We start from the raw sequence: 72,089 nt of genomic DNA on the forward strand, positions 1-72,089 counted from the left end.
CAGACACTAGATGCCTTGGTAGAAGGCTACATTTAGAACAGTTAAGTCTTGGTAGAAGAATCTCTTTTATAATAGTAGGAATCATAGGGATTTCTAGGGATGTTCAAACGTTTACAGTTGTTTTACAAACATTTTCATACTTACAGTTCATATACATTTTCAATACTTACAATTCATATACATTTTCAATACTTACAGTTCATATACATACAAATTAAGACACTAAAATACTTATGATCTCACCAGCTTTAAAGCTGATACTCGGTTTCAAAATACTTGTATCCTCAGGTCAACGATAGACAGGTACCGATGCAAGGTTTAGAGAAGATGGAGCTCGTTCAAGACTTATCTTTTATTTTTTTTATACTTTAGTGTCCATTATAATTTAACAGAACACTTGTATTAAAATTATATTATTAATCAAATGGATGATGTTGTTGCTTGTTTACTACTTTTCATTGTTGTGATACTGTACATGACGTCCTCCGCCCCAGAACGTTTCCTCCGTTATTGGTTTTGGGGTGTGACAGATTAGGTTAAGGCGGTCCTACTTTGTGTTGTAGGCCAAGATACCCGGGCGGTCCAGTGTATTGTAGGGCTTGCAAGGAGGTCTAGTCATAATGTAGGCCCAAGGTAGCGGTCCAACTATTGTAGGCCTTGCGAGGCGGTCCAATAGATTGTAGGCTTAATAGAGCGGTCTAGGTATCCTGTAGGCCCTGCAAGGCAGTCCGAGCATACTGTAGGCTCATGTGTGCAAGAATTATATGTATATTGTTGTGTGGAGTATTTTGGGGGAACTTACTAAGCTTTGGCTTATAGTTATGGATTTAAATGTTTTTAGGAACTTCACATGGGAGAAGCTAGTTATGATCTTGAGTTAAAGACACACAATAACCCCATTACCACCTCCACAGTAGTGAATTACATGGTTGAGTGGGGGATTGCTTGTTTGACTTGGTCTTTCACCCATTCTTACTTATAAAGCATGGATCATACATTTAATGAAAGTATGGACTTGACCACATCTATGCAAGTATATAAGAGTTCTTGTGTTGGCGAAAAAATCTAGTTTTTCACTTACTCTCACTCTCCAAAAGTCGTTCTTTTAAGAGCTATCCTCTTTCTTCTCTCTTGCAATAGTGGTGTGGTATTGAGTGCTTTAGTTGCTTATCCTTTTAAGACTAATTTATTGCTAGTCTTTACTACTTAAAAAGAACTAACTACAAGTAAAGACTAGCATCTTGAAGTGATTTGGTGACTTGGTGGATACAATTAAATAAAGAGATTCTACTTAGGATCTTTGCATTCTTCATCCACGATCTAGCCTTTCCTTGAAATCACAATGAACTAAAAAGGTTGTCATTTCATTTTCCATCTATGGAAATGTTTTACCTTTCTAAGTTTTCAACGATGATAATTTATTTGGGAAATAAAACTTGTTTTATGATATTCTTTTAAAAAGCTTTCGTTGCTAAACTCATAGTTTTGAGACTATTTTTGAATACAAGGGCAAAATGTATTAAATAATATAACCTGATTTTTTTTAGAAATTGTGTCCTATATAGCAAATCTTATGTGTCTTTCTATAGTAGTGAACCACAATGTCGTCATCATCATCTAGTTCGTCTTATACGAAGACATTATAAGAAGCAACATGATCAGTCACATCATGGCAAAATGAAAACTCCATATTACGTAAACAAAGAAGCTCAAACTTCATGTTTAATACAAGAACATGTCATTTGAAGAAAAATCGCAAAGCCAGGCACAATCGTCTTATAAGACTATTTTGCCAGTGATGTCGTATACATTGAAAAGTTTAGATGATGGTTTCAGATGAAGAAATGGTTATTTTTACGTATTCTTGGTGACCTGTAGGGTCGATTTCCATATATTCAGTTGAAGTGGGATTACAAGAATAAGGAGCTATGGCGACGACACCTATGCTAACGACAATAGTCGTGGCTACAGTTGGCCAATGCCGACGACATGTCGTCGCTATAGCCTTTGCCAAAATTGACCAAATTTGTTTGACCGGATGATCTATGCCGAAAACATGTCGTCGGCATAGATTCGGCAGGAATGCCAAAATTATTCGTGGTTTTCTCAAACCTATACCGACGACATGTCGCCGCTATAGGTTATGAAAAATCTAATTTTCATTTATTTTGATTCCATGGAGCAGAAAACAAAAACGACGTAGTTTTTTGGAAGCTATCCCGACGACAAATCGCCAGTAGGCCACGTGGCGATTCGCGTGAAATAGCTGTCCCGATGACAAGTTGTCGGTACAGGGTTTTAATCTTTAATTTTTTTGTTTCAAGAAAAGACGAAACGACATAATTTATCTAAACCCTATGCCGATGACATGTCGTCAACATACCGTTTTACCCTAACATAACTCCAGTCAATCGTTCATTTGCAGTGGACGAAGGTACCACTTTCTCTGTTGACGAAAATCACGATTGGGCACTCCTTCACTAGCTACGAGAGGAAGGTACACTCCGGTTCAACCTTTATGCTCCGAATGTATTCTTTGTTAGTGTTTGTTCAAGATTTTTACCCCGGATTTGAGGTTTTTTTTCTGCTTACAGCCGTTCACCACCAGCCGCCGTTCACCACCTGCGGTCTTCCCCACCGGCGGTTCCACTCTCCTTCCAGCTTTTCTCCTTAATCACCACAACAGGTATCAATTTTGGGGTTTTGTTTCATTTTTTTTCTTTTCTGATTTTGGCTATTTCCAGTGACCACATGCCACCACCGGAGGACCACCTTTAAAACGACCACCGGAATCCGGCCATCACAGCAGGAATAGAACAACTTAGTTTTTTTTTTTCTTCCTGTTTTCTAATTTTTGTTGAAATTAAAATTGCATGTACAATTTTATATGAAATTGAATTTGATCCCTTGTATGATTGTAGTTTTTCTATATCTAGCTAAAACGTTAAAAGCATTATGAGCCTTTAGTTTATAGATGTTTTTATGTTTATTTAACCTGATTTTGTTTTTATTTTTATAGATAACCAACTGTTATGTATGAAAAATCTTCTTTTTGTTGATGATGATTAAATTTTTAGATATAAATGTGATGTTTGAATTATAAACTTCACATTTCAGGAAAGGTTACAACCCAAAACTACATTTTTGTTGATTGATAACCATTATAAAACATTGATATCATAAATTTGAGCTCACAAAATTTTTTTATTAGTGACTTTTAGATATTTAACAAACAATCGAACAACTATATGAAACAATTTGAAAAGCATGAAACGTATTGCTTTAGAGAAGCTAACAGTAACTCTAGATTTTGATTGACTTCCGAATCTTGAAAGATGGACACTTACTGAATGTTATTGTTTAGAAGAGGTTCATCCATCAATGTAAGATATATATGCTTGTGTTACTTGTTTATGTTTATTAGTTTGATTGCATGAAATGATAAAGTGCTTAATTGATAACTAAAAATGTTTGTCTTTAAATTCATGATAAGTGCTTACTAATAAGCTAAAGTTTTTGTATTTACTTAGGTAATATGAATGTGATTGTTTATAATATTTGTTAAACACATGACAGAAGTCGCAAGGGGACATGGAGGAGACGGTGGTGATAGACCTCCACATGGGGTTGCACACGGTGTACCATCGGGTTGTCAATCTTGTATGTTACATGAAATTTTTAAGTATTGAATATATTTTTAAAGTTTTATATTTTAAATTTTCAATTCTATACGTAAATCCAGCAAAAGTGAAGAATGTGAATATACGTGGCAAAGTGAGAAACTTAAATTTGTATGACAAGCATGAAGCTAACGGTTGTAAACCTTTGGTCGTGAGACTTGAAACCTCTAGGCGTACATATCGATTCGTGGAGGACAATGGACAATTATTTGTCAGATTGATCTCAAATCTGGTGGGATCAAAGGTACCATTACATTATCATACTTGGCGCTGTGTTCCTACCAAGTACAAAGATAATTTACATCCCGAGCTAGAAGTAAGTATACAATATATTTTATATGTATTGAATTTTACAGATATAAATTATTTCTTTTACTGATAAAATATGTTTTTTTGTAGACTTATTTTGATATTGATAGGTATTAGGACACAGACTTGTGGGAACCTGTTCGAGTGGGTATCCAAGCAGATATGCAAAGAGCTTATCGAGATCGCAAGCATGACACGAAAAAAATATTTTGATAGAGTCAGTGAATATAAGGATGTGGAAAGGACAAGAAGACAACCACCGACTGATTGGTTCGCCGAAGATTGGAATAATATGATTGATTTGTTGTTTTTGACCAATAAATATAAACGCACGTCGGCCAAAAATAAAGTTACTAGGTCGAAACTTCCGCACACAAGTGCTCACGGATGTAGGTCCTATGCTCAACAATATTATTTTAGAGGTATAATAAAACATATTAGTATTATTTAAAATTGTAATTAACATTTGTATAAATATATTTATTGTTTTTAACTTATTAAGGAAGAACTAGGACTGATGTTGCAACATATTGAGGGTTGGAGACAAATGCGATACAAAGAAAGCTTGGGTTGGTGTATAACTCGAACACAAAAAGATTGGGTAAATGATAAATGAAATTAATACGTTGTTTAAATATGTTATTATTTATAATTATAGTTTTTTTTTATTATTTAAGGTATATTATTATTATTATTATTTTAATGTTTAAATTTAGTTATTGTATCATATGTTTACTGTTTTCTTTATTTTAAGAGAAAATTCAAGATGAATATGAGAAAATGCAAAGCGAGGTCGGGGAAGGCGGAGAAGTAGATGAGGAAGAATGTCTTGCGCGTGCCCTTGGGACGAGACACGGGCATGCTCGTGGAGTGAGTAGGAGACCAACCGCCAACTTTGGTCGAATTCCAAATGAACGGGCTTCCACTTCCACATCTTTCCAATCTCAATCTTAATCTCAATCCCAATTCCATGCACAACAAATACAAGAATATTTGCAACAATATAATGCATCATTAGGGACATGTATTCCTAACTTCCAACCACCACCGTTTCCTAGCTTTTTATTCAACTCCAACACACAAGGAAGTACCTCTCAACAAAATGTCGAGCCTGAGAGGATGGAAGAAGAAGAAGAAGAAGAAGAAGAAAAGGAGGAGGAGGAGGAGGAGGAGGAGGAAGAAGAAGATAATGATGGTTGATGTTTTGTGTTATTTTGAACAAAGTTAAGTACTAATAGTAATATTAAACTTGAATTTGATGTTTTGAATTTAACAATGATAGCTAGTTATTGTATCTCAATTGATATATGTTGCAAAGTGTTTGAGTTTGTTAAAAATGCAGGAATGGTAATGTATAAAATCAATAAAAATTAAAAAACACTTGGTGGTTATCCCGATAACAAGTCGCGCTATAGGTATTTAATTGACAACTGTGAAAAACCTGCCGCGACGACTAGTCGTCGGGTAGACTCACCCTATCCCGACGACATGCCGTCGCTAAGCTATGCCGACAACATATCCTCACCATAGGTAATTAATAAAACTTTATATTTTTTTCGGGAATATCCTCGACAAAACCTGTAGTGACGACATGTCGTCGGGATAAGGGAACCTATGTTGATGACAATTTTAACTTATGCCGACATGTCTATGCCGACGGCTTGTTGTCAGTATACCCTATGGCGACGACATGCCGTCGTCACAGGGTCAAAAGGTGTCGTCACCATAGGGGGTTAACGTTGTAGTGGTAAGGTAGAAAAAAATTTCTCCAATACAAAAATGCATAACCACAATTCGTTAGTTAGCATACAATATGAGAGTGGACATATAATTTTTATTTTCACTAATAAAATATTTCTATTTTTATTAATTTTGTGTCTATTAACCATTATTTTAATTAATCGTATTTATTTTATAAATTAAAGTAATTTTATTTTAACAAAATCAGATGAAATGAAATGCAACAAGTTGTTGTTTTAATGAAGAATGAGATCATAATGTGAGGAAAATGAATCAGTGACACTACAAGAATAATGACTAGTGGCGATAGGTGTCGCCGTTAAAGGTTCCGATTGTCGCCGCTAATATCTTTAGTGGCAATGTTTTAAAAACCAGTTTTTTAGTTGAACGGGTATATTGAACAGTTCCCGGTTCAACCAGTTTAAGCGGTTTGACCGGCGGTTCAACCAGTTTCTATAATTTTCATATTTTTCTTATTTTCCTATACATACATACATATATAACTAATGAATTTGAGGTTTACAAGTTCAAACATTAAAAATATACATACAAATAAGTTGTAGATCACTCCAAATACATTAAAAACTTTATAACATTTATCATATGTTTTTATTTAGAGAAAACTATATATATTTGAAAAAATTCATCCAAGTTTATTATGAAAATGATTTTTTTTTCGATGTGTTTTGATTTGTTTTAACCGATTCAACCGGTATATTTTGACTGGTTCAACCGGGTTTTTCTAAAAACTGACCGATTCAATCTGGTTCAAAAATCGGCGTAAAATCGAAGATAGTTGAACCGCTCCATTTCCCGGTTTCCGGTCCAACCGGTTCGACCGGCTGGTTCAAACCGGTTTATAAAACATTGTTTAGCGGCGACCCATCGCCACTAAAAGGTCGCCGCTGTTGGTTCGTTGCTAATACCCCATTTGTCGTCGCTAAAGGTGGTTGTCGCTACTAATACTTACCGTCGCCACTAAAAGTGTCGCCGCTAATTGTAGTTTTCTCATTTTTTAAATTTTTTTTAGAACATTCTTCCATATACAAAACAAACGTTATAAAATTATAAAAATTGTTATAAAAATATAAAATTTTTATAAAAACATATAACCAAAAACACATCATACATACACAAATACATACATAATACACATACAAAAACATATACATACATATACAAACACACACACACACACACATATATATATATATATATACATGATACACATACTGATACACAAATACATACATAATACACATTTAAAACACACACACACACACACATATATATATATATATATATATATATATATATATATATATATATATATATATACTAGCCGTCTACCAGTGCAAAGCGGCAGACGGCGAATAATTTGATCTCTTTAGAGTTAAAACCATTTTGCGTTCACTTCGAGAAATGAATATTAAATGACATCTATTTTTCAAGAGCATTACCATACCATATTAAGGGGGTGTTTGGCTAAGCTTTTTTAAAACAACTTATTAGGTTCCACATCACTATAAGTTAAAAAAAATGTTTGGATTAAAATAACTTATTCCGGCGGGGAACCTCTAATACGTTATTTTTTCATAAGTTACCCTACACTTACTTATTAACTTATAAGCTAATAAACTAATAAGCAATAACCTTTTTTTGCCAAACACCCCCTAAATGGTTATTATTTCCATTTATACATACCCAAACCACTTGTACTGTTTATCGTCCTCTTTTTTTTCATTTTCCTTAATTCCTTTATTAATTTAATGTCCTACTAAGTAAAATTAAAATATATAAATAATAGTTTATAAAAAGAAGCATTTAGAATATCAGGTGTTGTGATTCAAAAGTCGATAAATAGGCCTTTGAGAATGCCAAAGTACTCAGGTGTCAACTTGTTCATTATGATTTTAAACCAAGTTTGGTCACAAATTAAAACATTTTCAACGATGGTATGTAATTCAAGGATTCATATTGATTTAGGTTCTCGAAACCTTAAAATATTGAACAAAATCTATATAGAACCTTATAATAAGGACAATAATCACCGTAATCAGGAAGTCCATATGATGAAATTTGATATTATAAGGACCAATGATGAAAATGGTTTCATTTTTAGACTAAACATGATGAAAAATATACAAACTACCTTAATCATGTCAAATCTTGTGTTTAACCGTTCTTTATTGCAAAAGTAAGATGCCAAAATATACAAACTAATGATAATACAATGCTCTAATTGGCCCTCTTGGTTTAGTTCTTTGAACCTGCAAAGCCAACACATTAAAGAAACATAGTAAAAACCTTTTTAGAAACAAACCTGATATAATAAACCCTTCACCCAATATATTTATAAGATAAAAATACAAAAAGTTAAAAATGATGAAATCAATTACAAGTAAGGATTAAAATAAAAACATGTTAAGAAAGAGCCATCTGCAGGAGGGATATTTGAATAAACATGTATTTTCTGATGGTTTCAAATTTTGAATTATCCGAAATTTAGGGAAGGAGATAGAATTTGTTGAGAAATATAAGGATTCAAAACACAGGTTGAAATTTAATATTATTTTATTGATGACTACTTGTACTATTAGCTTAATGATTTGAACGTCTTAAAAAAATATTATTATTTTATTCAATCTATTCTTAGAAATAGTGGGATTTGTTTTATAAGATAGTAAAGATATATATATATATATATATATATATATATATATATATACACATATTTATATATACACATATATATGTATATATATGCATACTAATACACAAATACATACATAATATACATATAAATTCACAAACATATACAAAATACACATTCTACATACAAAATTTAAATTAAACATATATATAACATGTGGTGGTGTGTAATCCGGTAGAGAAGCATGGTGGTGATAGAGAGAAATGAGTTCATAGATACTACTAGAAAACTAAGTAGTTACCCACAGCTGAATTGGTAGTAAATCCGTAGGAACTAGGCGTTACCTACACATTTCCTACAAAAAACCGGTTGTAGGAAAAACCATCGTGGGTAATTTTTCCTACAAATTAGCTACAAACGTTCCTACACATTTCCTACGAAATATTCTGTTACAAATTTAACTATGGAATACCTACGGAACATACGGAATATCTACAGATTACTTACGGGTTATTTATCTACGAAACTCCTACAAAATACATACGGAATATTTTCCTACGAAATACCTACGAAATGATTTTTCTACAGAATACCTACCAGCTACTTTACCTACAGATTACCTACCAACACCTTTTCCTACGGAATAACTACCAATTGATTTTTCTACAGAATACCTACCACCTACTTTACCTACAGATTACCTACCAACATCTTTTTCTATATAATACCTACAGATTTTATTGGATTTTATTTCCTACAGAATACCTACTGAATATTTATTTCCTACAAATTTTCTATGAATTTTTACCAGTTTTTATTGCTATATTAAATTTATAATTCCTACAGAATATTTATTTCCTACAATTCAATCAAAAATCTATTGCTATATTAAATTTATAATTTAAAAAATATCCAATTTTTCTGCTAAAAAAATCAAATAAATAATTAAAATAATAGTCAAATACCATTACATTCATTACCATTAAAATAGTCACTAACATACCATTCATACATTCAAATACTCAAAATACCATTACAAAAACTAAGAACTAGTCAATAACATAACATTAATTTCGTGTTCTAAAACAAAAACTAAGAACTACTTGGTGGATTACCGGACGGATTGATTTGTTTCATAAAGGCCGCCAATTATCGTTGCACTTGCGATTCCATTTCATTTTGCATTTGTTGCATTTGCAAATTCATTTCACTTTTCTTTTCTTCCATGGCTTGTTCCATGTTTGACATTTGTTGTCGCAACTCATTTACCTAAATATAGCAAGAAAAACACATGCAGTTAGTAAATGTAATTCAACTTTAAACCATGATAGCAATGCACTTTACTTTTAGTTCAATATAAAAACATACTATTGATAATAAGAATGTACATTGTTTTTAATATCCATAATAATAAATTTTGAATATGCTTAATAACATACTATATTTTTATCCATTATACCCTTGTACTTTACCAAATATCAATAATAGCAACATACTATAATTTTAACCCATTATAGCATTATGTTTTACATAATTTAATAATAGCAACATAGTATCATTTTCAACCATAATAACAATGCACTTTACCTAATATTAATAATGACAACATATTACAATTTTCACCCGTAACAACAATGTACCTTACCAATATGAACATATTTTTTTCAGCCATATTAAGTACCTCTTTACTTGATTTTTTTTTCCTCTATAATATATTATGTAAATAATAGTACCTCCTGTTGTGACTTTGCAAAGTCAGCAGAAGTTGAAGTTGACTCATAAGAATATGCACCCATCATCAGAAAGTGAAGATTCGAGTATCCTGCCCAATAGATAGGACCTTTTGTTTCCTGCCATTCCTAAGCAATTGTGTTTGGGTCCACAATTCAGGATCATTCACATTATGTTAAGTCGGATCATCACCATATTTTTGAGATAGGGCTTTGTTATATGATTCCTACAATATACCAAAAGAAAGTTTTTGTTATTGTACTAAAAAGTAAAAACTAATATTAGTAAATATATAAAAAGATAAAGACAACTTACGATCGTTGTGACAACCCGGAATTTTCATTCGGTCAAACCCTAAAAGTCAATCACTTCATATTATAAGTCAAGTTCACTTTTACTTGTTTTTGGCAAAAATAAGTTCATTTGATTATTTTAATAATTAATCTTTAAACGAACGGGTGAACGGATGGGCCGTCTCGGGTCTCGAAATTTCTAAACCGCGAATACCGCGTAGCTTAGAAGTTCGTGGCCAAACTTTTATGTTTGGGCCGTAAACTACCCCAAAAAACATAAACTCATGCCTTAAGCATGAGTTTACTCCCCAAACTAGTCATTTTATGTTTACTCCCCAATTACCAAAAGAGTAAACTCAAAAACACTCTCAAGTATAATCCAAGATTTAATTCAAGATCTTCAAACTTGTAAGTGTTCTAGCCATTTCAAGTTGGTATAACACTTAATCTAGTGATTGTACATCTTTTCATCCATACATTTTTGTGTTTTGATTAGATTTCCAAAAACACCAAGAACACACACTAAGTGTTCTTGGACTTTTAGCTCATTTCAAGCTTCCTTATAGTAAGTACTTCCATCCTTGAGTCTTAATAAGCTTGTATTACATGTTAACATCAAAGAAAAATCCCAAGAACACCAAGATCAAGGTGTTCACGATTTTGGGAGGCTCCCAAAACCGTAAACACCAATTATGGTGCAAAGTGGTGCCTTAAGGTGCCTAGATGCTTCACCATGCCTTAGGGACTTGTCTAGATTCATCCTTGATGAGTTTATCACACAAAAAGCACCAAAACCTTACATTTTGATGTGTTTACAGTTTGGGGATCTCCCAAAACCGTAAACACCCCAAAAGGTGTGTAAAAGTCCCATAAAAGTCCCAAGGTTATTCCTTATGTCTAAATCTAACCTAGACTATTGCCATGATTGAGCTAAGGACTTGAAAACCCCCAAATACCAAACTTATGGGTTTAAGGTAGTACACTCATGAGTTTAAGGTAGTAAACCCAAAGGGAAATAACCATGAGGCCGTAAACTCCTCAAAGGAGTGTTTTGTTTCCCTAGTCCCTTCCTAAGGCCTAACCACCAAGTAGAAATGCTTCAAAGGACTTGTAAAACCTCAAAACAACATATGTTCATAAGGTGTAGAGTTTAAGACCACAAACCCTTGAGTTTAGTGCTGTAAACTCCTTGGGTAATGGTCATTAAAACCGAAAACTCCAAAGGAGTTTACCCTTGAACTCCAAACATTCTAGCTTTGCTCTACAAACACTTGGATGCAACCCTTGTGATCTTTAACACTTGAAACAAAGTGTTTTCATGTTCTAGAGTGTCCCAACTTAATTTATTAGTTATAAATTGGCTAATTAGTTATATATATGTTCATTATATGATAACTAGGCTCGTGCGTGTGTACAAGTCCCCATTTGTCACTTAGCACCGTATCCGACACTTCAATCCAATCCACTCACTGCAAGTGAGTTCATACCCCTTAATCAATGTTTTAAATGATTTTAAATAATTTAATAGGGGGGAATACCAGTAGAAAACAATATGTTATTAAATCACTCATATGTATTTTATAACTGTGTTTTCATCCAACAGATTTCACATACTTCAAAATGTGATGCGTGAAATGGTTTTCTATCTTAAAATACCTTGGTAGCAAAAGTATTAGTTTTGAAATGTTTATTAAAATGACATCAAATCATTGTTAATTATTGTTCAAAACTCTTAGATGTTTTACAAAACCATTTTTACCTTCTTGAACAAAACTATATCTATACACTTATGTTCTTATATATGTATTGATGTTATAGTTTTCATCATTCATTTAGTTTCCCACACTCTTGTGTAGCAAGGGTGTATAAACCTGTTTGGACAATCAATTACTTCCCAGTTAACTATTATAGGGATAGTTAGGAAATACAAAACATAATTCCTATTACAAGGAATCACACCAGAGTCAGTTCATTCATGAGTCTATAGTATACATTACATGTTACATGAATACGTCTACATTGATACACTTACATGAATACATTTACATATATACATTTATTCGTATGCACTTACATGGATACTTGTACCTAGATTCACTAGGATGATTTACTAGTACATTATGTGTAAATTGTCCTGCCTATCCCAGTTCAACGAGATATCTAGACGGTACTAACCATTCCGGAACCCACCTGTTAGCAACAATGGTAGATGAACATCTACGGATGCCTATGGTTATTACTTATATTAGGGGTACCTTTACGAGACTAACCATTCCTTTAGCCTACTATTCGCTACAGAGGTAAATGAACATCTACGGATGCCTACGCTTAATACTTATATTAGGAGTACCTTTACGGGACTAACCATTCCTTAAACCTGCTGCAGCTATAGAGGAAAATTGAACAATCTATGGACGTTCAAAGGTTATACATTTCACTAATCGCGATGTCGTGTTAATCCTAATACAAAAGGATAACACTTACATGATTACATTTTTCCTATTACTTTATTTTGTGATACATTCACATAAACGATGAGTTAGACTAAGTACTGTTTGTAATAGTCAAAAAGAAGGAAAAACTATCATGGTCATAGCAAAACATTCTGGTCTTGGTAGAAGACTACATTTCATACTAGTAGGAAATATGGGATTTTCTAGGATTTTCATACTTATATCAACTGTTTCATTCAAAGATTTACATATCATTCATAACAGCTTTCCAAAACAAGACAATGACACTTAAATACTTATGAATTCACCAAATTTAGGCTGATACTCTCTTTCAAAATAAGTTGTATTCTCAGGTCACCAGTAGACAAGTACGATGGCTAGGTTTTGAGAAGACAGAGCATAGACAAGACTCGTCTTTTATTTTGATTACATATTTTGGTGTCTTATTACAATGAAAGAACACACATGTATTAAAACTTTACTTTTAATTCAATGGAAGATGTTGTTGCTTGTTTACTACTTTACATTGTTGTGATACTGTATATGACGTCCTCCACCCCGGAACGTTTCCGCCGTTCTTGGTTTTGGGGTGTGACAGATTGGTATCAGAGCATTGTTTATAGTGAATATAGTATATCAACCCATAAAAGATATACTAACTATAAATACATTGGGATTAAAACACTCTGTCTAAGAGTATATTGTGACAACCCGATATTTCAACTCTTTGTAATGACCTAAAAAGTCAAGTATTGTAGCCACTTTTGAGTTAATGAAATTAACTTTGAAAATAAAATGTCCAAAAAGTTTTTATTTAATTACCTACTATGTTTGATGTCATTAAACCGAGATCGTACGTAAAAAGAATGCCCAAATCCGACTTCGTATATTGAAGTTATGATTTTTCCAAGTTCGGCTTAGCAACAGACAGCTAAAAACTCGAATCGGAGATCGAGCGACTTTTGGCCGGAATGACCTAAACGAGAATCGAAGGTCTCGAAAATGGTATTTCAGCGGTAAAAAGTCTGGCAAAAACTGACGTCAGATAAAGAAGTTATGAATTTCTAACGAAATTTTCTTAAACGCGACATTTTAAAAATAAATAATAAAAATAATTTCAAAATTTGCCGACGGAATCTAAATGAAAGTTGTAGAGCGTATTCTCACCTACACGTGGATATAAAGAACATCGAAAACGAAGTTCGTATGAAGAAGATATGAATTTTAGAAGTTTATTAATTAAATAAAATATAAATTTAATTATTAATCCTTGGTATTAACCGAAGGAGAGTCAGCAAGTTTATCCGAGTTACGCCCCGCGTACAGGCGTACGCCCCGCGTACTCAAGGGCTAGGCTTCGGATCGTCCACGTCTCGCCCTATGCGAGGCTATGTCCCGTACCATCCGAGCTCCGAGGCAGTCGAGGATTCGGTCATGCGTGACGCACGCGTACGCCCAGCGTACCGAGGCGGTTCCCAGCTCCTATAAAAGGGATGCGAGGGTTCCGAAGAAAGGGCTCCATTGCTCTCATTTCTCTTGCGTTCTTGCCTCGTTTTCCGTGCCCGTGCTAACCCGAAGCCCCGGTCATTTTGCTCAAGTCCCGAAGGTCGTTTGTACTCCCGAGAAAATCCGTTTTCCCGAGAAGAAATTCTGCCCGGTTTTCATCACGCTTTTTCCGATCTTTCAAGTGAGTTCATACCCTTATAATCTACACTTTTAAATGTTTTATAAATACTTTTATATGCTTTTAAGGGGGGAATACAAGTAAAACATACGATTATTATCGTGTGTTGCGTTATAAACTTTTTATCAACAGAATCATATGTGATTTATAACTATTAGAGGAAAACTTTCGTATGCAAAATATATCACGATAACATCATATTTTTGGAAATGATAAATGTGGTTATATATGTATAGATCAAACACTCTGCTTGTACTGTATGTATATGTGTTCATCTTGGTACTATATAAACTATAACTTATCATAACAAGTGAGCATTTTTACTAGGGATTACTATACAAACGAGACACACTTTTAGAAAACTATAATAGGTATAGTTTTATGAGAACATTACGAACTTTTACATACTAGAAACACTATTTTCAAGAATTTTACTTTCACATACAAGAACTAATGAACATTTTCATACGTAAATCAGTTTTATACTAAATTTTGTGAGACATTAACTTCATGTACGTTCGAGTACGCATTTCAAGTCCTGTATTATATACTAGAATCCCTTCGAGGGGGAGCATGGTGTTTGTGTATAGATCTATACGGGCTTGACAACCCGTGCCCTGACTGTTAGCTACAATCCACCATTTGGGGTGACAAACGTCAGAACATTCCAACGCCTGAAGAACGTTGTGTATAGGCATTTCTAATCAATACCATGGTTATAAAACTCACATGGAGTATTGAAAACACATTGATTTACGGGGTTTTTCAAAAGTATTGGAAATTTTATACTTACATACATTTTTAGAAACAAACATTGGTCTTGAGAGAAGGCTACTTTTATACTAGTAGAAAATATAGGATTTTCTAGAAGCAAACAAACAAGAACAAAACATTTCTTTTCATACAAACATTGTCATTTAATACTTATGAAACTCACCAGCTTAAATGTTGATCTACTCTTTCAAAACTACTTGTATGTCCCACGGATTCAATAATTACATGTAATAAACAACTTTTGAAGAAGGGACGCTGCGGCGCCAGTTTAATTTCATATTTTGACATCATATTGTAATTGGTTTTGAACATGTACCCTTTGACAAATGTAAACTTTCAATTATATATATGATGGTTGTATTGCTTTCTTTACTATGTATTCATTTGTTACGTTACCACATGAAGTCATCCGCCCCCGAACGTTTCCGCCGTTCCGGTTTGGGGGTGTGACAGATTGGTATCAGAGCAATGTTTATAGTGAACTAAGTATATCGAACCACATAAGATATACAAACTATAAATGCTTAAGGGACTAATACTCTCTGACAAAACATTTTTCTTTTGTTTTACGCCTAAGCCGCGTTTCGTTTAACTTAAAATGTTAGTTCATTTAAGTACAAATACATGCATACAACAAATTATTTTCATGATTATTAACTATACAACAAGTATTTAGACAAGTTGGACACTACGATTAAGACTCGATATATATAATCAGATTTAGGACAAATATAGTGTGATCAACTATATTTGCCCGAGATCGGACCAAAGTATATCGAGGAATGCTCGTAGTGAGCAACAAGTCAAAACTTACCAAAAACATCACGAGGATCAAACACAAGAATTTAAATACTATAGGAGTATTTGCTACATAAACTAGTTTAACTTACATGTTTAGTCTTGCATGTTTCAACTTTATTCAATTCTTATAACCCTATTCTCGTACAATCAAATGGCTGGATTTCATCACCCCGACGACCCTTACTATCCCAACCAAGGCAACGGGGGATGGGTCGAAGATGATCCCGAGGAGGACGAAGAACCCATAGAATTGGATGATGACTCCGGTACCGACTTAGAGCCGGAAGTGATAAACCCACCACCCGTACAACCTCCCGTCTTCGTAAGGAACTTTCAAGGACCGACTCCCGTCTGGGGAAGTCACCTCCACCATTGGAGCCAACAACAAAACCTATGCCCTCCATATGGCATGTGCCGGAACTTCTACGATGTCCGCGACAGAGGTTCGGCTGATCGGGCACTCCCAGTAATGGTGGGCAAACTAGCCAACCAGTCCTATCAATCTGGAGTTCAAGCTAGCCGGATTCGAGATGTCAACGTGGAAGTACAGGTTCACACTTCCGACATCCGTAGGCTGGACAAAATTCAGGACAATGCCCAACTTCAAACCGAGGCATTCCAAGCGCAAATGGTTGCAGCCCTTGCCGAATTGAGGGAACAACAAGCCGCCTTTGATAGGCGTCTAATGGAGTCAAAGCAATCGGATGCGGAGTAAAGCTCCAAGCGCAACCTACGTCGCAAGTAGTGCTTGCCAAAATCTCAAATTTTGTTATAAGTTAGGACCTCGGCTAAAAGTCTTTAAATTTCTTAAACTTTGTAATCGGAGACCCTTATAGGGGTCAAATTTTCGTGATCGTTGTATCAACTATTAAATTAATATAAGTGGCACTATTATTACTACGTTGAGTATTTCGTTCAAACCTTGAAAAGTCATCGAGAAACCAAATGCTTGCTTCATATTTTCAGTCTTACAAATAACTTTCATTCTTCTATTTTGAGACTCATACTATCATCTGTTGTTGAACTATAGCAATTTAGTTCATGAGACGCATACATTTTCTATGCCATGGAATTCTTATCTTTATCTTTTCAACCTATAGTTGAAGGATGCCTCCGCGTAGGAACCCGAGACGAAACAACGGTGGGGAAGCATCTATACCACCACCACCTCCACCTCCTCAATTTGATGTTGCCATGTTCCAAGCAGCAGTCACAGCAGCTGCGGCGGCTGCCATGTCACAAATCAATACCCCTATTTCAATAGGTTCGGGAATTGGCACGCCTCCTTCCAACCATGGCGAGAGTCATGGACAACCCCGAGAGTGCACCTATAAAGACTTTACGAATGCCAAACCCCGGATGTTTAATGGGACCGGTGGTGTGATGATTTTGAGACAGTGGATTGAAAGGACAGAGTCAGTCTTCGAAATCTGCTCTTGTCCCGAACATAGCAAAGTTAAGTTTGCCACCTTCACACTTACTGACAGGGCTCTAACTTGGTGGAATGGCCATGTTAAGGTACTTACTCTGATAGTGGCAAATTCCATAAGCTGGGAGAGCTTAAAAATCATGCTGATGAGAGAATACTGTCCATGAGGAGAGATTCAAAAACTCGAAAACGAACTATGGACTCTTGGAATGGTTGGTACCGACATAGCAACTTATACCAACCGATTTTGCGATCTGGCAATCCTTTGCCCAGATATGATTGCTCCTGAGAGCAAGAAAATAGAGAGGTACATTTGGGGACTGTCGCCCCAAATACGGTCGAGCGTGTTAGCTTCAAAACCTGACACTTTTGAAAGTGCCAAGGAACTGGCACAATCTCTTGTTGACTACGGAGGTCATCAGAACTCAACAGTTTCTGCACCAGAACCACACAAGGGAAACAACAACAACAATAACAGGAAGAGAGTATGTAATAAAGGGAAGGGTGGGTCTTCCCAAGAATTCGCGAAGAAACAACTGGTTTCAGTGAATGCTTCTACTGTACCTACTACCATTCCTACAAATACCTACCCAACAAAGACTTATGGGGGTAACCTTCCAAAGTGCACCAAATGCGCATACCACCATCATGGACCTTGTCGGGAAATGCAGTGCTCCAACTGTAACAGAAAGGGACACACTGTCCGTTTCTGCAAGGATCCCGCAAAGCCGATCACTCAAGTTCCCAACGTGGGTGTAGGCCAAACTTGCTACGGTTGTGGCGAGGCGGGCCACTACAAGAGGAACTGCCCAAAGGCAGCAGGCACCGGCAGTGTGGGACGAGTTTTGGCTATAGGCCACGATGAAGCTGTAGCTGATCCAACTATAGTTGCTGGTACGTTACTTCTCGATAACTCATATGCATGCATACTTTTCGATGGTGGAGCGGAGAGAAGCTTCGTGAGTCAAAACTTTATTCACTTACTTAAACGTACACCTAGCAAGTTAGAAAAATCATTCACTATAGAAATGGCAAACGGATTAACGGAAAACACTAACTACATATACATGGGCTGTACATTAACTTTAGACGGTCATTCTTTCCCAATCAACCTCATGCCAGTCCAAATTAAAAGTTTCGACGTCATAGTCGGCATGGATTGGTTAAGTCTTCTTTGCGCCGACATCATGTGCTTTGAGAAAGCAGGTCGTCTTAATCTCCCTAACGGCGAGACATTAGTGATTTACAGCGACAAATCAAGTACAAACCTTCGCATCATTTCGTGCATCCAAGCTCAAAAGTGTTTACGGAAGGATTGTCAAGCATTCCTTGCACACATCGTCGATACGAGTCAGGAACAGAAGGACATCAAGAACATTCCAGAAGTACGCGACTTTCCCGATATCTTTCCAGAAGAACTGCCGGGATTACCACCACAACGCCAAGTCGAGTTCAGAATCGACTTAGTTCTAAAGGCTACCCAGTAGCGAAATCGCCTTATCATCTGGCACCAGCAGAGATGCAACAACTTTCCAGTCAACTTAACGAACTCCATCAAAAAGGATTTATTAGACCAAGTTTCTCACCTTGGGGAGCACCGTTCTTGTTCGTAAAGAAGAAAGACGGATCGTTCCGTATGTGCATTGACTACAGAGAACTGAACAAACTTACTGTCAAAAATCATTATCCTCTACCCCGCATTAACGACCTATTTGATCAACTTCAAGGAGCAAACTATTTCTCGAAGATAGACCTACGATCCGGATATCACCAATTACGAGTACTAGAGGAGGATATTCCCAAGACAGCTTTCCGAACCCGTTACGGACACTATGAGTTTGTAGTGATGCCGTTCGGATTAACCAACACACCAGCAATATTCATGGACCTAATGAATAGGGTGTGCCGTCCTTATTTGGATTAGTTCGTCATCGTCTTCATCGATGATATACTTATCTACTCCCGAAGTAAGGAAGAGCATAGTCAACACCTACGAAAAGTCTTAGAAACACTGCGATCGGAGAAACTCTATGAGAAGTTCTCTAAATACGAATTTTGGATTTGAAGAGTCGAATTTTTGGGCCACATTGTTAGTGAGAAGGGGATACACGTGGACCCCTCCAAAATTAAGGCCATCGAGAACTGGTCGGCACCAAAGACACCTACAGAGATTCGTCAATTTCTAGGTCTCGTTGGCTACTATCGCAGATTCATAAAGAACTTCTCTAGCATTGCGAAACCTCTTACTACATTAACCCAAAAAGGCGTGACCTTTGACTGGGAAGCGAAACAAGAGAAGGCGTTCCAAACACTAAAACAGACCTTGTGCACCGCACCGATACTATCCCTCCCCGAAGGGATAGAAGATTTCGTAGTGTATTGCGATGCATCAAACCAAGGACTTGGTTGTGTTCTTATGCAGAGAGGGAGGGTTATTGCTCATGCCTCCCGACAGCTTAAGACACACGAAATGAACTATACGACACACAACCTTGAGTTAGGGGCAGTGGTATTTGCTCTGAAGATCTGGAGACACTACTTATACGGAACAAAGAGTACTATTTTCACCGATCACAAGAGCCTTCAACACATTTTTGATCAAAAGGAACTCAACATGCGGCAACGACGATGGGTTGAGTTACTCAATGACTACGAATGTGAAATTCGTTGCCATCCTGGCAAGGCCAACTGTTGGATAAGGTGTCTAAGTCCATAACTTATTTGGTACATACTTGACCCGGCCCGGCATGGTCCATTTGGGTTGCACTTCACCCAAACGATTTATGGATAATTTTATGAGAGTTATACACATATGATTATTAATATATTATAAGTTATAATATATTAATATGAAGTCATGTTATTTAATTAGTCTTAGTCTTAAATTAATTATGAATTAATTTAGAGATTAAAAGGAAGACTAATTAAATTGTGGGCTATTGTTTTATATGGTGTGGGCTAATACTCATTAGTTAATGGGCTAGGATTATATGGAAGTCCATGGATGATCCATGGAGCTTTTAACCCATGGATCCTTGGAAAAGGAAAGGTCATGGGTTATTAGGGTTTCACCCTAATCATGTACACTATATAAGCATGCTTATGTTGCATGAAATAGCCACTAGTGTCACTAGTGTATGTGATTGTGTGTGGCCGATTTTATAGTGTGTATACACTCTCTCAAAGTTTTTCAAGAGTTTGTGGTGATTTGTGATTCCATTTGAGGCATTCACACTATTGGTGCTAGGCCCTCAAACTCCTTAAGAATCAAACTCATCAAAAAGATATGTAATCTCATCTAATTCTTTTATGTTTAAAAGTACCCCATGCCATGTTAGATAGGTTATGAACCTTGGAAAATTATTATTTTGCATGTATTTAGACAAACATAGATCCAAGGTTTATTAGGGTTGCATGCACACTTAGGAAGTGTTAGATTGCTCAAAACCCAACAGTGGTATCAGAGCCTAGGCTTGCTTGTTTGATACTTGACGCATATTGTGAAAAAACTCGAAATTTTTGCTGTCTGCATGATGGACTCGCCGAGTCCATGGGGGGACTCGCCGAGTCCAAGGCGAAATTCATCCTACTCGCCGAGTAGGTTCGTGCACTCGACGAGTAGAAGGTTCAGAATGCAGATTTTCGACTTTTGCTGCTGGAAATGGACCATAAACTTTACCCTAAACTGTTTTGATGTTTTAAAACTTATTTTAGTTGGTGTAATGGTTGTTCTAATCCATTTACAATAGCATATATCAAAATTTCATGCTTTGTATGTGTTCATATAATTCTTGAAACTTTGATAATCATGTTCATGTTCTTATGAATTTAGAAGATGATAAGAATTATTTGCTAATTGTTTAGGATTAATTCTTGATCATTTATGTGTTTTAATGGAGTCCATAATTTTTCCTCAAGTTATGGATATCCAAAGGTCACTTTTCTTTAACACACATTAAAAACACATAAGTTACATAAAATGAAGAGTCTTCATTTTATGAACCTTTAATTCATAAGTTATGAAATGAAAAGTTTTGAAGAGTAAGAAAACTTGCCCTCAAGTTTTGGAATTTGGAAAAGTTTCACACACTTTAATAAACTTTAATTCCAACACTTAGAGTTTTAAAAGTTAAAATTCAACACTTATACTATTTATAACATTAATGGTTAATTATTATATATATGTATAAGAACAAGTCGTTTTACCGTTAGTAGGCCTCATTCACGAAGCCGGTCTATAAGGTGGGTATAAGGTTGTTGCCTATAAAATGGCAACTTAATGGGTGTCCACTCTCACCCACCGCTTGCTTGACTGGTGGAGGTTCGTTAGCCGAACGGGTAGGACAATGACTTTAAATTCTCATTAAAAGTATAATGATTATTATAAAGTAACTAAATATTTTTTTTATTTAATTCCCAATCTTAGTTACTTTAGGAAAAATGTGAATTTGGTGCTAGCCCATGGAATTCACACTTTGTACCTTACCAAGTCGTTGGTGGAGCGTGTGTGGTTAACCGGCACACTAACTTGGACTAGTAAGGATCACGAAGGGTGACTTAATGTTTGTCATAGATCAATGGAGCGTGTGTGGTTAACCGGCACATTGATTGGGTGATAATATTAAGGGTACCAAGTGAATTGGTATGGTTATTCACACCTTGTTTTGTGATCCTCGGCATCCCATTCACAAAATTTGAGAGGGTACACTCGAGATTGAAACATGCAATTGAAAAGTTCAATGAATCTCAAAAGATCTAGGAATTTCAAATCCAATTAAAACCTAATAAATTATTTCGTTTTTCATGGTGGAAATTGGTGAATCGTCATTCGCCTACCTTTAAATATTTTATAGCTTGGATTACGGCATCCCTCTTCCAAATTATAAAATATTGTGTTGGGTCCTAGCCTTAATATTTCATATTGGGTGTTATACTAAGGACTTTGAATCAACTAACTTGATTTTCTCCCATTATAGATGTCTGGTTCAGACAACTATGATCTTCCCAAATCTCTTGAAGATGGTGTCCCTCAACATCATGCTTCACTTCCTCCACCTCCTCCAATTATTCTCCCTCACCCGCAAGTTCTTGAAAAGTTTAAAGTCACTCAATCCCTATTGGAAAGAATAGTCTATGTGTGCTCACATCTTGGAGATAAAGTCACATATTGACAAGCCGGGAGAGTTGGGTGTCAAAGTCTTGTGAAAGTTGGATGTTTAATCACTTTCTTAGTAACATAGTGAGTCTCTTTGGGACTACTATGAGACAGACTATGACATGACCCTTATTGATGTTATCTTTTTGCTTGGTGTTGTGGAATCAACAATGATTCAGAACACCAGTAAAGCAAATTTGATCAAAAGAACAACTTCCCAAGTCTTAAATGGACATTGACAATGGTAGCATTGGATATCTAGAAAAAGATTTCTCTTCCCAATGGAAAGGGATCGGCCATAGTCAACTCGGTTGACCAAATGGTAAAGAGAAAGGCTAAATCTGAGATAGTCTTATGTGCCAAAGGGTCCATGTGTTTTGTTGCCAAAGGAAGGGGCATTGGTTGCGAAGCCGCCATATTCACCTGAAAGGTCATAAGGTTGATCAAGTCAAGAGGTTTGACTCTACTTCAGTTAAAGTCCACTGACTAACTCTATTAGGTTCCTATTTGGAGATTCTTATTACATAATGTGAATGGGTCACATGTTGATGTTTTAAGAATCAAAGAAAAGATAGGAAGCTTAAAGAAGTATATGCTGATTCTGATTGCGAAGATGGGTTTCGATCGCATGGTTCGGTAATCGGAATTTTGAGTTGTTGCTTAAGAGTTATAATATATTGCTTATGAATAGATAACAACAAGGTTTTCATGTGGATTGTAAGGATAAGTTTTTCCGCAAAGTTTTAAAATAAAAGAAAAAAAGGGTTTTAATTTTATTTATTTTAAAAATATCCTTACAATGGCATCTGTGGAAAATTGTTGCTTATATGTTTCCAGTAATAGCAATATTGGAAAGTGGATTTGATTCCTTCATTTGTGGTAGTGTCTGAATTTACCGAATGAAGAAAGTTTTTTCATCACCCAAGTTTCAATTGGACAGAAACTTGGAATCATACAAGTTGTATTGTATGATGAATGAGAATTTTCATCATTGAAAATTAAGACTAATTCTTTGATCACATGTATATGTGAGTCAATTGAAGGACTAATGAATTAGGTACACTGGGTGTGCGCTAGTCAAGGTCCACCACAAAGATTGATTTGTCAATATTTACTAAAGATTAGTAAATATGATTATATTTATGAGGTTAAGTATAATTCTGTAACATTGGAAAGGATACAATGTATGACAAAACAAATGAGAAGAATCAAATTAGGTAGAAAGATAAAAGTTTCTCAAATCTGAAAGGATAGGAGAGTACTTTAGTATCATATTTCATGATCATCTAAATGATTATGAAACCATATCACAAATTCATACTCTAAGGACGTCTTAGTGCATTGTTATGGCTAAGAAGAGAGGTCATGAATTGTTGCATTGGTTAAGATCAAGAAGATGAGTCATACTTCGTTCCAAAACAATTCTTAGAGTCATACTCCAAGATTGTAACCTTGAGTGACATAAAGGAAGATTTATTAACACTAGTCAAATGTAAGAGTAAAATGTTTTCTACTCTTGTACATTTGAGATTGGTAAGTTGTGATGTCTTGGATGAGACAAAGACCAACGAAGAGCAATTGTGTGAAGTGTTAGTCTTGATAAGAATCCGAACTATCCCTTGAATATTTGTTTTGTCAAGGAATGGTTCTTGACTGGGGAAACTTATATGTCAAGGGGACAGTGGGAGCCTTAAATATCCTGAAAGATTTTCAAGATTTAATCAAGAGTAAAACCTGTAATTTATCACTAGCACACGACTTAAGGTTTGCAACCTATTGTGTTGACATAATTCTTATTTCTGTACCTACTTCAAATAAGTTGAATTTGCATGTAAGTTATCAGAGTTCAACTTGGAAGCATTGGTGGGCCTTGTGCTACCAGGGTGAAAAGAAACTAAGATTGAACAAGTTCAATCCATGTAAGGCTGAATTTGTCACTAACCTTATCTTGTGATTATGGTTTTGACAAATTCACATGGATAGGAACTCATACACTATAAAATCTAAGTGTCATAAGGTTTCTCTCCGATTCATGAAAATGATGGTGAGGAAACACTTTCATTAAGTAGATTTTACGTAGATATCAATTGTGTTATTTGAATTTTCAAAAGTCGTTAGTGGAGCGTGTGTGGTTAACCGGCACACTAACATGGACTTGTGAGAAATGGCAAAGGTCTAAGAAATTGAGACTATGATTACGGTATCCCTTTTTCATAGTTCTGAAAATTGTTTAGACACACATGTGAGCTATCTAAGAATGGGTGTATGAATCTAAATTTCAAGAGTCCAACAGATTTCTGGAAATATGTCAGAGCAAGTGGGAGCATAAGCGTTATGCAGATAATCATCATGTTAGTGGGAGCATGATTATTACGTTTAGTGTTGCAAGTTAGCAATGTTAATTATAGAAAACAAAGTTTCAATTCGTGAAGTTGCAGGGGTTGAAAAGTTGTTTTGCTATAATTAAGGGAGAGGAAATTATACTTCATTTCAATTCTAAAGCTTAGATTGAGATTTTAATCATCTTTAGTCAAGAATATATATATGAATTTTATGTTGGAATGGTTCAACTTGAAGAAATTCTATATATATTGCGTTTTCAAAATTTGATTATGATTACGACATCCCTCTTCATAGTTAAATTTTGAAAACATGGCAAATAAAAAATATTGTAGCAAAAGACTTGTCTGGTATCATGTCTTTATGTGAGACATCATGAATCGTGTCCCATATGCTTCGGATATAGGTTCGATTTCATGTGCTATAATATTCGTCCTTTCTAGATTTTCCAAATGCTCGGGGCATTTAGAAGGGAAAAGTCTAGAACTGGATATGACTAAAGTGATTAAGCAATTGTTGAGGACAATCTGAGGTTTGCCAAAGATTGATTGCTCAGGGACATTTGGAAGTATAGTGTTAATTTTGGCAGGACCATATTGACATTTTCTGAAAGGAGGCAACTCTTGTTCAGAAGTGATAGTCAAAATGGGACTATGGAAATGTCTCCATAGGTGGAAGTGATTCAATCTGTGTAAGATTAGAAAATTTTAATGCAAGAAGGATGTTCAAAGCAATGTACTTTAAATATGTGACTTCGTTTCCATAGAGTTGATCCTCTTTGGAATACTCTGTAATGACTGATGACAAGGTTTTGGTGACCTTGTGCATAATCATTATGAGAGGATCAGTGCATATAAGTTTAAAATCTAACAAATTTTTGGTAAATGGTAGGATTTAGGAATTCATACATTTATGATAAGGATTTGGGATTGTGAAATGAGTATCAATGGAATCATGTTCAATTGATCTACATCACAATGTAAGGATCATAGACAAACATAGTGTGCATACTTGGAGTATGGCATAACTATTGTTTAGAAAAACAAATTGTACATGCTAGGAGCATAGGACGACTGTTGTTTTTATTCAAGTCTTAAGTTGATTGTTTGAAACATTATACAATGAATAATGTGTAATCAATATGGTGATAAATAAAAGGTGGTTCTATTGGATTCGATTATTATTGTGTTTCACTTTGCATGTTTTGACTTCCAAAATAGCTAGGTTATTCTTTCCGAATGACTAAGTTATTTAAACACTCCACCAGTCGTTCATATGTTGGAAGTAGGTATGAATCAAGACTGTCATGAATCGAGTTTGTAGATGGCTAAATGGGTTTAGTCATAGCAATGGTTGCTACAACATTCATGAGTGCTCATAAGTTATGAGTATTGGAATAAACCCACGCTCACTTGTATCACTTCATGGAATTTATCTCGAGTGATTGTGAGACGGTAATATCATGTAAATCTTCAAACCTAGAGATATGAGTTGTTACCTGTGAGTTGGTTGTGCATTGATTGCACGTAAACGCATCAGTAACTTGATGTTAAAAAACGTGCCTTTGTGTACAATTCAACAAGTAGTAGAACAAGCATATGAGTCGAAGTTTATCTGTTCCTTCTAAAAATAGAAGCGATATCTGGGCCCCTCGATGATTTTGTTGTGACCTATGTACCGGCCGGTCAGAACTAAATTGATGTGTTCGATTAAGTTCTTTGTTAAACAAATCGAAAATCGGGAAACAAACTGTTGGACAATAAGTACGACGTTGTTCCATGTATTTGTCCGGCTGATATCATGAGAACAGAGGATTATATGATCACTTATCTAAAATGGCGCTTCATAGTTCAACAGAGTTTTCGAGAGCTACGATTGCTAGTTGGTTCCTGAAGTAACATACGCAAATATATTTATTAGACTTATCCAAGTGGGAGTCTGTTGGATAAGGTGTCTAAGTCCATAACTTATTTGGTACATATTTGACCCAGCCCGGCATGGTCCATTTGGGTTGCACTTCACCCAAACGATTTATGGATAATTTTATGAGAGTTATACACATATGATTATTAATATATTATAAGTTATAATATATTAATATGAAGTCATGTTATTTAATTTGTCTTAGTCTTAAATTAATTATGAATTAATTTAGAGATTAAAAGGAAGACTAATTAAATTGTGGGCTATTGTTTTATATGGTGTGGGCTAATACTCATTAGTTAATGGGCTAGGCTTATATGGAAGTCCATGGATGATCCATGGAGCTTTTAACCCATGGATCCTTGGAAAAGGAAAGGTCATGGGTTATTAGGGTTTCACCCTAATCATGTACACTATATAAGCATGCTTATGTTGCATGAAATAGCCACTAGTGTCACTAGTGTGTGTGCTTGTATGTGGCCGATTTTATAGTGTGTATACACTCTTTCAAAGTTTTCCAAGAGTTTGTGGTGATTTGTGATTCCATTTGAGGCATTCACACTATTAGTGCTTGGCCCTCAAACTCCTTAAGAATCAAACTCATCAGAAAGGTATGTAATCTCATCTAATTCTTTTATGTTTAAAAGTACCCCATGCCATGTTAGATAGGTTATGAACCTTGGAAAATTATTATTTTGCATGTATTTAGACAAACATAGATCCAAGGTTTATTAGGGTTGCATGCACACTTAGGCAGTGTTAGATTGCTCAAAACCCAACACCAACGTGGTAGCTGACGCCCTCAGTCGAAAAGAATACACTGGTCGGAGAGTCAAATCTCTGACTATAACTATCCATTCCCACTTATCCACACAAATTAAGGAGGCTCAGCTAGAAGCTTTACAACCTAAAAATGTGGTGGGTGAATCCCTGTGAGGAATGGAAAAGAATCTAGAAATGAAGTGAGGCGGAGCATATTATCTCATGGACCGAATCTGGACACCGAAACATGGTGGTTTCAGAGATGTAGTCATGACCGAAGCACACAACACGAGATATTCCGTTCACCCAGGTTCAGATAAAATGTATCTGGATCTTAAGAAACTGTACTGGTGGCCTAACATGAAAGCAGAAATTGCTACCTTCGTAAGTAAATGTCTTACTTGCGCTAAGGTTAAGGTCGAGTATCATAAACCGTCAGGATTACTACAGCAATTGGAGATACCAGAATGGAAATGGGAATGGATTACAATGGACTTCATAACCAAGTTGCCCAAGACGACGGGTGGACTCGATACCATATGGGTCATCGTCGACAGATTGACCAAATCCGCACATTTCCTGCCAATCAAGGAGACTGACAAGATGGAAAAGCTTACAAGAACTTACATAAGGGAAATAGTGCGACTGCATGGTGTTCCGATATCCATTATCTCCGATAGAGATAGTAGATTCACTTCAAGATTTTGGCAGTCACTACAAAGTTCCCTGGGGACTAGGCTAGACATGAGTACAGCCTACCACCCACAAACAGACGGGCAAAGTAAGAGAACGATACAAACTTTGGAAGATATGCTGAGAGCCTGTGTGATTGATTTTGGAAAGGCATGGGATATCCATTTACCCCTTGTCGAATTTTCATACAACAATAGTTATCATACAAGCATAAAGGCTGCTCCGTTTGAAGCCCTCTATGGTCGAAAGTCCAGGTCCCCTTTGTGCTGGACTGAAGTTGGCGACACCCAGTTAGCTAAATGACGAGTTCCTGAAAGCACTCTCACCGGTCCGGAAATCATACGAGAAACGACAGAGAAGGTCGTTCAAATTCGTGAACGATTGAAAGCCTCTAGAGACCGACAGAAAAGCGACGCTGACCAAAGGAGGAAACCTTTGGAATTCCAGGTAGGAGACCACGTTTTTTTAAAGGTCTCACCGTGGAAGGGTTTAATACGCTTTGGAAAGCGTGGGAAACTAAATCCAAGATACGTAGGGCCTTTCGAGATTCTTGCCAGAATCGGCCCTGTGGCTTACAAGCTTAATCTACCGCATGAACTTAGTAACATACACCCAACCTTCCATGTCTCGAACTTGAAAAAGTGTCTGTCCGATGAGACTCTTGTTATTCCACTCGACGAGATCAAGATCAACGAGAGCCTCAACTTTGTGGAAGAACCGATAGAAATCATGGACCGAGAGGTCAAGCAAACGAAACAAAGTCGCATACCCATCGTGAAGGTTCGCTAGAACGCCAAGCAAGGACCTGAATTCACATGGGAACGCGAAGATCAGATGAAACAAAAGTACCCTCATCTTTTTCTCTGATTCACTAGTATCTTTACTACTTTAAAATTTCGGGACGAAATTCCCTCTAACGGGGGGATGATGTGACAACCCAATATTTCAACTCTTTGTAATGACCTAAAAAGTCAAGTATTGTAGCCACTTTTGAGTTAATGAAATTAACTTTGAAAATAAAATGTCCAAAAAGTTTTTATTTAATTACCTACTATGTTTGATGTCATTAAACCGTGATCGTATGTAAAAAGAACGCCCAAATCCGACTTCGTATATTGAAGTTATGATTTTTCCAAGTTCCGCTTAGCAACAGACAGCTAAAAACTCGAATCGGAGATCGAGCGAGTTTTGGCCGGAATCACCTAAACGAGAATCGAAGGTCTCGACAATGGTATTTCAGCGGTAAAAAGTCTGGCAAAAACTGACGTCAGATAAAGAAGTTATGAATTTCTAACGAAATTTTCTTAAACGCGACATTTTAAAAATAAATAATAAAAATAATTTCAAAATTTGCCGACGGAATCTAAATGAAAGTTGTAGAGCGTATTCTCACCTACACGTGGATATAAAGAACATCGAAAACGAAGTTCGTATGAAGAAGATATGAATTTTAGAAGTTTATTAATTAAATAAAATATAAATTTAATTATTAATCCTTGGTATTAACCGAAGGAGAGTCAGCAAGTTTATCCGAGTTACGCCCCGCGTACAGTCGTACGCCCCGCGTACTCAAGGGCTAGGCTTCGGATCGTCCACGTCTCGCCCTATGCGAGGCTATGTCCCGTACCATCCGAGCTCCGAGGCAGTCGAGGATTCGGTCATGCGTGACGCACGCGTACGCCCAGCGTACCCTCTTACGCCCAGCGTACCGAGGCGGTTCCCAGCCCCTATAAAAGGGATGCGAGGGTTCCGAAGAAAGGGCTCCATTGCTCTCATTTCTCTTGCGTTCTTGCCTCGTTTTCCGTGCCCGTGCTAACCCGAAGCCCCGGTCATTTTGCTCAAGTCCCGAAGGTCGTTTGTAATCCCGAGATTCCCGAGAAAATCCGTTTTCCCGAGAAGAAATTTTGCCCGGTTTTCATCACGCTTTTTCCGATCTTTCAAGTGAGTTCATACCCTTATAATCTACACTTTTAAATGTTTTATAAATACTTTTATATGCTTTTAAGGGGGGAATACAAGTAAAACATACGATTATTATCGTGTGTTGCGTTATAAACTTTTTATCAACAGAATCATATGTGATTTATAACTATTAGAGGAAAACTTTCGTATGCAAAATATATCACGATAACATCATATTTTTGGAAATGATAAATGTGGTTATATATGTATAGATCAAACACTCTGCTTGTACTGTATGTATATGTGTTCATCTTGGTACTATATAAACTATAACTTATCATAACAAGTGAGCATTTTTACTAGGGATTACTATACAAACGAGACACACTTTTAGAAAACTATAATAGGTATAGTTTTATGAGAACATTACGAACTTTTACATACTAGAAACACTATTTTCAAGAATTTTACTTTCACATACAAGAACTAATGAACATTTTCATACGTAAATCAGTTTTATACTAAATTTTGTGAGACATTAACTTCATGTACGTTCGAATACGCATTTCAAGTCCTGTATTATATACTAGAATCCCTTCGAGGGGGAGCATGGTGTTTGTGTATAGATCTATACGGGCTTGACAACCCGTGCCCTGACTGTTAGCTACAATCCACCATTTGGGGTGACAAACGTCAGAACATTCCAACGCCTGAAGAACGTTGTGTATAGGCATTTCTAGTCAATACCATGGTTATAAAACTCACATGGAGTATTGAAAACACATTGATTTACGGGGTTTTTCAGAAGTATTGGAAATTTTATACTTATATACATTTTTAGAAACAAACATTGGTCTTGAGAGAAGGCTACTTTTATACTAGTAGAAAATATAGGATTTCCTAGAAGCAAACAAACAAGAACAAAACATTTCTTTTCATACAAACATTGTCATTTAATACTTATGAAACTCACCAGCTTAAATGTTGATCTACTCTTTCAAAACTACTTGTATGTCCCAGGGATTCAATAATTACATGTAACAAACAACTTTTGAAGAAGGGACGCTGCGGCGCCAATTTAATTTCATATTTTGACATCATATTGTAATTGGTTTTGAACATGTACCCTTTGACAAATGTAAACTTTCAATTATATATATGATGGTTGTATTGCTTTCTTTACTATGTATTCATTTGTTACGTTACCACATGAAGTCATCCGCCCTCGAACGTTTCTGCGTTCCGGTTTGGGGGTGTCACATATATACTTCTAAACAATAAAATATTTAAGTATGTATATGTGCCTGCATTCATACTAAAATCAGTGTAACAATGACAAGAACAAAAGTATTACGATTGTTGAGTATCACAAGTAAGTCTGGGGATATTGTTGGATTAGTGTCTAAGTCCATAACTATTTTGGTATGTACTTGACCCGATTATGAGCATGGTCCTTTTGGGTTGCCTTCACCATAGCAATATGTAGGATGAATTAAGGAGAGAAAGGTTTAAATATGATTTATTAATATATCGTGAGAATAATATATTAAAGGAGAAATCATATTGTTTAATTAATATTAGTCAAGAATTAATTAAGAATTAATTTTGTGGCTAAAAGAGATTAATTAAATTTAGGGGACTGGACTGCAATTATTGGATAATTGAGTTATTGGGCTAAGGAATGCTAAAGGAACAAGGGGTGAACGGAATTATGATGGAAGCCCATCATATTTTCGTCCATGGCCTTATCCAGAAGGTTCCATGGGCTGCTTAGAGTTTAAGTTGTCCATTAGGGTTTTGACTGAAACTCTAGCAGCCTACACAAGTATATACAGGACCCCTTGGGCCCCAAAAACGTGGACAACTGATTCTCTAGGGTTTCTAGCCATTTTTGGGCAGATTCTCTTCTTCTCCTCTTCATCCAAGTTGCATAAGGTGTTTGTTACTCCATTAGAGGTGCAGCATTTGAGGCACTAAGCTTTTGAAGTCAATCCAAGCAAGGAATTGATTGTTATTGCTATATAACAATCAAAGGTAATTCTCTAAACCCTAATTCAGTTTATAATATGTTAGATCTAAGTTTATTAGTCTTGGATTCAAAGCATGTACAATAGAGAAACCTAGATCCAAGCATTAGGGTTTGTATGAGCATATAGGATTGTTTCTTATGCATAAAACCCATCAGTGGTATCAGAGCTTTGATTGGTTTCTATTGTATGTGATGCTATGTTGAATTATTTTTACCTCTGCCCGACTCAACTCGGCGAGTCAGTATCTGGACTCGGCGAGTTGGCCCTACTCGGCGAGTCCAGGTCTGACTCGGCGTGTCAGTGCGTCTGGCAGAGGGTATTTCGGGATTTAGCTGCTGTTTTGACTTGGATTTGATGCTTAAATTGTTTTATGAAGTTAAAATCCGAATTTTATCTTAATTATATGTTTATCCTTGCCAAAACAATAGATAATTTCAAATCTTTTAAATATTGGTTGTTTATGTGATAAATATGGATTATTTAAAGTTATTTGGTAATTATCTAATGACTAAAATAAGATTAGGTCAAATATAGATAATTATGAAATTAATTGTTTAATTTGAATTATTTGTTGTTTGATCCCTAATGTTTTGAAATGTTTCAAAACTTGCCCTCAAGTTTTGGAATTTAAAAGTTGATTAAAAATTTAATTTTCAAATGTTAAATTCTAAAACCCTAGTAATTTGAAATTTTCAAATCACACCCTTATGGTTTTATTAATTAATTAAAGTGTATAATTAAAAGTGATTTAATAAACCCATAAAGTTTTGGTTTACATTTAATTAAATTAAAAGTATAATTTTACTAAATTAAACCACCTAGTATTTTAAAAGTGTAAAATACACCCTATACTATATATAACATTAAAAGTCTAATATTATATATGTATGAGTAAACAGTCAGTCTTACCGTTAGTAGGCCTCATTCACGAAGCTGGTCTATAAGGGATGTTTAAGGAAATTGCCTATAAAATGACGATTGAATGGGTATCCACTCTTACCCGCCGCACTCTTGACTAGTGGAGGGTCATTAGCCGAACGGGTAGGATAGGACAGAAACCTTCCATTATAAGTATAATGAAGTACAAAATAACTAAATGCTTTTTCAAATTCCCAAATCATAGTTACTTTAGGGAAAATGTGAAATTGTATGCTAATCCATAGAATTACACTTCGTACCCTTGTCAAACGTTAGTGGAGCATGTGTGGTTAACCGACACACTAATTTAGGGATGACATTGGTGGCGAAGGGTGGCTCGATGCTTATCATAGATCAATGGAGCTTGTGTGGCTAACCGGCACATTGATTAGGTGATACTAGCATTGGGTGCACCACGTGATTCGTATGGATATTCACACCTTGTTTGTGATCCTCGGCATCCCAGTCACAAATAGTAGGGCATAATCGAGATTAAACATGCCATTGAAAAGTTCAATGAATCTCAAAAGATCTAGGAGTTTCAAGTCATTTAAAACTTAAACTCCCTTTTCGTTTTTCATGGTGGAAATTGGTAAATCGTCATTTACCTACCTTCAAATATTCTGCAACTAGATTACGACATCCCTCTTCTAGGTTGTAGAGTATTGTGTTGGATCCTAGCTTGATGTTTCATTTAGGTGTTACATCAAGAATTCTAATCAACATAACATGAATATTCTCCCGTTTTGTAGATGTCTGAATCTTACAATGGTCTTCCCAAATCCTTTTGAACAAGCTTTCCAAAAGAAGATGACGTTCCGAGATACGATCAAGGAAATGAGAGTCATGCTTTACTTCCTCCACCTCCTCCAATTGTTCTCCCTGACCCACAAGTTCAAAGGCTTGAAAAGTTCAAGCTCACTCAAGCCCTTTTGGCAAGTAAACACGAAGATGGGAAACCTGTGTGTGCACACGTCTTAGAGATGAAGTCACAAATTGATAGGTTAAGCATGTTGGGTGTCGAGATTTCAAGCGAGTTGGCTGTTGACTGGGTTCTTCAGTCACTTCCTGAATTATATAGTGAGTTTGTTAGAGAGTACTATATGATGGATCATGACGTGACCCTCATTAATCTCACCTATTTCCTTATAGCTGCTGAATCAGCAATGATTTGGCGTGCTGGTCAAGCAAATTTGTCTGGTGAATCAAACTCCCAAACTTCAATGGACACTGGAAACATTGGAAGTCCAGAAAGAACTAAGTCTGTGATTGTTCGATGTGCTGTGCCAAAAGAGTCCATTTGCTTTTATTTCCAAGAGAAGGGGCATTGGAGACGAAGCTGCCCTAACTACCTGAGAGATCTAAGAGATGGGAGAGTCAAGACGCATGGCTCTACTTCAGGTAAAATCCATTAACTAACTCTTTTGAGTTCCTATTCTAGATTCTTAATACATGATGTGATAATATTACATTTTGATGTTTTGTAGGATCGAAGAAAAGAGAGGAAGCTTGAGGGAAGAAGTGAGCTGAATCTAATCATGAAGAAATGTATTTCGATCGCATTACTTGAAGAATGGATTCTTGAGCTACTACTTGGAGTTAGAATAGATTGTTAAGAAATATGTAATAACATAGTTTTTCAATTGAATTGCATTGTAAGGACAAATTTTTTCTGCAATAAAATGAATTCTGATTTTATCTTATTTATTTATCCTTGCGATGGCATGTATGAAAAAAATTGATGTTTGAATGTTTCTATTATTAGCAAAAATGGATTTGATTCTTAATTATGTTATTTGTGGAAATGTCAAAAGTTTACCAAATAGGGAGAGTTTCTCATCGCCCAAGTTTCAATTGGACAGAAACTTGGAATCATGCAATGTGTATTGTATGATGAATGGAAAACTTTCACATTTGGGAAACTTAGGCTAATTCTTTGACAAAGTGTCAATTGAAGGACTAGGAGATCAAGTACACTAGGTTGTGCGTTGATCAAGTCCACCAAAAGAGTGATAAAGATATTCGTCATGATTTACTAAAGTTTAGTAAATATAATTATACTTATAATATTAAGTGTAATTCTGAGTTGATTGAAAAAGTTTCAATGAATAGTAGAACGAATAAAGAAGAATCAAGTAGGCAGAAAGATAAAAGTTTCTCTATTCTAAGAAGAAGGGAGAGTACCTTTTATTGTGTTTTATGATAAGTCTTAATGATTAAGAACCATGTCTCAATTGATCCTCTAAGTGAGTCTTAGTGCAATTGCATGTCTAAGAAGAGGAATCGATAATTGTAGAAATGGTTAAATCAAGAAGTCAATCATACTTCGTTCCAATATCAAGTCTTAGAGTCAAAATTGTGACGTTGAGTGAAAAGTCTTAAGTAGGTTTATAACACTCATCAAATGTGGAATTTAGAAAAAATTTCTTATTCTTGCACATTTGAAATTGGTAAGTTGTGCTGTCTTGGATAAGACAAAGACCAACTAGGACCAATTATGTGAAGTGTTTTGTCTTGATAAGAACTACACTAACTCTTGAGTATTTGCTTTGTCAAGAAATGTTTCTTGAAAAGAGAATCTTATATGTCAAGGAGTCAGTGGGAGTCTTAATGGTCTTGAAAGGTTTCAAGAACAAATCAAGAATAAACCTTATCGATCATCACTAGCACACGACTTGAGGTTTACAACCTATCGTGCTGACATTATTTTGTTTCTGTGCCATTCCAATTGAGTTAATTGTGTATGTGAGTTCTATGAGTTCTCATTTGAATGCATACTAAAGCCTTGGTCGATGGAAAGTACATTGATATGTAAGGACAAGTTACTAAACTACTTGGAAGACATGGTGGGCACTCGTGTTAGCATAGGGAAAGAAATCAAGATTAAGAAAGTTCAGTCCATATAAGTTTGGATTTTTCGCAAACCTTGGTTTCGGCAAATTCACATGGATAGGAACTCATACACCATAAAATCTAAGTGTCATAAGATTCCCACCTTCATGAAAATGACTGTGAGGAAACACTTTCACTAAGAGAGATCTTAAGAAGATAACAATTGTGAAAATTGTATTCTCAAATTCAATTATGGTTACGGCATCCCTTTCCATAGTTCGAATTGTGAAATTTGGCAATTAGTTTGAACATGTGGAACTTAGTAACATAAGTTCTAAATTGTTTAAGCACACATATGAGCTATCTAAGGCAAAGGTGTATAAGTTTAAGAAGCTTAGATAAAGGCTTATCGAAGCATCTGGTATTAGAAATATGAATTTCAGAAATTGTTTTCTGGAAGTTCATTTGTTTTCAAAATACATGTCAAAGCTAGCGGGAGCATAAGTGTTATGCTTATACGATAATCATGATAGTGGGATCATAAGTGTTATGCTTGTATGATTATTATGGCAAGTATTGCAAGTTAGCAATATTAATTATAGAAAAATAAAGATTCAATTTTCAAAGTTGCATGGGTTAAAAAGTTGTTTTGATATAATTAAGGGAAAGAATATTATACTTCATTTCAAAAAATCTAAAGCTTAGATTGAGAAATTTTAATGTTTTCAGTCAAAGGATACATTGTGTGTTCTCAAATTTCGATTATGATTACGACATCCCTCTTCATAGTTCGAATTGTTGAACATGACACATAAAATATTATGGCAAAAGATTGGTAAAGTATCATATCTTTATGCAAGACATTAAGCATCGTGTCCCATACGCTTCGGGTATAGGATCGATTGCAAATGCTATAATATTTTACCATTCTAAAATTTTCCAAATGTCTAGCACATTAAGAGGGAAAAAGGACTAGAATTGGTTTTGACTAAGATAATTAAACAACTATCAAAGGACGATCCAAAGTTCACTGAGGATTGGTTGCTTGTGAGTAGTTGGAAGTATGGTATTGGATGGGCCATATCGACATTATTATGAATAGATAAGATTCTATTAAGAATGATTTGTCATATGGCAACTGTGGAAATGTTTCCTTATTGGGAGTTGGATATTGAGAGTCTATGCCTGGATTAGAAACTTTTATGCAGGAAGGATGTTCAAATGAATGTACTTTGTATGTGAGACTTCACGTCTATGGAATTGTCTTGTAACAACTTCCGATAGAGTACTTCATAATTTCATTAGCTAAGTCTTGGTGACTTTTGTGCTATGACTTTACGAAAGGATCGTTGCATAAGATGTTAAAATCTATCATATTCTAATAGTAGCAAAGAACCTTGCATTCTTACACTAATGATAAGGATTGGGAATTGTGAAATGAGCATCATTGAAAAGTTTTCAATTTATCTATTTCACAAAGCATGGACCATAGGAAACAAAGTGTGCATGCTTGGAGCATGGGAAAATTGGTTTCATAATTCAAGTAATGAGTTGATTATCCGAAACATTAAACGATAATAATGAGTAATCAATATGGTGGTTAAATAGAAGTGTTTTATTTACTCTCACAAGTTTGGGGCCATATAGCATTAAGTATAATTATTATGTTTCAATTTGCATGTTTTGACTTCCAGAATAACTAGGTTATTCAAACATCCACAGTCGGTCATACGTTGGGAGTAGGTATGAATAAAGACTGTCATGAATCTGTCTGTAGATTGTCTGAAGTGTTTAGACATGGTACAAGTTTGCTGCAGAGTTCGTGAGTGCTTTGATAAGATTAGAGTATTGGATTAAACCCACGCTCACTTGGATCACTTCATGGATTTATCACGAGTGATTAGTGAGACAATAATATTGTATATTCTTGAAACCGAGACATGTGAGTTGTTATTTTTTGGTCGGTTACACATTGATAATAAGTAAACGCACCAGTAACTTGGTGTTATAAAACTTATTGTTTTGTGTGATTCGATCAGTAAATGCAAGCGATCATTTGAGTCGAAGTTTATCCATTCCTTTTACCCAAAGTGGGATAAAAGCGATATATGTGGGCCTCTCGAAGATTTAGTGATGACACCTAAGCGCTTGGCCAAGCCGGGACTAAGTTGATGTGTTTAATTGTAGTCTGTTGTCAGTCATCATAAATCGGAAGTCGGGAAACAGTATAGAGAGAATGATTGAAATTCATGTCTTTTGTCTATACGATATCTTGAGAATGGAGGAATATATAATCCCTTATCTAGAGGACACGCTATCTGATAAGATCAGAGTTGACAGCGACTTTTGAAAGCTACGATTGTTGATCAGGTTCTGAAGTCATACGAAAAATAGTTATTAGAGTTATCCAACTGGGAGACTGTTGGATTAGTGTCTAAGTCCATAACTTTTTTGGTATGTACTTGACCCGATTATCAGCATGGTCCTTTTGGGTTGCCTTCACCATAGCAATATGTAGGATGAATTAAGGAGAGAAAGGTTTAAATATGATTTATTAATATATTATGAGAATAATATATTAAAGGAGAAATCATATTGTTTAATTAATATTAGTCAAGAATTAAGTAAAAATTAATTTTGTGGCTAAAAGAGATTAATTAAATTTAGGGGACTGGACTGCAATTATTGGATAACTGAGTTATTGGGCTAAGGAATGCTAAAGGAACAAGGGGTGAACAAAATTATGATGGAAGCCCATCATATTTTCATCCATGGCCTTATCCAGAAGGTTCCATGGGCTGCTTAGAGTTTAAGCTATCCATTAGGGTTTTGACTGAAACCCTAGCAGCCTACACAAGTATATAAAGGACCCCTTAGGCCCCAAAAACGTGGACAACTGATTCTCTAGGGTTTCTAGCCGTTTTTGGGCAGCCTCTCTTCTTCTCCTCTTCATCCAAGTTGCATAAGGTGTTTGTTACTCCATTAGAGGTGCAGCATTTGAGGCACTAAGCTTTTGAAGCCAATCCAAGCAAGGAATTGATTGTTATTTCTATATAACAATCAAAGGTAATTCTCTAAACCCTAATTCAGTTTATAATATGTTAGATCTAAGTTTATTAGTCTTGGATTCAAAGCATGTACAATAGAGAAACCTATATCCAAGCATTAGGGTTTGTATGAGCACATAGGATTGTTTCTTATGCATAAAACCCATCAGATATATGGTTAGTCTTGGGAATGGCATAGCCTGATCAACTATGCTAGTCCAAGGAGTGATTAGCATATGCCCAAGAATGGTTGTGATGTGGCAACAAGTCTAAAAACTTACCAACACAACCATAAAGAAATACCATAGGGGTATTTGGTCTTACTGTAATTATCTTAGTCAGCTCGTCTATTTAGCTATTTTTTATATCCCTTTTCTCGCGTAGATTTTAATGGTTGGATTTCACAATGGCGATCCGTACTTCCCAAACCAAGGCAACGCTGGATGGCTAGAGGAAGAACCAGAAGATGATTACCCAATCCCTTTGGATGACCACCATGCTGAGGGTTTTTCCGATAGTTCTGACTCGGAGCCTGAAGTCAACAACCTGCCCCCAGCTGCTCAAGACCCAAACATGAACCCCCGTCCCGCATTTCAAGGACCCACACCTCTGTGGGCCACTAACTTGAATATATGGAGTCAGGAACAGGGTCAACCCATTCCCTACAACGGAGACAGATGTTTCTACAACCTCACTGAGGGAGGTTCTGCTGACAGGGTCCTACCCATCATGGTTCGTAGGATTTCTAGGAACACGATACTGGATAAATCAACTATCAATCGAGTCTTGGAGATTGACGCCAACTCTGGCGTTAACACCGTCCGCATTCGCCAACTAGATTCTGTTCATGAAAGGACTCTGGTCCGCAATGCAGCTCTACATAGGGAACTTGCTGAAACTCAAGCTGAAGTTAGGGAACTTCAAGCTCAGCAAGTGAGAGCTGACAGGCATATGAGGGACATAGAACGTCTAATGTCGGGATCAAGAAGTCATGCTAGCAGTTCTCGTCACTGATAGAATCTCATCGACTCATCTTTTGGATATAACCTAGTTTATATAAAAACTTTGATCTAATTTCCTATCTTTGTAAATCTTAGACCTGTTAGGTCTTGATCTAGTCATAGTTTTGTCAAAATTTTCCTATCTTGGTTGATGTAAGGCCTATTTCTAGGCCATTTTTCCCGAACTTGTTACATCTATAATCCCAATATTATTCACAGATATCTAATCAAATGGAAATTTTTATCCAAATGATATCATCTTCATTTAGTTATACTATTCATTGTGTTGTTGGACTATGGAGAGTTAGTCCATGAGACACACTCATTATTCATTTATTCTTATCGATGTCGTCATCTTTTAAATGTATAGTTAAAGATGTCGCCATGCAGGAATCCCAGGCGTAACTCAAATAATGAAACACTGATACCACCACCTCCACCACCACCTCAACCTCCTCAACCACCTTCTCCTTTCGATACCACTATGTTCCAGGAAGCCTTCACAGCAGCAGTAGCAGCTGCTGTGTCAGCCATCAACGCTCCTGTCCCTAGTGGATCGGGAACATGTGCACATCCCTCAAACCACGGCGAAAGCCATGGAAATCCCCGGGAATGCACCTACAAGGACTTCACGAACGCCAAACCCCAAAGCTTCAATGGAACTGGTGGGGTTATGGTGTTAAGACAATGGATTGAAAAGATGGAATCAGTCTTTGAAATCTGTGCTTGCCAGGAGGGCAACAAGGTCAAGTTTGCGGCTTGTACCTTCTCTAAAAGAGCACTAACATGGTGGAACAGCCATGTTAAGTATCTGACTATAGTGGTGGCATATTCCATCAACTGGGAACACTTGAAGGACATGCTAATGAGAGAGTACTGTCCTCAAGGTGAAATACAAAAACTCGAGCAGGAACTCTGGAGCCTACAAATGGTTGGATCCAACATATCAACCTACACAATCAGGTTCTGTGATCTAGCAATCTTATGCCCTGATATGGTTGCTCTCGAGAGCAAGAAGATAGAGAGATATATCTGGGGACTATCGCCCCAGATCCAGTTAAGTGTGTTAGCTTCCAAGCCTGTCACTTTCGATGGTGCCAAGGAGCTGACACAATCTCTCATAGATCACAGGAAACCTCAGAACCCAACAATCCCTGCACCCGGACCACAAAAGGACAACAACAACAACAAGAAGGGGTGGAACAAGAGGAAGAGAGGGGCTTCGCAAGAATCCTCCAAGAGACAACAACTTGTGGCAATCAATGCTGCCACGGTAACTCCCGTTGTTCCTGCGAACCCCTTACCAGCAAAAACTTATGCTGGAACTCTCCCGAAGTGCAACAAATGCAACTTCCACCACCACGGACCTTGCAAGGACATGCAGTGCTCTAAGTGCAACAGGAAGGGGCATACAACCTGTTTTTGCAAGACTCAAGCAGCTCAGGCCGCCCAGGTTTCTAATGCCGGTATGGGCCAAGCTTGCTATGGTTTGTGGCGAAGTGGGCCACTACAAGAGGAACTGCCTTAAAGCGGGGATGGATGGAGGAGTAGGAAGAGTTATGGCCTTGGGCCACGAGGAAGCGGTAGCTGATCCTACGATGGTTACTGGTACGTTTCTCCTCGATAACTCATATGCTTGCATACTTTTCGACAGTGGAGTAGAGAAAAGTTTCGTAAGTGATAAATTTGCACACCTGCTTAAACAAAGACCATGTGCATTAGATAATTCATTTACGGTAGAAATGGATAACGGGAAAATGGAGAGTACTAACTGCATATACGTAGGTTGTACTTTAACTTTAGATGGCCATACTTTCAAGATAGACCTCATGTCGATCCCAATTAAATGTTTCGACGTTATCATCAGCATGGATTGGTTGAGTCTTCTTCGCGCCGATATCATGTGCTTTGAAAAAGCAGTTCGTCTTAACCTTCCTAAAAATGAAACCTTAGTTATCTATGGTGACAAACCTAGTACGAGCCTTCACATGATTTCGTGTATCCAAGCCCAGAAGTGTTTGCGAAAGGAATATCATGCATTCCTTGCACACATCGTCGATACGAGTCAAGAGGTGAAAGACATTCAGAAAATCCCCGAAGTACGCGACTTTCCCGACATCTTCCCAGAAGAACTTCCCGGATTACCACCACAACGCCAAGTCGAGTTCAGAATCGACTTAGTGCCAGGATCTACTCCCGTAGCCAAATCTCCTTATCGTCTGGCACCGGCCGAGATGCAGGAACTTTCCAGTCAGCTTAACGAACTTCTCAAGAAGCGATTCATTAGGCCAAGATTCTCACCGTGGGGAGCACCGGTCTTGTTCGTCAAGAAGAAAGATGGATCGTTTCGCATGTGAATCGACTATAGAGAACTCAACAAGCTTACCATTAAAAATCGTTATCCTTTGCCCCGCATTGACGATTTATTTGATCAACTTCAAGGAGCCAACTACTTCTTGAAGATAGATCTACGATCCGGATATCACCAACTACGACTGTTAGAGGAGGATGTTCCCAAGACAACCTTCCGAACTCATTATGGACACTACGAGTTTGTGGTGATGCCGTTCGGATTAACTAACGTGCCCGCAGTATTCATGGATCTGATGAATAGGGTGTGTCATCCTTACTTGGATCAGTTTGTCATTGTTTTCATTGATGACATACTTATCTACTCTCGAAGTAAGGAGGAACATAGTCAACATCTCTATGGAGTCTTAGAAACATTGCGAGCGGAGAAGCTCTATGCAAAGTTCTCCAAGTGCGAATTTTGGATCCGACGAGTCGAATTCTTGGGCTATGTTGTTAGCGAAGAAGGAATACACGTGGACCCTTCTAAAATCAAGGCCATTGAGAACTGGTCAGCACCGAAGACACCTATAAATATTTGTCAATTTCTAGGTCTCGCTGGCTACTATCGCAGGTTCATTCAGAACTTCTCTCGCATAGCGAAACCTCTTACAACCCTGACCCAGAAAGGCGTGGCCTTTGACTAGGAAGAGAAATAGGAAAGAGCGTTCCAAACGCTCAAGCAAGCCTTGTGCACCGCACCAACACTATCCCTCCCCGAAGGGATAGAAGACTTCGGTATCTATTGCGATGCATCAAATCAAGGACTCGGATGTGTTCTGATGCAGCGAGGAAAAGTCATAGCCTATGCCTCGAGACAGCTGAACACACATGAGGTTAATTACACCACCCATGATCTTGAGCTAGGAGCAGTTGTGTTTGCTCTGAAGATCTAGAGACACTACCTGTATGGTACAAAAAGCACGATCTTTACAGACCACAAGAGTCTACAACACATTTTCGACCAGAAGGAGCTCAACATGAGACAACGATGGTGGGTCGAGCTACTCAGTGATTACGAGTGCGAAATTCGTTATCATCCGGGTAAAGCCAATGTAGTAGCCGACGCCCTAAGTCGGAAAGAATATGTTGGTCGTAGAGTCAAATCTTTGACTCTAACTATCCATTCACACTTGTCCACACAAATTAAGGAGGCTCAGCTCGACGCTTTGAAACCTGAAAACGTGGCAGGTGAATCCCTTAGAGGGATGGATAGGAACTTGGAAGTCAAGGGTGGCGGAGCCTTATACCTCATGGATCGGATCTGGACACCGAAACACGGTGGCTTCAGAGACTTAGTCATGACCGAGGCTCACAACACTCATTATTTCGTGCACCCGGGATCAGATAAGATGTATCTGGATATCAAAAAGTTATACTGGTGGCCTAACATGAAAGCAGATATTGCTACCTTCGTAAGTAAGTGCCTTACTTGCGCGAAAGTAAAGGTCGAATACCAGAAACCCTCCGGTCTTCTACAGCAACCGGAGATACCAGAATGGAAGTGGGAGCGGATCACTATGGACTTCATAACCAAGTTGCCCAAGACGACGGGTGGACTTGATTCCATATGGGTCATCGTCGATAGACTGACAAAGTCTGCATAATTCTTGCCAATCAAAGAAACATACAAGATGGAGAAACTTACAAGAACTTACATTAGGGAGATTGTAAGACTGCACGGTGTTCCCGTATCTATTATCTCGGACAGAGATAGTAGATTCGCTTCGAGGTTCTGGCAGTCACTACAAAATTCTCTAGGAACTAGGTTGGACATGAATACAGCCTACCATCCACAGACCGACGGGAAAAGTGAGAGAACTATCCAAACCTTAGAAGATATGTTGCGAGCCTGTGTGATTGACTTTGGGAAAGCATGGGATACTCATTTACCCCTTGTCTAATTTTCCTACAACAACAGTTATCATATAAGCATAAAGGCAGCTCCATTCGAGGCCCTCTATGGCCAAAAGTGCAGATCCCCTCTGTGTTGGGCTGAGGTGGGTGATACCCAGTTAGCTAAGGGACGAGTTCCCGAAAGCACTCTCACGGGTCCGGAGATCATTCGGGAAATGAAAGAGAAGATCGTTCAAATTCGTGAACGATTGAAAGCCTCTAGAGACCGACAGAAAAGCTACGCTGACAAGCGAAGGAAACCGTTGGAATTCCAGGTGGGCGACCGAGTTCTACTGAAGGTCTCACCCTGGAAGGGCTTGATACGCTTCGGAAAGTGTGGGAAGCTCAATCCAAGATACATAGGGCCTTTCGAGATTCTCGCAAGAATCGGCCTTGTAGCTTACAAACTTAATCTACCCGATGAACTTTGTAACGTACATTCTACATTCCACGTCTCTAACTTGAAAAAGTGTTTGTCCGACGAGACTCTTGTAATCCCACTCGACGAGATCGAGATAAACGAGAGCCTCAACTTCGTGGAGGAACCAGTAGAGATCATGGATCGAGAGGTCAAGCAAACAAAGCAGAGCCGTATCCCGATAGTGACGGTTCGCTGGAACGCCAAGCGAGGACCGGAATTCACTTAGGAGCGTGAGGATCAGATGAAACTGAAATATCCTCATCTGTTTGCTTAGTTATTTGTAACTACTTTATTTGTTTAGACTTTAATTTCAGGACGAAATTCCCTTTAACAAGGGGATGATGTGACAACCCGAAATTTTCATTCGGTTAAACCCTAAAAGTCAATCACTTCATATTATAATTCAAGTTCACTTTTACTTGTTTTTGGGAAAAATAAGTTCATTTGATTATTTTAATAATTAATCTTTAAACGAACGGGTGAATGGATGGGCCGTCTTGGGTCTCGAAATTTCTAAATCGCGAATACCACGTAGCTTAGAAGTTCGCGGCCAAACTTTTATGTTTGGGCCGTAAACTACCCCCAAAAATGTAAACTCATGCCTGAAGCATGAGTTTACTCCCCAAACTAGTCATTTTACGTTTACTCCCCACTTACCAAAAGAGTAAACTCAAAAACACTCTCAAGTATCATCCAAGATTTAATTTAAGATCTTCAAACTTGTAAGTGTTCTAGCCATTTCAAGTTGGTATAACACTTAATCTAGTGATTGTACATCTTTTCATCCATCCACTTTTGTGTTTTGATTAGATTTCCAAAAACACCAAGAACACACACTAAGTGTTCTTGGACTTTTAGCTCATTTCAAGCTTCCTTATAGTAAGTACTTCCATCCTTGAGTCTTAATAAGATTGTATTACATGATAACATCAAAGAAAAGTCCCAAGAACACCAAGATCAAGGTGTTCACGGTTTTGGGAGGCTCCCAAAACCGTAAACATCAATTATGGTGCAACGTGGTGCCTTAAGGTGCCTAGATGCTTCACCATGCCTTAGGGGCTTGTCTAGATTCATCCTTGATGAGTTTTTCACACAAAAAGCACCAAAACCTTACATTTTGAAGTGTTTACGGTTTGGGGATCTCCCAAAACCGTAAACATCCCAAAAGGTGTGTAAAAGTCCCATAAAAGTCCCATGGTTATTCCTTATGTCTAAATCTAACCTAGACTATTGCCATGATTGAGCTAAGGACTTGAAAACCCCCAAATACCAAACTTATGGATTTAAGGTAGTAAACTCATGAGTTTAAGGCAGTAAACCCAAAGGGAAATGACCATGAGGCCGTAAACTCCTCAAAGGAGTGTTTTGTTGCCCTAGTCCCTTCCTAAGGCCTAACCACCAAGTAGAAATGCTTCAAAGGACTTGTAAAACCTCAAAACAACATATGTTCATAAGGTGTAGAGTTTACGACCGTAAACCCTTGATTTTATTGCTGTAAACTCCTTGGGTAATGGTCATTAAAACCGTAAACTCCAAAGGAGTTTACCCTTGAACTCCAAACACTCCAGCTTTGCCCTACAAAAACTTGGATACAACCCTTGTGATCTTTAACACTTGAAACAAAGTGTTTTCATGTTCTAGAGTGTCCCAACTTAATTTATTAGTTATAAATTGGCTAATTAGTTATATATATGTTCATTATATGATAACTAGGCTCGTGCGCGTGTACAAGTCCCCATTTGTCACCTAGCACCATATCCGACACTTCAATCCAATCCACTCACTACAAGTGAGTTCATACCCCTTAATCAATGTTTTAAATGATTTTAAATGATTTAATAGGGGGAATATCAGTAGAAAACAATATGTTATTAAATCACTCATATGTATTTCATAACTGTGTTTTCATCCAGCAGATTTCACATACTTCAAAATGTGATGCGTGAAATGGTTTTCTATCTTAAAATACCTTGGTAGCAAAAGTATTAGTTTTGAAATGTTTATTAAAATGACATCAAGTCATTGTTAATTATTGTTCAAAACTCTTAGATGTCTTACAAAACCATTTTTACCTTCTTGAACAAAACTATATCTATACACTTATGTTCTTATATATGTATTGATGTTATAGTTTTCATCCTTCATTCAGTTTCCCACACTCTTGTGTAGCAAGGGTGTATAAACCTGTTTGGACAATCAATTACCTCCCAGTTAACTATTATAGGGATAGTTAGGAAATACAAAACATAATGCCTATTACAAGGGATCACACCAGAGTCAGTTCATTCATGAGTCTATACTATACATTACATGTTACATGAATACGTCTACATTGATACACTTACATGAATACATTTACATATATACATTTATTCGTATGCACTTACATGGATACTTGTACCTAGATTCACTAGGATGATTTACTAGTACATTATGTGTAAATTGTCTTGCCTATCCCAGTTCAACGGGATATCTAGACGGTACTAACCATTCTGGAACCCACCTGTTAGCAACAGTGGTAGATGAACATCTACGGATGCCTATGGTTATTACTTATATTAGGGGTACCTTTACGAGACTAACCATTCCTTTGGCCAACTGTTCGCTACAGAGGTAAATGAACATCTACGGATGCTTACGCTTAATACTTATATTAGGAGTACCTTTACGGGACTAACCATTCCTTAAACCTGCTGCAGCTATAGAGGAAAATTGAACAATCTACGGATGTTCAAATGTTATACATTTCGCTAATCGCGATGTCGTGTTAATCCTAATACAAAAGGATAACACTTACATGATTACATTTTTCCTATTACTTTATATTGTGATACATTCACATAAACGATGAGTTAGACTAAGTACTGTTTGTAATAGTCAAAAAGAAGGAAAAACTATCATGGTCATAGCAAAACATTCGGGTCTTGGTAGAAGACTACATTTCATACTAGTAGGAAATATGGGATTTTCTAGGATTTTCATACTTATATCAACTGTTTCATTCAAAGATTTACATATCATTCATAACAGCTTTCCAAAACAAGACAATGACACTTAAATACTTATGAATTCACCAGCTTTAGGCTGATACTCTCTTTCAAAATAAGTTGTATTCTCAGGTCACCAGTAGACAAGTACGATGGCCAGGTTTTGAGAAGACAGAGCACAGACAAGACTCGTCTTTTATTTTGATTACATATTTTGGTGTCTTATTACAATGAAAGAACACACATGTATTAAAACTTTACTTTTAATGCAATGGATGATGTTGTTGCTTGTTTACTACTTTACATTGTTGTGATACTGTACATGACGTCCTCCACCCCTGAACGTTTCCGCCGTTCTTGGTTTTGGGGTGTGACAATTGCCACCCTAGATGTCTGATTCACAAAAAGGTAATCTGTAGGTATTCCGTGGCTATTTACCTACAGATTACCTACGGTATTTTTTCATTTTTCAATTTTTAAAACTCAAATATTGTTTTTTTCGTTTCGTTTTTTTCACAACTTAATTATACTTTGATTGCTTTGTTTTAACCAATTTATACATAACATAAACTTACAAACAAACATATGGATCATTAAAAACCATTACTATATAATAAACAAAAACCTATCTATGTTTGTCTTTAAGCCACAATTAACATCATTAAACAAATACACAATATAATAAACATACTACATACATACGGTGTGTATGTAAATGTGTGTACTTATGTCTATTTGTGTTTAGAAAAGAACTTTGATTTAAAAAAAAAAAACTTCTAAATGACTAATGGGTTCTAATGGTGCATAAGTTTGTTTGTAAGTTTATGTTATGTATATCTCGGTAAAAAAAAACAATCATAGTATAATTAACTTGTAAAAAAAATGAAACGGAAAAAACGACATTTGATCCTTGAAAAATAGAAAAAAAAAAAAAAAAAAAAACAGTAGGTAATCTGTAGGTAAATACCTACGGATTGCCTACATAAAAAGGTAATCTGTAGGTATTCCGTAGCTATTTACCTACAGATTACCTACGGTATTTTATTATTTTTTAATTTTCAAAGGTCAAATATTGTTTTTTTCATTTCGTTTTTTTCACAACTTAATTATACTTTGATTGCATTGTTTTAACCAATTTATACATAACATAAATTTACAAACAAACGTATGCATCATTAAAAACCATTATTATAAAATAAACAAAAACCTATCTATGTTTGTCTTTAAGCCACAATTAACATCATTAAACAAATACACGATATAATAAATATAGTACATACATATGGTGTGTATGTAAATGTGTGTACTTATGTCTATTTGTGTTTAGAAAATAACTTTGATTTAAAAAAAAAAAACTTCTAAATGACTAATGGGTTCGAATGATGCATACGTTTGCTTGTAAGTTTATGTTATGTATAACTCGGTCAAAACAAAACAATCATAATATAATTAACTTGTGAAAAAAATGAAACGAAAAATAAACAACATTTGATCCTTGAAAAATAGAAAACAAAAAAATTACGTGGGTAATCTGTAGCAAAACACCTACGGATATACTGAACATAATACGTACATATCATTTGTATGTAAATGTGTGTATTTATTTTTATTTGTGTATAGAAAATAACTTTCATTTATATTATATAAAAAAAGAATATTAAAGTTGTAAATGAATAGTGGGTTCTAACGATCCATACATATGTATGTAAGTTTATGTTATGTATAAGTTGGTGAAAATAAAACAATCAAAGTATAATGATGTTGTGAAAAAAATGTAACGATAAAAATGACATTAGACCCTTGAAAAATACGATCCATACATATGTATGTAAGTTTATGTTATGTATAAGTTGGTGAAAATAAAACAATCAAAGTATAATGATGTTGTGAAAAAAATGTAACGATAAAAATGACATTAGACCCTTGAAAAATAGAAAAAAAAAACTGTAGGTAATCTGTAGGTAATAAATACCTACGGATAAAGGCTATCCGTAGATAATCTGTAGGTATTTACCTACGGATTAGCTACGGTTTTTTTATTTTCTATTTTTGAAGGTATAATTTGGTTTTTTTTCGTTTCATTTTTTCACAACATCATTACATTTTGATTGCTTTGTTTTCACAAAGTTATACATCATATAAACATATGTAAAAGAATGTAAATCATTAGAATTTATGTTTGTTCTTGAGCCACAATTAACCTCATTAAACAAATACGTGATATACTGAACATACGTACATATCGTTTGTATGTAAATGTGTGCATTTATTTTTATTTGTGTATAGAAAATAAATTACATTTATATTATATATAAAAAAATAATAATAAAGCTGTAAAGGAGTAGTGGGTTCTAACGATCTATACCTATGTATGTAAGTTTATGTTATGTATAAGTTGGTGAAAACAAAACAATCAAAGTATAACGATGTTGTGAAAAAAAAATATAACGATAAAAATGACATTAGACCCTTGAAAAATAAAAAATAAAAAAAATTGTAGGTAATCTGTAGGTAAATACCTACGGATTACCTACGAATAAAGGCTATCCGTAGGTAATCTGTAGGTATTTACCTACGGATTAGCTACGGTTTTTTTTTTCTATTTTTGAAGGTATAATTTGGTTTTTTTCGTTTCATTTTTTTCACAACATCATTATACTTTGATTGCTTTGTTTCACAAAGTTATACACCATATAAATATACCTAAAACCATGTATACGCATAGATACACATACACACATACATACACATACACATACATATATAGATACATATATACACACATACATATATATAAGCACAGATATACATACATACACATACATAAATATATATACATATACTCACATACATACATACATACATAAATAAATACATACATACACTTATATATATATATATATATATATATATATATATATATATATATATATATATATATATATATCCCCTAATTATCATCATTTTTTATTATTCATACATTAAATGTATATTATTTTACCTTATTGATTTGTTAAACTTGTTTTTTTTAAGTTTGTTCATTTGTTTGTGTGTTAAACACATTCGTTACGATTATTATATATTATCATTATGTTTATAATTATTATTATTATTAATAGTACTATTATTTTGATTTTTAATTTTTTTTTTAAATATTCAAAGCAAAAGGATCAAAAAAAAGTTAAGACTTGATTATTGAATAATAATAATAATAATAATAATAATAATAATAATAATAATAATAATAATAATAATAATAATTTAAAGTCGTTGGTATTTCTTTGTTATTCTGTAGCTATTTTCTTATGTGGGTATTATGTAGCTATTCTATAGCTAATTACCTACGGAATACCTACATGCTTACTTCCGTCGTTATTCCGTAGGTATACTGTAGGTTATTACCAATGAAATACTTATAGATGTGCGTCCGTTGTTATTCCTTACCTATTTTGTAGTTATTCCGTTACTAATTTAGGGCATCCCATTCCGTAGGAATTCCGTTGGTATTACGTAGGTAATTACCTACGGAAATTTTCCGTAGTTATTTTTTTGTGGCAAAACACTTTGTTTTCTAGTAGTGAGAAGAGGGAAGGAGCTGAGAAATGAGTTCATAGAAGAGGGAAGAACGAGCCAAATGGGGTATATCTGCGAAGAGAATTAGCGGCGACATATAGTTTATTAGCGGCGACATATAGAGTATTAGCGGCAACACCTTTGGGGGGAAATGGTGATGGTCAAAATTTTTGAGTATTATCGGCGACAATTTTGTGAGGAAACTTTGGCGGTCAAAATTTTTGAGTATTAGCGGCGACACCGTCGCCGTTATTGGTGTGTAATTAGAGAAAAAATCAACGGCTAAGGTTTCAGCTCATATTTCGACGCAGATCGGGGTCGATAGACATTAGCGACGACGCTTTTAGCAGCGACAGCCACCTTTAGCGGCGACACATAACGCGACGTCGCCGCTAAAGGTGACTGTCACCGGTAAAACGGCGCCGCTAATGCCCATTATTCTTGTAGTGTGAGGTAACACAAGAAAAAGTGAAAGAATAAATAGGAAAAGTAAAAGGCAAAATGCTAATATAACTTACTAAAAATTAAAAGATTAAATAGGAAAAGTTAAAGGTGAAATGCTAATACATATAGAAGTAGATACTATAACTCATCTCTACAAAATGTAAATAATCTGAGTATACATATATAAATGAATGTTACGAAGGAGGTTACATCTCTTAGAGATATTTTATAATGAAAAAAATACTAGTAACACATCATTACATGGTATATGTGGGGTTTGTCCCCGTAATAAACTAAAGAAGAAACAAATGATCTGTCAAACAAACCTAAATTCCTTGCTAAAATTTTTATATTTTCTGTTTGTTGTTGTGCATTCCATATCTCCTATCATGTTCTTTCAAAAAGTACTCCCTTCATCATCTCTTGATCACCATAGCTTTCAAGGATGCATGCTCACCTTCAAATATTCAATTAATTTCTATTTACACTATGTTTTTTGTGTGTTATCATCTACCATACCAGATTCTATCGTGTCATCTACATGATGAGGCTTCACCGATCCATCTGAAAACCGATGGTTGTGTTCATGGTATGCCTCAAAGGTCCATGTAAGAACTAAAAACACCATTACAATTGATAGAAACACCAATCCTGCCCATACGATCTTTACTTCTCTCTTTAACGGTTTGCAATGGTTCTCAAGGATTTCTGAAAATGCATCCTTCACTGTTTGACAATGAAGGAGGCTTTCCATTCCTGGATAGGAATTTAAGAGTATTTGAATGGAAGATGCATAACCCACTGCTGTCCTAAAGTCGTTGCCTGATATAGGAATCCCTCCATTGCAGACTCCGTCCACAGGATCAACACATGTAAGCAGCCTCAACAGCTTCAAGAAATGAAAAATCTAGTGTCAATGAAGTGTAAGTTTCATTCCGAAATTTTCTGTTTCTCTTGACATTTTATTGGGATAAACTTTTGTTCACACAATAACGTTTCACATATTTTTTGTAATTTATACAAGAAAAAGGTTTTCTAAACTAGATATGCAATCATCTTTCATTCTTATATCAATACATGCGACATCATTGGTTAAATTTTGATTTAGGCAAATTAAATTGTATTACATTTTTTTTCCAATTTATGAAACATTAATTCATATTTTTACCAATTTATGCAACAATATTTAACATTTTTGTACACGATTATGTAACAACACATCAACCGGTTAGTTAATTAGACGTAATGCTGTAGTTTTGGATATTTTGGTCCACAATAAAACATGGTCGCATATTTGGTGTAGAAAAAACACTTTTTTCATACATTGAGCGATAAAATTTGCATTGCTTCAGATAAACAAGCATTTGACCCTTTTATAAACCCAAAAACACAGTAAAAGTACTTAAAATACGGATTGCATTCCTTCATCTTTCACTTGGTGTGGTTTTATAATTTATATAATATACGTACTTAAAATGTCTATAATGTGCATGCTATTCGGTGCATAAAAGTACGTACCTCAGGGATGTCTCCTATCTTGATGTCGTTTTCGGAGCAGTTATTTGGTTGGTAATTATACTCAGGTGGCCCTGAAAACGGATTGCATACTCCAAAAGAAGAATCTCTTTGCATTCGAGTTATGTTCGCATTCACCTGCAATTTTTCCACCCACTGTTATGTTAGCATTCACTTACTCTTAGGATTTAGGATTCTGAATCCACAATCGTCTTCATCATGCAAAAAAAGCAATAAGTAATAAAGGGTACCTGGTTCACGAGGTTGTAAACGCCAGCACTCACAACATTAAGTACTGATTCGGCTGAAAGCAATTCATCACATGGAAGGATTGAGCTCAAGCTGTTGTTGTAAGGATCTTGTTGGAATCCCTCAAGTGCAGTGCATGTATCACCCCCAAATCTGAAGAATTTAATACACGTTCAATTCATATAATAACAATCAAACATACTTTATGGCAAACGAAACAGGAAATAAACATACCTTGATAGAAAGAAGTAAGCGCCGAAGAATACCCAACATAGAACAGTGATTAACCAGCACAAAACTATCAATCTGCATCGGTTACATGCAATAATTTGAATTCAATATAACCAATTTGTAATCATTTAGAGACTAAACTAATAAATATATAAGGTGTTGTATATATATTACTCGACTTACATGTGAAGAGCTCGTCTTATTTTCACAACCCCAACGGCTACATACCACAAGGAAACGTATTTAGCAAGTAGTAGAGTCAGAAAATGTCCAAAAGAGCTCACAAATTGAGTATAATTTGTACTTTGAGGAGGTGAAAAACTTACATGTTAAGGCAATAACCGCAATCAAGTTAAGCGCGAAAATAACGGTGCTTACAATATACCTGCAATCATAATCACGAGCACCATTTAGCAACAGAAAGCAAAGGCGTTGCAATATAAGTTATCGAGTAACATGACGATTTCTTTCGACTTAATGTATATAAATACCGACTTAATAAATATCGTCCAGAAAAAAAAAAAAAAAAAAGGATTTACTACGTTTTCTAAAAATATGTGTCCATTTTCTCAAGTATTGTTGTCATTTTCTTAAAAAATTGTAGACATGTTTATATTTCAGACAACACTTTATTGTGACAACATAACAAACTTACAGTATGCGAAGGCCTAGATCAATCTTGCGCCGATTCTTTCTAGCTTGCCGTTGTATATCATCGGCTGTCGAGTCAAGTTGCCTAGAAGTGGAGTCGAGGAAGCGTATTGTACTTGCTTCAACATTCGTTCCTTGTAGATTTGTACGTGTCATCTTCATTGCTTCCGTTGTATTATATATTGTCTCAGATGCATCATCGGCTGTATCGATAATGATATCAATAATCTTATCTGCCCTAGAATGGAATTTGGCATTTCCTCCAAGTACTAACCCTGTTCCTACTCTGAAAAAGAACGTAAAATAGTTTGAGTTTTCATGATGCATGTAATGTTAATTGTAGGGTACAATTCCATGGTTGATGTAGGAATAGATTTGAAGGCTTACATGGCTAAAAGGGTGAAGAAGGCTGCGGGAAGTATGTGCCATAGGTAATATTGCTTGTGGGATGATGGTGGGGTCTTGTGTTTCTTGAGTTTACTGTTTCTTTTGCAACAAGTGGTTGCCACAAGGAATATTACAAATACGACGCCGCATAAGAGCCATAGAGCCCCAAGTACGTATCCTGATATTCCTGTGTAAGCAGTTGACTGCAACAACAATATTTCAACGTATAAAAACACAAAATCTGATACCTTAGTTATTGTTGTTTAGTAAAACTAATGTAAGAAAACTTACGCTCCAATAATGGACGTTAGTGATATCATATCCTCCCCTGTATTTTTTGAGGCTTTCCAAAGGATCGGGTCTTACTGTGTCATCTGCTAATCTTATTTCTGTTCCATTTTCTGTTACGAAAAAAAAAGTTAAAAGGTTCTATTAGTGTTGGTGCTCAATATGTATAATAGTAACGATCTTTAATGAAAGTACGTTTTCTATATATTGCCATTATGTATATTTATATTGTTTTTTTAAATGCTGGACGTTAGAAAATAATTTTGAACGGCAATAATGGAGATCAAATGGGTTTTATAAAAAAAATCCACTGCTTTTTAACCATAAAGAAAAGTACAAATGACGAAAGTTACAACAAAGTAAAATTTAGGATGACCACAATTTACATTATAAAGTACAAAAATTTACAAATTCTTTAAAACTAATAATTGGGCCTCCGTTTTCTGCATGAGCTTTTTTTTGTTGTATGTTAGGAACGAAAACGATCAAACTAATGATATTTTACAAAGCTTTAAGTTGAGAGAGAGTCAAAGTAACATTTAAAAAAATAGAAGGATGAAAAATACATTTTACAAAGTAAGAGAGGGAAAATCATATTATATGTATAATTGGGAGACGAAGAGTAAACACAAAAGTTTAAAAACAGAATGGGTAAAAGTAATAATTTTACAAAGTTAAATATAGAGGGATAAAAATGATATTTAAAAATGAAATGGAAAAAATATAATTTTACAAATGGAAGGATTGCAAGTGATTGATCATATAAAGCAAGGATTAAACTTGAAATTAACACGTTAATATACTTATACATTATGCATATGAACATGTACGTTTTGCTTCCGTGAAATACACTCACAAAAATAGACTTTTATATATATATATATATATATATATATATATATATATATATATATATATATATATATATATATATATATATATATATATATATATATATATATATATATATATATATATATATATATAGTGGTTTATAACCCGTGGAAGCACGGTTATATAATTAATTAAACTTTTAGAATAAAAATTAAAAATTATAAATAAATTATTTAAAATAAATTATTAATTAAGAAATCTTTTTAGTTATATAAATTTTAATCATTGATTTTAATAAACATGTGAAATTATACCACTTTATAATTTATATTAAATTTATTTTAATTTTTATTCTAATGTTATTAATTTAATGTAATTAGAGTGGGAAATTTAAATTTGAAATTTGAAATGGAAATTCAATAGGTTTTACAAATGACATGAATTAATTAGGAGATATAATATGATGACACATGACAAAGGAGAATAAAATATGCATTAATTAGGAGGCCTAATAAGATGACATATGTCAAAAGGAGAATAAAATCATCCTGTTATTATATATATATATATATATATATATATATATATATATATATATATATATGTGGGTAAAGTTAATATACCTAACAAACTTATATAAGCTTAGGTACCTAACTCCATAATACTATATCGGTTTGTGTCATATTTAAATTGTAATTGCCCTAAAATTCTTAAACTTCAACCCCGTAATTTGATTACATCCAAAATCTTTGGACTTTCACTATTATCTTCCTTTTACATTATGTTTTTCTGTCGAATATTTCCTGATGGACTTCATATACTATTGCTACAAATGAAATGATGTTGGAGAAATATAATGGTGAATGTCAAAAAAATTTTGAAATAAATAAAGTTTAGGGATGAAGTTTAAGAACATTTGTTGATTGTCATGGAAATATAATGCAAAATGACGCAATATGATGATGTTAGGTACCTAAACTTATATATATATATATATATATATATATATATATATATATATATATATATATATATATATATATATATATATATATATATATATATATATATCATTTATCATGCTTAAATGTAAGGTTAGCAATCGTGTTGTGTTTGAGTTGGCGGCTCGTAGATTAGTGGATAGATGGGTTATAAAAATTTAACCTGAGTATGACCCATATAAATATTTGTGTTGTGTTTTCAAATATAATCTGAATTAGCCATAAACATGTCAACCTAAGTAACCCATTTAATTGTACCGGTTCGCAGGTTTATGTATCAATATCCGATTTATGGGTCACCGGAAAATGGTCTAAATATCATATATTTACCTATTAATTTGTTTCTCTGTTATTTATTTAATAAATATGTCTTATATTTTTAATTTAATAAAATAAATGGGTCAAGCTGCAACAGTTATTTGCAAATCTGAATACGACCCATATAATCAACGGGTTGTCGGGTTCGTTTATGTTTTTGTAGATTTCATGTCATCTTAGAGAATTGTCAACCCTCCCATGAGAATTGTCACCCTCACATAAATGGCAATTGGTATCACCAATTAATATGTATGTTGGCAAATACAAATTCAAAGTAATTGCAATTCAAAGTAAATGCGGGTTGACCTGGTAGCGTGGTCTCTGGGGTTTGCCCTTGAATACGAGACAGGTTTGAAACCAAAAGCAACAGCATTACAAGCCATATTCTGCTCAATCTCATTTCTATTTTCCCTGCATTTTCGTAACACAGATATCAATATTTTTAGAATGTAACAAAAATATAATACAGTATATAAGAACAAAATATTCAAAAACTATTGTCCACATAAAATTTCAAGTGTTAAAATGATGAAAATTTGTAAACGTACATCTTGTCAACATAAAGTAACGATAAGTCGGTCAAATGATATATTTTGGCTATAAAATTAAACAAAAATTATCCAGATATAAGATAATACCCCATCGTTATTGTCATTCTTTATATTACATAAAAAAAACAGTAATTTATTCAATTTATATTAGATCCAAATTTACATAGATAATTTCGTTTAGGAAATTAATATAGAGAAAAATTACAAATTTAATCAATTTCCTTAACTTTTTGTAGAAAATAACAAAAAAAAAACCTCATCATTACAAAAATAGCCATTAAAATCGCAGATGGATTGAAGCCATATGTGATTTTATCAATGGATCTAAAATGTACAAGCATTTAAAGCGTATGTGTGCATTAGGAGTTGTTTATTCTGTCCATCTGCAACCACCTATGATTTGCCTTTTTCAAAATATAAATTCCTAAAAAAAAATTGGAATCCTTATTTTTGTTGATTTGTCTTTGGGTAACTCTCCCAAGACTTTCAAAGAAAACTATGGACGCATAAATCTATTATTTTTGTAGTCAAAATTAAAACAAAATTTTAAAAGGTTGTACCTTGCAGATCATTTTCATAGTTAATTTAATGCCAAAATTTATTAAAAAACATAAAATTAAATAAAAATAATAAAAAAATTCACCGCAATATCACAAATGAAGGCACAGTAAATCGTCCAGATGAACTCACTTCATCTACAAACGTGGGTGAAGGGAGGGGGTATATATAACCGATTTTGATGGCTATTTTTTATGGCTCTTTTTATAATGTTGAGTTTTTTTATTATTATTATTTTCTGTAAAATAATTAAGAAAAATGGTTAAATTTATAATTTTCTCATTAATATATATGAAGTAATAGTCAGAGGATCAGTATTACTTATCTCAATAAAAACAATTTCACTTGTATTATAAAATACTTTGAAAGCTATTTACATTTTTATTCTTAGTAATTGTATGATTGTTTTGTATGCGTTTTTTATCCTTCGTAATTACAGTATGTCTTAATTTAATTAGTAATTAAATTTATCAACTTACACATTAGTTTAAAAAAAATAAGTGCATGTTTATATTTATTAATTATTATTAATGATTAATAGTTTTATGCATGTACAAAATAGTAAAACATTAACTTTTATTGTATAAGTTGATAGAAATTAGTGAAAAATTAAAACATTTGCACATAAATCGGTAAAAAGCCTAATCCCATTACCTATATTGGGAAAAAAAATGAACGTGGTTATATAAATATGTAATTAACCGTAATAAAAAGGGTAGATATATTTTAAAATGAGTGAAGTAATTAAAGTCTTAAAAAGCGTCATTTTTAAAGCCAAGAAAGTCGTAGCATCCCACTATGCCTCCCTACTTTGACAAAAAGAAAGACTTTGCTTTATGTTGTGCAATAAATATAATTCTGGAATTTGGTCTCAAGAGTAAACTAAACATATTTCTATTTTCAAGTCACAAGAAACCAAATTAAATATATTAGTGGGACGAAGTACTTGAAATTTATATGATGTTTACACATATTTTAAATAGTAAAATCTATCGCTACAAACAAACATGTATATTCCGGGCATTTCGAACATATAGTTTTTTTGATTTTAGCTTTAGCTAAAACTAAAAGCTCTAAATCCTAAAACTAATTCAAATAGTGTTTAACAAAATTATCTTCTATAATTTTATAAATCGAATTAATTATTTTTTAAAAAAAATCAATGAAGTGTTTTAGATTAACCATTTTATGTTAGTTTACATATTTTAAATCAACTACTTTTACAAACACTTAAAAAAATAATATTTCTAGCTTCTAACTTCCATCGTCAACTAGTTTTCATGAATACGTAAATGTCTAGATAAGCGAATGATAGAGTCATCGGCTAGGTAAGAACTAAGAACCCTACATGCAAACCCACACCAAAGATTCTAGCCTTGCTAACCAAAACCGTGTGTGTGTGTGTGTGTGTGAGAGAGAGAGAGAGAGAGAGAGAGAGAGAGAGAGAGAGAGAGAGAGAGAGTTTAACTCACAAGGAAAGGTATATAATTTTCCGGCAGCCTTCATTATATTGATCGGATGAATAAGCTTCAACTGGTTGTGGGGTAGCTGATATAATCAACGTATGAACAAAGGTGTTTCTTAAGCAGACGACATCGATAATCCAAATCTCGTGTTTATGTAAACGTTCCCAAAAAGCAAATTAATACCTTTCTTGAAAGGATGATTTCGTTTTATATATAAATTAGTTGATAATTGGAAAGTCAATAAACTAGAACTGAAATCATGTAATCTATGACGAGAGGATGCATGTATTTATATTCATCTAGAAAGTGGAAGAGGAGCTCGCGCGGCTGGGTGTTTAAGACTTTGAGTCGTCAATGGCACGGGTCAAATTCATACATTTCAACAAAATACAAATCTGGAATTTCAAACTTGACCCACGTTGCTCTCTTTATATATCATATTTTATTGATTTGGGAAAAGAGGTGTTTGTGGGTATTCATGTCCACCTCGAATGCGATTACGTATGAGTATCACTTGTCAAAACAACCTTGTTCGAAATTGCACTAATTAATTGATGTAATAGTTTTTATTTTTTGTTTTTTTTTCAAATAGTTTTATTCATTTTCATTATTTTATATTATATAAAATGTTTTCTTAATGTTATTTTGAAATATTTGATCAATTTATTCAACTACAAGTAGACATGACAATTCCAGACACGAATACACGAATCTGTAAAAGACACGACACGACACGAATACACGACATGAATACATTTAGAAAATTGAGATAAAACTTATTTCTCATTGTGTAATCGTATCGTATCAAATTTATGGCTGACACGTTTTCATAATACGAATATACGAATTGTCAGGTCTAACTACAATTGCATATGATGATACAAAGCAACGGAAAGGTACACCGTATGCAGGTTAAGTTAAAAAAGAGTAAATTACACGAATGGTCCCTATGGTTTGGTTAATTTATGCGCTTGGTCGTTAACTTATTTTTTTAACTCGGAAAATCCTTATTGTTTGTTTTTGTTATGCGCTTGGTCCTTACTGTTTGTTTTTGTTACGCGTTTGTTCCTTTTATTACCTAAAAAACTATTATTTAAATAGGAAAAAATGGTAGTGTAGGTGAGGTAAAGTGAGGGAGGTGGGGTTGGAGGTGTGTTTATTTAAACAAATTAAAAAATCAATGACAAAATAGTTTTTTTTAGGTAAGACAGTGATTAAACATGTAACAAAAACAAACAGAAAGAACCTTTTGAGTTAAAAAAATAAGTTATATACCAAACGTACATATTACCCTAAACTATAAGGATCATTCGTATAATTTCCTCGTTAAAAAAAGAATATTATTCTAGGTATCCAATTGCTAACTGTACCACTAAACTTCTAATTACTATTAATATCAATTAAATAAAAAACATTTTGACTTGTTTTTTTTTATAGATTTACTATTATTATTATTATTATTATTATTATTATTATTAACTTTTTTCTATAATATTTTTTTTATTGTACAAAGAGATATATATCCAGCTTTATACGCTTTATAAGATCGTTCGAATTTATATAGTTGGTTTGAATAATTTACATACGTTACAAATTATTATTAATATTAATTATTATTTCCAATAATAATGAAAACTAGTTAATAACTTAGAGGCATTCTAAACTTCAATGACTATTTATGTAAAATTAGCTAATAACTAAATATCATATATTTTTCATAATTATATCACAATTTTCAAATCAAATGCATAGTAAATCATTCGGTAAAGGAAATCTACCCTAATAAATAAAAATGATTTGTCACATGTCTTTCTCTCATTCAATTTGCCACATGTCATTTTGTTATAATTTAGAGATATATTTATTTTCCACTTGTCATTTATTTTATTTTCCATTTCTAATATATTATTAATTAGTTTCCATAAATTAAACCTACCATAATGATATTAATTTCAAATTTTAAATTTTAAATTTCAATTTCAATTTCAAATAAATTTACAGTTTAAACCTTTGTGTTTAACATTTTGTTATAATTAACCTGTTTAGTATACAGGTCTAATAACTAAACAATAATTTTAATTTATTTATTTTTTGCATGTTTTTTTTTTCTCATAATTTTTACTTATTTCAAATTTCAAATTCAAATAAACTTCTCATTTAATCGTTTCTATTTAATATTTTGTTTTAATCAACCCGTATAATATACAGGTTTCACAACTAGTAAAGTTATATACGAAAACTTTAGGGAAAACCTTGTATACTATGTTTGTACAAATTAGAATGGCAAACCCTGTATAGTGTTCAACTAAATTCTTATATTTCGTATAGTACATATAATGGACCAAGCAATTTTATTACTCAAATTTTGTATATATCCTATAATTAATAAAAACAAACGTCGCTTTATTATTTATAACGTACAATTTTGACAACAAAAATTTTTCATTTTTATTTAAGTAAAACTTCCTAGTTATAAATTCATTATCAAGAAAAACGTTTATTTCAGATACATTTATTAAAAATCAGAGTATCATAGAAAACACGGAATCCTCACTAGCCACCGATGATACCTGAAACAATGAACAACTGGGGAAGCATAAAGCTTAGTGAGTTTCCCCCAAAATGCAACATATAATCCAACAAATAAATGAGCAATGGGCCCAATCAGTCATCAGACTTCAATGCCCAACTATACCGGGTTTATTGGCCTTACCATAGCCACCGATGATACCTGAAACAATGAACAACTGGGTAAGCATAAAGTTCAGTGAGTTTCCCCTAAAATACCACATATAACCAAACAAATAAACGAGCAATGGGCCCAATCAGTCATCAGAGTTGAATGCCCAACTATACTGGGTTTATTGGCATTACCGCATCAACCTAACCGCTCATCCCGAGCCCCTGTGCCTACGGCTTACAGACGGACCGCACCAGGTATCTTGGCCTACAACACAAGACAGGACCGCCTCAACCCAAACCAATCACAACATGTCGACCCGTAAACAACTAAGGATTAAGTAGGCACATAATACAACCAACATTAATCATATAGCTCAATACTGCCTACTAATCCTTTTACAACATACATCTCACTACTAACTAAACTCCATGAAATGCATAACCATAAGTAAATACAGGTGAGATAGTCACCTGAACAGATGATCCTACTCTAGAGCCACAACCAAACCATGAGCATGCAAGAAAGCCTAGATCAAGAGTTCTTAGGCTATCCTACATGATCATAGACAGTCCTTAAGGGCACTCCATAGATGATAACCAGCAAGTACAAACAACATACAGTTCTACATATTATTACAATAAAGCAACATGCTCGATACCAAGATACAAATCTAACATATGACTAAAGCATAACAACATATCCGATACAAGGACATCGATCTAGCAGATCACTACATCATAGTAGCATACTCGATACCAGGATACAGATCTAACAGATCACTACAACATAGCAGCATACTCGATACCATGATACAGATCTCACAGATCACTATAACATACCAGCATACTAAATATCAACAATCCAAGGAATGCATGGTCATATATACTCAGAGGTGAGATAGTCATCCAGACAGGTGATCGTACTCTATAACCACAAGCAAACAAGGATCATGTAAGAGAGCTTATATCAAGAGTCCTCAGTCTATCCTACATGACTAAATACAGTCCCCAAGTGTAACGCTTGGTCCAGATAATATTTATTTCTTAAAATTTTGGGGTTCTGGGCTGGAAATCGACGAGTTGGGGAGCTCCAACTCGTCGTGTAGGGATCTATTTGGACGCGCAAATTAAGCACCTAACTCCATGAGTTAGGGAGCCTCAACTTGACAAGTTGACGCTAGGGATGAATACCCTAATATTCGAGCATTGCACCCTATATAAAGAACATTAACCCCCTTGGCTGGCCTCCTTACCTGCCTTCTTATCTAGAGAAACCCTAGATTCCAAGTTCATCTCGTGTGTTGAGTGTGGTGGGCTTAAAGAGTGGTTTTAGTGATTCTTGAAGGGATCTTGGAGGTAGGAAGCACCAAGCTTGAAGGAAGGACTTTAGATCCAGTAAATCTTCTTTAAGAGCAACATCTCAAAGGTATAAAGTCGACACCTTATCCTGTAGATAGCTAGATCTCCTTACTTGAAGTTTAAGCATGATTTTGGGATCTTGGGAGGAGTTGTCCAAAAGAAATGGATTCTAGGGGTTTTCAAGTTAGATTAGACCCCTCCATGATGTCTTGAGGCTTAAAGTTGCAAACTTTAATAGCCTCCATGTCCCATTCATTCAATATGTCCATTATGAAGCCTAAAATGGACCTTGGAGAGTGTTTCAAGCATGTATGGATGTAAAGTTGGAAACTTTATGTGCTTTGCCCGCCCATGGACATCAGATCTGTAATTTTGAAGATTATAGTAAGGGTTAGGGGCTTAATGAGTCAATACCTTCCTTAAAGGAACTAGGGTTTGGGTTTAGAGCTTGTTGGGTGAATCTTGGGGGTAAAAGTCGGAAACTTTACCCTCTACATCTTTATGAAGGGGGATCTGAAGTTTGGAACCTTTAGATTCGAGAAAAAGGGCTTAATGTATTAAGTGAGTTGACAGACTAAAAAAATCGACGAGTTCACAATGGAACTCGACAAGTTGGGTTGGAGTTACCTCGATTCTATTTGAAAACGGAGGAACTCAACGAGTTGTAGGAGAGCTCGATGATTTGGATTGCAACATCACGCTTCTGGATTTGGGATGGACTCAATGAGTTATAGGGATAGATCGACGATTTAGGTCAACTTGGAGCATTGACTTTGACTTTGACTTTGACCTTGACTAGGGTTAACTTTTAAGGGGTTTGAAGGGTTGAGTTGTATCGAAGGAATTGTTTTAGATTAGGGAGGTGGCAGAGCTGATACTCGGAGTTTGGACCTACTCAGCTACAGTTCACATTTGAGGTGAGTCTCCTCACCATACCAATGGGTCAAAGGCACCAAGGTTGGCCCGTTACGTGTTATATGGTATGCTAGTTGATTATGCGGTACATGATATGCTAGTTGTCTTTGTGATACTTGCATGGAAGACCCCAGGGGGAGCTCGTGGCACTTGGATGTCAGACCATGTGGGGGTGCCCATGGAATTCCAGGTAAAGACCATGGGGGGTGCCCATGACTCTTAGTTGTTAGACCATGTGGGGGTGCCCATGGTATTCCAGGTAAAGACCATGGGGGTGCCCATGACACTTGGTTATAAGACCATGTTGGGAATACCCATTACATTCCAAGTAAGACCATGGGGGTGCCCATGACACATAGGTGTAAGGCCCTGGGGGAGCCCACAACATCCATATATGTTTTGTATGCATGGCTTGTATGGTTGATATGACTTATATGATTATGTGGATTGTGTGGGGTATGTTATGGGGAACTCACTAAGCGTTAGCTTATAGTTTGTTGGTTGTTTTAGGTATTTCGGGATCTAAGGGCAAGAGCCCGGAGTGATGGCGCGGCATGCACTCTCTAGCGTTTAATTGGGGACACTCTGATATTATGAAAAAATTGTCTGATGTTATGGATTTTGAAAACAAATGTGATTGGAATATTATATTTTATGCAAATTATTTCGTTACTTAAACATAAAAATTTTTATTTGAAATTTGGGTTGTTACAAGTTGATATCAGAGCCTTGGTTTGAGGGATTCGGGAATACTCCCGAGTGTGTCAGAACTCAAACTGAGGAAGTGGTAAAATTGTTTTTTTTTTCAAAATCAAAATTAATAACTTCTCAAAACTGATTTCTTGTAAGAAATATGGAGAGTGCGCGTAATTGGCCGAGCTCAAGTAAGTGTTTTCCCCAATATGTTAGCCATGCTATATTGATATTTGGAATGAGATAATCGGATGGATTTTGCTATGTGTATGATTTAAAAATTTTATATTGTTAAGATCTTATAGCCTTAGAATAATTGATTTGGCCTTATTTCCTGTTCCTTGTCTGGTTGTGGTTCTAGGGTAGAGTCTGTTATTCGATAGTCTATTTAATCTTGTTCTGTGTATAATTTGCATGCATAGGGCTACCTGTTATGATTGATTTGAGTTCTGGTTTGATGGGAATAGAGAAAATCTTAGGATAGCCTAGGATTTGATTTATATGATAGTGTATGAGATATGATTTGTTCTGGATGAACTGGAGTTATCAGGTGGAGCCTTGGGGAAGGTACAGGTAAGCGTGGAAGGTAGTATTGGGCTCGTACTACTGAAAGCACAGGACCTGTACCCGAACTAATGTTAGATATGGAAGCTCTAAGGAGACCAGTATCGAAGGATCCCCTTTTTGAATATCTTGATCATTTTGTTTTATGGTATTTCAGATCAGAATGGTGGTGACGTGTCATGGCACAGGGGGATCAGGATTAAGATTAGGGTCCGGATCTGGGTCGGGCTACGATATAGATCCCATTGACGAGAGGCTATGAGAGCTTATCGTAGCCGAGATTACGAGGGGCATTGTTGACGCTACCCTAGTGATTTTCAGGACCGTCAAGGAGGGCATAATGGAAATCATAGAGGAGCGGCTCACGTCTTACCGAGCCGGGATTTCTGTGGGCTAGGTCCTCGATCCGGGAGTTCAAGGCATATGGGGCGCCTAAGTTCTTTGGGGTCAGGAGCCCATAGTTTGTCGATGCTAGGTGGTAGACATGGAGAACGCCCAACGCATGAGCTCTTGCCCCGATGCGGAAAAAGTGGGGTTTGCTTCGTGCATGTTGAGGGACCGAGCCACTGACTGATGGGAGGAGGTGACCCACCAGGTGGGATCAGCCGGAGTGGATGAGATGTCATGGGAGGAGTTTGTCAGCCGTTTTGAATTGGAGTTTGCACCATCCATTGAGGTACAATGGTTAGTGAGGGAGTTTTAGGAGCTACTGCAGACCACCGAGAACATAGCGGAGATCACCGCTAAGTTTCAGGAACGAGCACTACTGATTCTACAGTATGTTGCAGATGAGGATATGAGGAGGATGAGGTATCATTCCATGCTGAGGGATGATATCCATGAGTTCGTGAGCTTTTCAGGGTGCAAAACCCTAAATGAGATGGTGGAGAAGGCTTGAGAGCAAGAGATGGAATTGGAGCTCCACACAAAGTGGAAGCCAGAGCAAGGTTAGACAACTGTAGGTCAAGCTAAAAAGCCTAAGATCTCTGACTATTCTAGTAGGGTCCAACAGGGGTGTGGCCGATGTCCCAATTGTAGTAAGCCGCACAACGGGGGATGTCGGATAGCGGGCTCGGAATGTTACACGTGTGGACAGCAGGGCCACATGAGCAGGGATTGCCCCAAGAAGGGATTGATTGTGTTCACTGAAACCAGACCGACCATAAAAAGGTCGATTGTCCGAGGTTGTAGGGAGGAGGAGGAGCGGTGGTGGTGCTTCCGCCCACCACAATGAGGATCACTGATGGGCACCCTGCCAAGGCGGATGCTCTTGAGGTAAAGAGCCATGCATTTTATTTGACCACAGAGGAGGCTCGAGCAGCGCCAAACATCGTGGCTGGTACGTAATTTATTTTTCCTGCTCGATATTAATTTGTTATGCTTATGTATATATTTGCTCTTATGTAGGGAACTTTTTGGTCAATGGTATGTCGGCTCATGTTTTTTTTCGATTCGGGAGCTACCTAATCGTTCGTATCACTTACGCTTAGCAAGAAGTTTTGGGATGCTCCGAGGACTTTGGCTTCCCCACTTGAGGTTGAGATTGAGGATGACCGCACTGTGAGTGCTGCGAGGGTATATCGGGACTGTGTCCTGAATATGTTTGGGGAGAGGTTCTATGTTGATCTGGTTCTGATACCGTTACGAGGGTTGAAGGTGATCGTCAGAATGGACTGGTTGGGGGCCAATGGGGCCATGATAGACTATAAGCGCCAGCTGGTGAGAGTTCAAACCCTAAGTGGGAGAGAGTTGGTTATTCAGGGAGAGAGGGCCTCGCAGGGTCCAACTCTCTTTTCATATGCGAGGGCTAGGATACTTCTCCATCACGGCTGTTCGGGATTTCTGGCAGACATCTCGGATACGAGTGTTGAGACCACAACAAATTTGGGCAGTGTACCGGTGGTACGGGATTTTCAGGACGTCTTCCCTGAGGAGTTGCTTGGGGTGCCTCCGAAGAGGCAAGTAGAGTTTTGTATTGATTTGGTGTCGGGTGAAGCTCTGATAGCTAAGGAACTATACCGGTTAGCTCCACTTGAGTGGCAGGAGCTGTCTACAGAACTTCAGGAGCTGCTAGACCAAGGGTGTATCCGTCTGAGCAGCTCTCCGTGGGGAGCATTGATTATCTTTGTAAAGAAGAAGGATGGGTCACACAGGATGTGTATCGATTATCGGGAACTAAAAAAAGCTAACGGTGAAAAACCGTTATCCCTTCTGAGGACCGATGATTTTTCCGATAAGCTTCAGGGTGCATCTTGGTTTTCCAAGATTGATCTTCGGTCGGGGTACCATCAGCTGAGGATTAGGGATGGGGATATACCGAAGACAACTTTCAAGACTCGGTACGGTCACTATGAGTTTGTGGTGATGCCATTTGGGCTCTCCAATGCTCCAACATCGTTCATAGACCTCATGAACAGGGTGTATAGGCCTATGTTGGATCGGTCTGTGATCATTTTTATCGATGATATCTTGGTCTATTCTAAGACCAAGGAGCAGCACGAACAACGTTTGAGGGAGGTATTGGAGACACTGTAGAAGGTAAAGCTTTATGCCAAGTTCTCAAAGTATGATTTCTAGTTGCATGAGGTGTAGTTTATTGGGCACATCATGAAACAATAGGGTATTCTGGTTGTTCCGGCCAAGATTGAGGCAATGATGTGATGGGAAATACCGAAGATTACATTTGAGATCCATAGCATCTTGGGCCTAGCGAGGTATTACCAGAGAATTATTCAGGATTTCTCTAAGCTTACGGTACCTTTGACATGCTTGACCAAGAGGAATCTGATATTTCGGTGGGGCCCGAATCAGCAGTCTTCTTTCGAGACTTTGAGACAGAGACTATGTGAGGCCCCAATTTTAGCACTACCCGAGGGGTTGGATGATTTGGTGGTGTATTGTGATGTGTCTATCATAGGGTTAGGTGTTGTTTTGATGCAGAGGGGGCATGTGATCGTGTACGCCTCGAGGCCGCTGAAGCCTCATGAGGCGAACTACCCCACTCACGACCTGGAATTGGGGGCAGTGGTGTTTGCCTTAAAAATCTGGAGGCATTACCTGTATGGAGTTTGGTACACCATCTTTACTGACCATAAAAGTTTGAAGTATTTGATGGATCAGAAGAACCTTAACATGCGGCCGAGGAGGAGATTGGATGTACTGAAAGATTACAATTGCGAGATTTTGTATCATCCAGGGAATGCCAACGTGGTGGTCGATGCCTTGAGCCTCAAGGCGGTGAGTGCTCCTGTTGGAGATATCTATCTGAGGATGATAGTGACTTCCCCCTTGATGGATATGATCAAGGAGGCTTAGGAGGAGGGATAGAAGAAATAGAATTGGAAGATAGAGTGTATTTGGGGTCAGATTCCCTTATTTGTTCGGGATGGTTGCGGTCTTTTGACACAGTGTGGCCGGGTGTGGGTACCAGTATCCGGGGATGTGAGGCAGAAGATATTGGAGGAGGCGCATAATTCCAAGTTCTCTATTCATCCCAGGGCCACAAAAATGTATATAGATCTGAGGCTGAGTTACTGGTGGACCTGCATGAAGCGGGAGATCGCATGGTTTGTGGAGTGGTGCTTGAACTGCAAGAAGGTCAAGACCGAACATCAAAGATCCCACAACAAGGTTCAGCCGCTACCCATTCCCATGTGGAAGTGGTAGGAGATCACCATGGACTTCATCATGAAGTTACTAAGGATGGTGAGGGGTATGGAATCCATTAGGCTCATTGTGTAAATATTGACAAAGAGTGCCCATTTTATTTCGATCCCTAAGAGTATTTCTGCTGAGACATTAGCAATATCTATGTGCGAGAGGTGGTGGTCGGGCACAGAGTGCCAGTATCGGTGGTCTCAGACCGTGATGTCCGAATCACCTCCAAATTCTGGAGGAAGTTCCACGAGGAATTGGGCACATAGTTACACTTCAGCACTGCGTACCACCCCTAAACAGACGGCCAGAGCGAGTGGACGATCCAGATGCTCAACAATATGCTATGGGCATGCGTATTGGATTTCAGAAGAAGCTGGGATACATACCTCCCACTAGCAGAGTTTTCATACAACAACAACTATCATGCTAGTATCTACCGACCCCTATTTTGTATGTTGTATGGTCGGAGGTGCAGGACTCCCGTATGTGTCACAACTAGGAATTCTGATGCTTTGTAAACCCTTAACAAGGATAACATTGTAACTAAAACTTGAAAGCATGTTTGGTGCTTATTCAATGACAACAAAATTCCATCAAACACCCTATACAAACATTTAAATAGTCAACAAAAGGTTTGAAACCCTAAAAATCCCGGTTTAAGTCCATATGGACTAGGTTTTCCTTATTAGGCCTAATAGACCAATAAGCTTCCAATTTGACTATTTTAGGCTTAGAACTCTTAAATGGTCTCTAATTGGACCCACTCTCATGAGACTTAACCTTTTTGGGCCTTATAAGCCTAAAATGGGCTAGTTTATCTTAATGGGCCTTATTGGGCCATAACAAATCTAATTAGCCCTAATGGGCCATAAAACTCATTCTTTGATGTATATTGGGCCGTGAATTACTCTAAAGGCCCAATGGGCCGAAAATCATCAAATTAGGCCTCATATTTTCAGACTCAATCACTAAAGGCCCAAACCACCTCTCTCCTTTCCCCTCTCGACCCAAATAATATATATATAAAAAAAGAAAATAGAAAAGAAGTACTATGGGGAGAACTAATTAGGAAGTGCCACCTCCATATTACCTTTCATATTCCCATGCATGGACCAACATACTTCTATGCACCATCATTTCACTTCTCTCTCTACCCTCTCTTCTTACCTTCGGCCGAGAGGAGACACACACACACACTGCACAAATTCTCTCCATTTCTCTCAAAGATCATCTCCCTGCTTCCTTCAAAAAAAATCTCGAAAATTTAGCTTGGATTCAAGGATCTTCTCAAGTGTTGTCAATCTTTGGTAAATGCTATCAAACACAAACATCTTCTTCCATTACACCATATAGAACTCCTTCTTATAAAGTTTTATTCCATAAACACCTTAGAAGCTTCTTATGTTCGAAATCAACCCAAGAAAGCGTGCTAGGGTCGAATATGGCATCAAACTCTTCCATTTCTTTCTTCAAACAAAAACAACAAGAAAAGGTGAGTTCATACCCCTCTATTTTTGGTTTTCACAAGTTTTATGGGGGAGAATACAAGTAAATTGTGTAGATATATGTGTATATGTATGTTATGTGTGATTTCATGTGTTTATGTGGTAAATATGTGCCAAAAAGGAAAGAAATCTCGAGATCTATGGCTCAAGGAGGAAAATATACATGATCTAGGATGTATTACATTTAACAAGTCAAGAAAAATTATCATCTAAGGTTATAATAAGAATGTTACAACATAAAACTCATTTTTGGGCTACTTTTGTCAAATAAACAAAAGTTGGGTTAAAGGTTGTCATTCATGGTTTTTCTAAGGACCAAAAGGGTCAAAATAGTTAAAATAGAAGCGTTTATGAATATTATGCTCTTCAAAAGATAGAAATGTAAATTGTAGTCTATTGGGCCAAACTTTGGGCTTTTCGGCCGATAGGCCCAAATTTGCAAAAAAAAGGGTTTTAAGGGACTGAAATGGTAAATTTCTCAAAAAAGTGAGTAAAAAGGTAAATAAATCTATTTCAGGGGTTAAAAGGACCCTTTTTGCCAAAAAGGATCAAAAATGCAAAGTTTTTGGATTTTGGGTCAAATTTGTAAAAGTTGTGAAAAGTTTGGACTATAAATGAAAATCTTTTTACTAAAGGGGCTGAAACTGCCAAAAAGTAAACTTTGGGCTGAAAACGTCTTTTAAATAAGTCTTTGGGTCAAAATATCAAGAAAAGTAGTTTAAGGACCTAAAATGCCATTTTTTTTTATAAAAAGGGACTAAAAGTGTCATTTTACTTAAAGAAGGGCTGAAAAGGTCAAACTCATATTTTTGAGTCAATTACTGTATTTTTAAGATATTGGGTCA

General features: G+C 35.9%; 1 protein-coding gene across 1 annotated transcript; it reads right to left on the reverse strand.

The window, feature by feature from the left end:
- Window positions 1-52,012: 52,012 nt before the first annotated feature.
- LOC111898330 (uncharacterized) lies at window positions 52,013-60,189 on the reverse strand. The gene is made up of 11 exons (XM_023894253.3): window positions 59,876-60,189; window positions 57,601-57,705; window positions 55,145-55,254; window positions 54,854-55,056; window positions 54,471-54,752; window positions 54,142-54,200; window positions 53,999-54,035; window positions 53,819-53,890; window positions 53,587-53,737; window positions 53,339-53,473; window positions 52,013-52,709 (listed from the first exon to the last, which is right to left on the reverse strand). Exons 1-11 carry the CDS (start codon window positions 59,907-59,909, stop codon window positions 52,308-52,310), a joined length of 1,590 nt encoding a protein of 529 aa, XP_023750021.1. The 5' UTR covers window positions 59,910-60,189; the 3' UTR covers window positions 52,013-52,307.
- Window positions 60,190-72,089: the final 11,900 nt, after the last annotated feature.

The sequence above is a fragment of the Lactuca sativa genome, chromosome 3 (assembly GCF_002870075.4).
Source record: "Lactuca sativa cultivar Salinas chromosome 3, Lsat_Salinas_v11, whole genome shotgun sequence".
In the NCBI taxonomy this organism is placed as follows: Eukaryota; Viridiplantae; Streptophyta; class Magnoliopsida; order Asterales; family Asteraceae; genus Lactuca; species Lactuca sativa.

What these genes read in the sequence shown, in the direction of transcription:
- LOC111898330 (XM_023894253.3), bottom strand. Translation starts at nt 59,909, where the DNA reads ATGAAGGCTGCCGGAAAATTATATACCTTTCCTT. An exon ending in CCCAGAGACCACGCTACCAG is followed by an intron (nt 55,255 to 57,600) that starts GTCAACCCGCAT and finishes TTTTCGTAACAG; the next exon opens with AAAATGGAACAGAAATAAGA. An exon ending in GATCTAGGCCTTCGCATACT is followed by an intron (nt 54,201 to 54,470) that starts GTAAGTTTGTTA and finishes TTATGATTGCAG; the next exon opens with GTATATTGTAAGCACCGTTA.